The following is a 72,089-nucleotide window of genomic DNA, read 5'->3' as shown; positions in this document are numbered from 1 at the left end:
TTCCGGTGAGTCGGTGGACATGGCAGGTGGATCGTTGGATCGACTTCCAAGCAACCGAAGGTTGGTGAAATCGATACAAGTCACTGGTTAATACGGTGGTGACTTCCGGTGAACCGAATGTTAGTTACTGAACCCAATTTATTCGGTGGTATCTTCCCATAGATGGGAGATAACTCACCAGTGTCGGAGGGAAGCTGTGGGGTGGAAATTAAATCTCCTCACTCACTACTCCCTGGACACACAAAAAGGAAGCGACCAAGGTCGCCCACTTTATACAGGATCGAAAATACCAGACAAGGTAATGGTATCCACCCACACGCATGGGATGCGGATCTTACCTTGCTGAAGGTGAGCTTTCGATAATCATGAAATGCAGATTATTTGTACTTAAGTCGAAGTGGATATGAAAAGGTTGAGAATTAAGTGCTATCTTAGCTACGCGATCGGTGCGCGAATGAAATGCTTGCCCATAATTACTTGCATTTTTCAGTGCCAGTTATTAGCTTGCAGCCAGGTGTTACAGTGGTGGCGTATGTAATAGGGACAGTGCATTGGTTACAGTTGGGTGCATGTAGAAATTACTTGTATTGAAGGTAAAACGGCATTACAGTCCCTCCCCTACCTCGGGCAGCATGTTAACGCCTTGGTGGACAAGATTTTTGGTCTTCGGACCTGCACTACCTTGGGCTGTGCCCAGGTATCATTTACCCGCGTACCAGAGTACAGGGTTCTGCTGGTGTGTGTGTGTTGGGCCTGATATTTATTTATTCTTTAGGTTTCTTGTTTTTTTTTCCAAAACGTTTACATCAGTTAATATATAACTGCGTTACTAGGTTGCTGTAAATTCAATTACAATCTTTGTCTTACATACTAATTATATAAAAACGGGTTTTCGTTTTCTTTTCTTCTTTTTTTTCCTCTTTGACATAAATGGGATGGTAAATTTTTTTTCTTCTCTCTTTTGTTACTTTTTTTTTTGTTTGTTGCCCTCTTTGACAGAAATGGGACTACCGTTTAATTTTGTTTACCTGCTAATTATATGATTTGGTAAAAATAATATATATATGTAGCGTGTTAGCAGTTTATTTTAAGAGAAAAAAATATTTACTGTACATGATTAGACAATATTATATATGTAAAAATTCAGGAATGCTTACATTTTACATTTTTTTTCTTGCAATGTAATAACAGTTCCATGTTTATTAACTAATTCTACTTAACGTATGTTGTTGCGCCCCCCTGTTTTACATATGCGGCGTGTTCGTCCCCTTTGCACACCACGTACGTTTTCCCTTGTGCTTGTGCCTCCACCGTCGTTGAGGCTTCATTGGTCGCCTGATGCGGAATCCTGCGGGCAGCATGTTCATACTTTTTCCCACCTGCGCCCCCATTACGTGTTCCTCTTGTGGTGGTCGTTTGATCACCGATTTGATTTTCGGGTTTTCCACGGTTCTGGGCCGTTGGGCTGCGTTCTTTTCCGTTTTCCACTTTTGTTGTTTTCGGACCGTTTCTGTTATTGCTACCGGTCTTGCGTTTGTTTTTGGTGTTTCTATCGGAGGGCCCCGGATCCGCGGCTTGTTCCAGGGCGGATGTTTAGACTGTTTTATAGCCTCAGTTTCGTCCAGCGGTCTTTGTTTTTTCCTGTTGCAGCGTCTTTTCGTACGAGAAAAAAATTTTCTGGTGATGTGAGATCATCGACTGCAGTTTGTGCCGTTGATTTTGGGTCAAGTGCTCCTGGATGATTAAACATTGAGCGGGGCCAGTTGTGATGGATCGGTAGGCTGGTGGGGAGTCAGTTGGACTCCATCCAGCTTAATGGCGATCCTCCGGCTGCTTAGAAAATCCATCCCCAAGATCATCCTTTCGGCTAGGTTTGGAAGTGACGATACCAATAAGCTGGTTGTGTGCCCGCCCAGCGTTAATTTTACTCTAAATACTTATGAGCTTGATATGCAGGTTTGACTGGCCAACAGGACATGTATGGGGTTTGGATGGGAGCGTATTTGACGGTGTTCCAGGTGTTGGCGCATCATGGCGTCGATTTAGGTCAGCGTGGCACCTGTATCCACAAGCGCGCGCACAACCCTGCCCTCTGTTGTGATGTTGACATAGAGCCGATCATCGGAACCTCACCTCTGGTTGACGTTGGAGCTTATAGCGCTATTGGCCCCTTGTGAGGCTATGCATGGCAGTGTCTGGAACCGCCAATCTCTAGACAGGATCCCGTCTCGGCCACATCTGGAACAAACAGCCCGTGCCGGGTTGCGGCAATGGGCACGCATATGGCCTTGTCGTTTACACCTCCAGCATGATTCACATCTGTTGTATCCTTTGCCCAACATGGCCAAGCTTCGCGTCTTCTGCATGGCCTGACTGTTCTTCTCTGCTTTCAGGAGTTCGTATTCGTCGGTCAATTCCATCAGTTCATCGATAGTCTGGAACTCTCTTTTTTGAAGAAGAGGCGGTATTCCACCCTGAGTCCGTCGTATAAGCGGCTTAAGTGGTCCTCCTTGGGTGCTGGCGAATCAGCGTCTGTAGTGCTAAGATGTAGTCCTTTGCCTCCTCGTGTGGGTGCTGCTTCCGATGCCGGATAGCTTCCTCCAACTGGCTCAGGTGTCATCGGGGTAGGAAAAATCTCTATCTATGGATGTTAGGTTTACGTATTCTGAACCACTGAAGCGCCTTACCGCTTAGGAGCTCTGGAAGCGTCATGAGGATATTTTCCAGTGGAATTCGATAGCATCCTGCTGGTTCTTCAACTCATTCCAGCAAGTCGTGGAGAATCCCGTCGCCGTCCCGAACCGTGTTTATTACTTCTGCATCACTCATCTCGCTTGGCTGATTTCGTGCTACTTTGTGCTCTGTTGCCTTTGGTGCGGGGCCTTCTATAAGGATGGCAGGAGCGGTTTCCTCTGGTAATCTAACGGGCCTTTTCTATTCGGCGTCAACTTCCTGTTCTAGGTCTCTCAGCAGGTTTTCGGTTGATGCTCGCGCTCTTTTGGTTTGCACATAGGTACTCAGTGCGGCGCGTAGATCAGCTACGGTCTGTCTTTCTACGAAGATGCGGTGCCGCTTGCATTCCTCGACCAGTTTCTCTTTCTTAAGAAGATAAACCCAGCTGAGCGAGTCGGTGGTTAGCGTGTTTTGTTGGGTGTGCGTGACGATTGGTGTGTTCGATGTGCTTGCTTCTACAGTGTTGGTGTCAGTTGATGCTTTTCCACTGCCGCCTGTGAAAGCGAGAATCTGCTCGGGTGCCATTTGTAAGGTGGGTTTAGTTGAAGGCTGGGGTAGCACTCAGCCAATCCGGAGTCGAAAAAAGGACACCTATTTCTTTTTGAAATGAACACACGTCGATTTGTTGTTGGTATTTTGGTAAAACACACACACCGTTGCAGAGAGGTGGTGTCCGAGGGATGGAAGGCGGACTGTAACCGAAAGTTGGTGAGTCGGCGGATTCCGACGGATCGGTGAATACGGCAGGTGGATCGTTGCATCGATTTCCAAGCAACCGAAGATTGGTGAAACCGATACAAGTCCCTGGTTGACAAGTTGGTGGATTACGGCGGGTCGGTGAATACGGCTGGTGTATTCCGGCAGGTGGATCGTTGGATCGATTTCCAAGCAACCGAAGGTTGGTGAAACCGATACAAGTTCCTGGTTGACAAGTTGGTGGATTACGGCGGGTCGGTGAATACGGCGGGTGTATTCCGGTGAGTCGGTGGACATGGCAGGTGGATCGTTGGATCGACTTCCAAGCAACCGAAGGTTGGTGAAATCGATACAAGTCACTGGTTAATACGGTGGTGACTTCCGGTGAACCGAATGTTAGTTACTGAACCCAATTTATTCGGTGGTATCTTCCCATAGATGGGAGATAACTCACCAGTGTCGGAGGGAAGCTGTGGGGTGGAAATTAAATCTCCTCACTCACTACTCCCTGGACACACAAAAAGGAAGCGACCAAGGTCGCCCACTTCATACAGGATCGAAAGAACCAGACAAGGTAATGGTATCCACCCACACGCATGGGATGCGGATCTTACCTTGCTGAAGGTGAGCTTTCGATAATCATGAAATGCAGATTATTTGTACTTAAGTCGAAGTGGATATGAAAAGGTTGAGAATTAAGTGCTATCTTAGCTACGCGATCGGTGCGCGAATGAAATGCTTGCCCATAATTACTTGCATTTTTCAGTGCCAGTTATTAGCTTGCAGCCAGGTGTTACAGTGGTGGCGTATGTAATAGGGACAGTGCATTGGTTACAGGTGGGTGCATGTAGAAATTACTTGTATTGAAGGTAAAACGGCATTACAGTCCCTCCCCTACCTCGGGCAGCATGTTAACGCCTTGGTGGACAAGATTTTTGGTCTTCGGACCTGCACTACCTTGGGCTGTGCCCAGGTTTCATTTACCCGCGTACCAGAGTACAGGGTTCTGCTGGTGTGTGTGTGTTGGGCCTGATATTTATTTATTCTTTAGGTTTCTTGTTTTTTTTTTCCAAAACGTTTACATCAGTTAATATATAACTGCGTTACTAGGTTGCTGTAAATTCAATTACAATCTTTGTCTTACATACTAATTATATAAAAACGGGTTTTCGTTTTCTTTTCTTCTTTTTTTTCCTCTTTGACATAAATGGGATGGTAAATTTTTTTTCTTCTCTCTTTTGTTACTTTTTTTTTTTTGTTTGTTGCCCTATTTGACAGAAATGGGACTACCGTTTAATTTTGTTTACCTGCTAATTATATGATTTGGTAAAAATAATATATATATGTAGCGTGTTAGCAGTTTATTTTAAGAGAAAAAAATATTTACTGTACATGATAAGACAATATTATATATGTAAAAATTCAGGAATGCTTACATTTTAAATTTTTTTTCTTGCAATGTAATAACAGTTCCATGTTTATTAACTAATTCTACTTAACGTATGTTGTTGCGCCCCCCTGTTTTACATATGCGGCGTGTTCGTCCCCTTTGCACACCACGTACGTTTTCCCTTGTGCTTGTGCCTCCACCGTCGTTGAGGCTTCATTGGTCGCCTGATGCGGAATCCTGCGGGCAGCATGTTCATACTTTTTCCCACCTGCGCCCCCATTACGTGTTCCTCTTGTGGTGGTCGTTTGATCACCGATTTGATTTTCGGGTTTTCCACGGTTCTGGGCCGTTGGGCTGCGTTCTTTTCCGTTTTCCACTTTTGTTGTTTTCGGACCGTTTCTGTTATTGCTACCGGTCTTGCGTTTGTTTTTGGTGTTTCTATCGGAGGGCCCCGGATCCGCGGCTTGTTCCAGGGCGGATGTTTAGACTGTTTTATAGCCTCAGTTTCGTCCAGCGGTCTTTGTTTTTTCCTGTTGCAGCGTCTTTTCGTACGAGAAAAAAATTTTCTGGTGATGTGAGATCATCGACTGCAGTTTGTGCCGTTGATTTTGGGTCAAGTGCTCCTGGATGATTAAACATTGAGCGGGGCCAGTTGTGATGGATCGGTAGGCTGGTGGGGAGTCAGTTGGACTCCATCCAGCATAATGGCGATCCTCCGGCTGCTTAGAAAATCCATCCCCAAGATCATCCTTTCGGCTAGGTTTGGAAGTGACGATACCAATAAGCTGGTTGTGTGCCCGCCCAGCGTTAATTTTACTCTAAATACTTATGAGCTTGATATGCAGGTTTGACTGGCCAACAGGACATGTATGGGGTTTGGATGGGAGCGTATTTGACGGTGTTCCAGGTGTTGGCGCATCATGGCGTCGATTTAGGTCAGCGTGGCACCTGTATCCACAAGCGCGCGCACAACCCTGCCCTCTGTTGTGATGTTGACATAGAGCCGATCATCGGAACCTCACCTCTGGTTGACGTTGGAGCTTATAGCGCTATTGGCCCCTTGTGAGGCTATGCATGGCAGTGTCTGGAACCGGCAATCTCTAGACAGGATCCCGTCTCGGCCACATCTGGAACAAACAGCCCGTGCCGGGTTGCGGCAATGGGCACGCATATGGCCTTGTCGTTTACACCTCCAGCATGATTCACATCTGTTGTATCCTTTGCCCAACATGGCCAAGCTTCGCGTCTTCTGCATGGCCTGACTGTTCTTCTCTGCTTTCAGGAGTTCGTATTCGTCGGTTAATTCCATCAGTTCATCGATAGTCTGGAACTCTCTTTTTTGAAGAAGAGGCGGTATTCCACCCTGAGTCCGTCGTATAAGCGGCTTAAGTGGTCCTCCTTGGACATCGTTGGGTGCTGGCGAATCAGCGTCTGTAGTGCTAAGATGTAGTCCTTTGCCTCCTCGTGTGGGTGCTGCTTCCGATGCCGGATAGCTTCCTCCAACTGGCTCAGGTGTCATCGGGGTAGGAAAAATCTCTATCTATGGATGTTAGGTTTACGTATTCTGAACCACTGAAGCGCCTTACCGCTTAGGAGCTCTGGAAGCGTCATGAGGATATTTTCCAGTGGAATTCGATAGCATCCTGCTGGTTCTTCAACTCATTCCAGGAAGTCATGGAGAATCCCGTCGCCGTCCCGAACCGTGGTTATTACTTCTGCATCACTCATCTCGCTTGGCTGATTTCGTGCTACTTTGTGCTCTGTTGCCTTTGGTGCGGGGCCTTCTATAAGGATGGCAGGAGCGGTTTCCTCTGGTAATCTAACGGGCCTTTTCTATTCGGCGTCAACTTCCTGTTCTAGGTCTCTCAGCAGGTTTTCGGTTGATGCTCGCGCTCTTTTGGTTTGCACATAGGTACTCAGTGCGGCGCGTAGATCAGCTACGGTCTGTCTTTCTACGAAGATGCGGTGCCGCTTGCATTCCTCGACCAGTTTCTCTTTCTTAAGAAGATAAACCCAGCTGAGCGAGTCGGTGGTTAGCGTGTTTTGTTGGGTGTGCGTGACGATTGGTGTGTTCGATGTGCTTGCTTCTACAGTGTTGGAGTCAGTTGATGCTTTTCCACTGCCGCCTGTGGAAGCGAGAATCTGCTCGGGTGCCATTTGTAAGGTGGGTTTCGTTGAAGGCTGGGGTAGCACTCAGCCAATCCGGAGTCGAAAAAAGGACACCTATTTCTTTTTGAAATGAACACACGTCGATTTGTTGTTGGTATTTTGGTAAAACACACACACACCGTTGCAGAGAGGTGGTGTCCGAGGGATGGAAGGCGGACTGTAACCGAAAGTTGGTGAGTCGGCGGATTCCGACGGATCGGTGAATACGGCAGCTGGATCGTTGCATCGATTTCCAAGCAACCGAAGGTTGGTGAAACCGATACAAGTCCTTGGTTGACAAGTTGGTGGATTACGGCGGGTCGGTGAATACGGCTGGTGTATTCCGGCAGGTGGATCGTTGGATCGATTTCCAAGCAACCGAAGGTTGGTGAAACCGATACAGGTCCCTGGTTGACAAGTTGGTGTATTACGGCGGGTGTATTCCGGCAGGTGGATCGTTGGATCGATTTTCAAGCAACCGAAGGTTGGTGAAACCGATACAAGTCCCTGGTTGATAAGTTGGTAGATTACGGCGGGTCGGTGAATACGGCTGGTGTATTCCGGCAGGTGGATCGTTGGATCGATTTCCAAGCAACCGAAGGTTGATGAAACCGATACAAGTCCCTGGTTGACAAGTTGGTGGATAACGGCGGGTCGGTGAATACGGCTGGTGTATTCTGGCAGTTGGATCGTTGGATCGATTTCCAAGCAACCAAAGGCTGGTGAAACCGATACAAGTCCCTGGTTGACAAGTTGGTGGATTACGGCGGGTCGGTAAATACGGCTGGTGTATTCCGGCAGGTGGGTCGTTGGATCGATTTCCAAGCAACGGAAGGTTGGTGAAACCGATAAAAGTCCTTGGTTGACAAGTTGGTGGATTACGGTGAATACGGCTGGTGTATTCCGGTGCGTCGGTGGATACGGCAGGTGGATCGTTGGATCGATTTCCAAGCAACCGAAGGTTGGTGAAACCGATACCAGTCCCTGGTTGACAAGTTGGTGGATTACGCGGGTCGGTGAATACGGCTGGTGTATTCCGGTGAGTCGGTGGATACGGCAGGTAGATCGATTTCCAAGCAACCGAAGGTTGGTGAAACCGATACAAGTCCCTGGTTGACAAGTTGGTGGAATACGGAGGGTCGGTGAATACGGCGGGTGTATTCCGGTGCGTCGGTGGATACGGCAGGTGGATCGTTGGATCGATTTCCAAGCAACCGAAGGTTGGTGAAACCGATACAAGTCCCTGGTTGACAAGTTGGTGGATTACGGCGGGTCGGTGAATTCGGCTGGTGTATTCCGGTGAGTCGGTGGATACGGCAGGTAGATCGATTTCCAAGCAACCGAAGGTTGGTGAAACCGATACAGGTCCCTGGTTGACAAGTTGGTGTATTACGGCGGGTGTATTCCGGCAGGTGGATCGTTGGATCGATTTTCAAGCAATCGAAGGTTGGTGAAACCGATACAAGTCCCTGGTTGATAAGTTGGTGGATTACGGCGGGTCGGTGAATACGGCTGGTGTATTCCGGCAGGTGGATCGTTGGATCGATTTCCAAGCAACCGAAGGTTGATGAAACCGATACAAGTCCCTGGTTGACAAGTTGGTGGATAACGGCGGGTCGGTGAATACGGCTGGTGTATTCTGGCAGTTGGATCGTTGGATCGATTTCCAAGCAATCGAAGGTTGGTGAAACCGATACAAGTCCTTGGTTGACAAGTTGGTGGATTACGGAGGGTCGGTGAATACGGCGGGTGTATTCCGGTGAGTCGGTGGATACGGCAGGTGGATCGTTGGATCGATTTCCAAGCAACCGAAGGTTGGTGAAACCGATACAAGTCCCTGGTTGACAAGTTGGTGGATTACGGCGGGTCGGTGAATACGGCTGGTGTATTCCGGTGAGTCGGTGGATACGGCAGGTAGATCGATTTCCAAGCAACCGAAGGTTGGTGAAACCGATACAAGTCCCTGGTTGACAAGTTGGTGGAATACAGAGGGTCGGTGAATACGGCGGGTGTATTCCGGTGAGTCGGTGGATACGGCAGGTGGATCGTTGGATCGATTTCCAAGCAACCGAAGGTTGGTGAAACCAATACAAGTCCCTGGTTGACAAGTTGGTGGATTACGGCGGGTCGGTAAATACGGCTGGTGTATTCCGGCAGGTGGATCATTGGATCGATTTCCAAGCAACGGAAGGTTGGTGAAACCGATACAAGTCCTTGGTTGACAAGTTGGTGGATAACGGCGGGTCGGTGAATACGGCTGGTGTATTCTGGCAGGTGGATCGTTGGATCGATTTCCAAGCAACCGAGGCTGGTGAAACCGATACAAGTCCCTGGTTGACAAGTTGGTGTATTCCGGCAGGTGGATCGTTGGATCGATTTCCAAGCAACGAAAGGTTGGGGAAACCGGTACAAGTCCTTGGTTGACAAGTTGGTGGATTACGGCGGGTCGGTGAATACGGCTGGTGTATTCCGGTGAGTCGGTGGATACGGCAGGTGGATCGTTGGATCGATTTCCAAGCAACCGAAGGTTGGTGAAACCAATACAAGTCCCTGGTTGACAAGTTGGTGGATTACGGGGGGTCGGTGAATACGGCGGGTGTATTCCGGTGAGTCGGTGGATACGGCAGGTGGATCGTTGGATCGATTTCCAAGCAACCGAAGGTTGGTGAAACCGATACAAGTCCCTGGTTGACAAGTTGGTGGATTACGGCGGGTCGGTAAATACGGCTGGTGTATTCCGGCAGGTGGATCGTTGGATCGATTTCCAAGCAACGGAAGGTTGGTGAAACCGATACAAGTCCTTGGTTGACAAGTTGGTAGATTACGGCGGGTCGGTGAATACGGCTGGTGTATTCCGGTGAGTCGGTGGATACGGCAGGTGGATCGTTGGATCGATTTCCAAGCAACCGAAGGTTGGTGAAACCGATGCAAGTCCTTGGTTGACAAGTTGGTGGATTACGGCGGGTCGGTGAATACGGCTGGTGTATTCCGGTGAGTCCGTGGATACGGCAGGTGGATCGTTGGATCGATTTCCAAGCAACGGAAGGTTGGTGAAACCGATACAAATCCCTGGTTGACAAGTTGGTGGATTACGGCGGGTCGGTGAATACGGCTGGTGTATTCCGGTGAGTCGGTGGATACGGCAGGTGGATCGTTGGATCGATTTCCAAGCAACCGAAGGTTGATGAAACCGATACAAGTCCCTGGTTGACAAGTTGGTGGATTACGGAGGGTCGGTGAATACGGCGGGTGTATTCCGGCGAGTCGGTGGACACGGCAGGTGGATCGTTGGATCGACTTCAAAGCAACCGAAGGTTGGTGAAATCGATACAAGTCACTGGTTAATACGGTGGTGACTTCCGGTGAACCGAATGTTAGTTACTGAACCCAATTTATTCCGTGGTATCTTCCCATAGATGGGGAGATTACTCACCAGTGTCGGAGGGAAGCTGTGGGGTGGAAATTAAATCTCCTCACTCACTACTCCCTGGACACACAAAAAGGAAGCGACCAAGATCGACCACTTCGTGCAGGATCGAAAGTACCAGACGATTCCACTCACACGCTTGGGATGCGGATCTTACCTTGCTGAAGGTGAGCTTTCGATAATCATGAAATGCAAATTATTTGTACTTAAGTCGAAGTGGATATGAAAAGGTTGAGAATTAAATGCTATCTTAGCTACGCGATCGGTGCGCGAATGAAATGCTTGCCCATAATTACTTGCATTTGTCAGTGCCAGTTATTAGCTTGCAGCCAGCTGTTACAGTGGTGGCGTATGTAATAGGGACAGTGCATTGGTTACAGTTGGGTGCATGTAGAAAATACTTGTAATGCAGGTAAAACGTCATTACAGTCCCTCCCCTACCTCGGGCAGCATGTTAACGCTTTGGTGGACAAGAGTTTTGGTCTTCGGACCTGCACTACCTTGGGCTGTGCCCAGGTATCATTCACCCGCGTACCAGAGTACAGGTGTGTGTGTGTTGGGCCTGATATTTATTTATTCTTTATGTTTCTTGTTTTTTCTCCAAAACGTTTACATCAATTAATATATAACTGCGTTACTAGGTTGCTGTAAATTCGATTACAACCTTTTTCTTACATACTAATTATATAAAAAACGGGTTTTCGTTTTCTTTTCTTCTTTTTTTCCTCTTTGACATAAATGGGATGGGCAATTTTTTTTCTTCTCTCTTTTGTTTGTGTTTTTTTGTTTGTTGCCCTCTTTGACAGAAATGGGACTACCGTTTAATTTTGTTTACCTGCTAATTATATGATTTGGAAAAAATAATATATATATGTAGCGTGTTAGAAGTTCATTTTAAGAGAAAAAAATATTTACTGTACATGATTAGACAATATTATATGTATGTAAAAATTCAGGAATGCTTACATTTTACATTTTTTTTCTTGTAATGTAATAACAGTTCCATGTTCATTGACTAATTGTACTTAACGTATGTTGTTGCGCCCCCGTGTTTGACATATGCGGCGTGTTCGCCCCTTTGCACACCACGTACGTTTTCCCTTGTGCTTGTGCCTCCACCGTCGTTGAGGCTTCATTGGTCGCCTGATGCGGAATCCTGCGGGCAGCATGTTCATACTTATTCCCACCTGCGCCCCCATTACGTTTTCCTCTTGTGGTGGTCAGTTGGACTCCATCCAGCATAATGGCGATCCTCCGGCTGCTTAGAAAATCCATCCCCAAGATCCTCCTTTCGGCTAGGTTTGGAAGTGACGATACCAATAAGCTGGTTGTGTTCCCGCCCAGCGTAAATTTTACTCTAAATACTTCTGAGCTTGATATGCAGGTTTGATTGGCCAACAGGACATGTCTGGAGTTCGGGTGGGAGCGTATTTGACGGTGTTCCAGGTATTGGCGTATCATGTAGGTCAGCGTGGCTCCTGTATCCACAGGCGCGCGCACAACCCTGCCCTCTGTTGTGATGTTGACATAGAGCCGATCATCGGAACCTCACCTCTGGTTAACGCTGGAGCTTACAGCGCTATTGGCCCCTTGTGAGGCTATGCATGGCAGTGTCTGGAACCGGCAATCTCTAGACAGGATCCCGTCTCGGCCACATCTGGAACAAAAAGTCCGTGCCGGGTTGCGGTAATGGGCACGCATATGGCCTTGTCGTTTACACCTCCAGCACGATTCCCATCTGTTGTATCCTTTGCCCAACATGACCAAGCTGTGCGTCTGCTGCATGGCCTGACTGTTCTTCTCTGCTTTCAGGAGTTCGTATTTGTCGGTCAATTCCATCAGTTCATCGATAGTCTGGAACTCTCATCTTTTGAAGGAGAGGCGGTATTCCACTCTGAGTCCGTCGTATAAGCGGCTTAAGTGGTCCTCCTTGGACATCGTCGGGTGCTGGCGAATCAGCGTCTGTAGTGCTAAGATGTAGTCCTTTGTTAGTCCGTTGCCGGATAGCTTCCTCCAACTGGCTCAGGTGTCGTCGGGGTAGAAAATCTCTTTCTATGGATGTTAGGTTTACGTATTCTGAACCACTGAAGCGCCTTACCGCTTAGGAGCTCTGGAAGCACCATGAGGATATTGTCCAGTGGAATTCGATAGCATCCTGCTAGTTCTTCAACTCGTTCCAGGAAGTCGTGGAGAGTCCCGTCGCCATCATAATGAATATTCCAAAGGCGAACCGTGGTTATTACTTCTGCATAGCTCATCTCGCTTGGCTGATTTCGTGCTACTTTGTGCTCTGTTGCCTTTGGTGCGGGCCTTCTATAAGGATGGCAGGAGCGGTTTCCTCTGGTAATCTAACGGGCCTTTTCTCTTCGGCGTCAACTTCCTTTTCTAGGTCCCTCAACAGGTTTTCGGTTGATGCTCGCGCTCTTTTGGTTTGCACATATGTACTCAGTGCGGCGCGTAGATCAGCTACGGTCTGTCTTTCTACGAAGATGCGTTGCCGCTTGCATTCCTCGACCAGTTTCTCTTTTTTAAGAAGATAAATCCAGCTGAGCGAGTCGGTGGTTACCGTGTTTTGTTGGGTGTGCGTGACGATTGGTGTGTTCGATGTGCTCGCTTCCACAGTGTTGGTGTCAGTTGATGCTTTTCCACTGCCGCCTGTGGAAGCGAGAATCTGCTCGGGTGCCATTTGTAAGGTGGGTTTCGTCGAAGGCTGGGGTAGCACTCAGCCAATCCGGAGTCGAAAAAGGACACCTATTTCCTTTTGAAATGAACACACGTCGATTTTTTGTTGGTATTTTGGTAAAACACACACACACCGTTGCAGAGAGGTAGACCTGGCCGAGGGATGGAAGGTGGACTGTAACCGAAAGTTGGTGAGTCGACGGATTCCGACGGATCAGTGAATACGGCAGGTGGATCGTTGGATCGATTTCCAAGCAACCGAAGGTTGGTGAAACCGATACAAGTCCCTGGTTGACAAGTTGGTGGATTACGGCGGGTCGGTGAATACGGCTGGTGTATCCCGGCAGGTGGATCGTCGGATCGATTTCCAAGCAACCGAAGGTTGGTGAAACCCATACAAGTCCCTGGTTTACAAGTTGGTGGATTACGGCGGGTTGGTGAATACGGCGGGTGTATTCCGGTGGGTCGGTGGACACGGCAGGTGGATCATTGGATAGACTTCCAAGCAACCGAAAGTTTGTGAAATCGATATAAGTCACTGGTTAATACGGTGGTGACTTCCGGTGAACCGGTTGTTAGTTACTGAACCCAATTTATTCGGTGGTATCTTCCCATAGATGGGGAGATGACTCACCAGTGTCGGAGGGAAGCTGTGGGGTGGAAATTAAATCTCCTCACCCACTACTCCCTGGACACATAAAAAGGAAGCGACCATGGTCGCCCACTTCGTACAGGATCGAAAGTACCAGACAAGGTAATGGTATCCACTCACATGCATGGGATGCGGATCTTACCTTGCTGAAGGTGGATATGAAAAGTTTGAGAATTAAGTGCCATCTTAGCTACGCGATCGGTGCGCGAATGAAATGCTTGCCCATTATTACTTGCATTTGTCAGTGCCAGTCATTCGCTTGCAGCCAGCTGTTACAGTGGTGGCGTATGTAATAGGGATAGTGCATTGGTTACAGTGCGGTGCATGTAGAAAATACTTGTAATGCAGGTAAAACGGCATTGCACCGGCTAATGACTATAACGTGCGCGGATGAATGGGAAAAGGAACAACTAAGGAAGTGTCAGCTAGAAGATACAGATCTGTCACATGTTATGCAAGGGCTCGAACGAAACGAAAGACCAAATAGAGAGGAGATGTCAGCAAAGAGTCCCATTTCGAAGTCATATTGGGCACAGTGGAACAGTTTAGAATTGATATCTGGTTGCTTGCATCGAGTATGGGAGAGTGAGGATGGTCAATGTAAGAAGCATCTGATAGTTGTTCCCAGAAAGAGGATTCCTGACGTGCTCAGCAAGCTGCATAGTGGACCAAGCGGAGGTCATCTTGGAATCACGAAGACGCTCGAGAAGATTAAACAGAGATTCTATTGGGTTGGTTTTCGTCAGTCGGTCACTGATCGCACAAAATTATAAGTACCTGTGGATAAATCATGGTAGAATAATTATGAAAAAGACTGATAATAGCGACGTTGTTATTCTTAGTACTTTTGACGATTTGTCAAAAGTAACGTAGTTTTCTAATTATTATTTAATACTTGCATATTTCAAATGGCTTTCTCAAATATTTTATATATAAACAACCTCGCTATAATCAGCCCTATTAATGATCTTGATTTGATGTATAATTCTACGGATTCGTTTGTTGCTATTCATCAAAACATACGTAGTCTTCGGCAAAATTTTGATTTATTGTTATGCAATCTAGAGATGTTTAAAAACTATCCCGACGTAATACTTTTGTCTGAAATCTGGATATACTCCCACGAAATTCATGATTTCACTATACCTGGTTATAATTTTTTCGCGAACACTAATGACAGTTATTCTGCAGGTGGTGTTGGAGTTTTTGTTCGGGATATGTATGAGTGTGATTATTTTGAATGCAATCTCACAAGTGCTGACATCCTAAAGGTTTCAATAAGTATTTCCGGTGCAGTCTTTACTTTTATATGTGTTTACAGGCTACATGCGATACCTGTTCAGATATTTGTGGAAGAGTTCTCAAATCTTCTCCGTAGTGAAAATTCAGCCAATATTGTCATCTTAGGTGACTTTAATTTAGATATTCTTAACGCTAATCCTACCATAGATAGTTTCCTAAATCTAATGGCTGGTCATGGTTTAACATCGTATTTAAATGAACCAACTCGTAGTATGTCTGGAAGCTGCTTGGATCACGTTTTCTGTCGTGTTAGTAATCATTTTCTCAGTAGTTTGCGTAGCCTAAATCTTGATGTCGGAATAACAGATCACACTATGACTGGTGTACTACTAAGCAAGGCCTGTGCAAAAAACAATAATAAAAAGGTTAGTTCTTGTTTAACGCAAATAAATTTTGACGCTCTAAACGAACTATTGCGATTTGAGTCATGGGATGAATGTTACTCTGAAAAAGACGTATCCAAGGCATTTAATATTTTTCTGAACATTTTTAACAGACACATTAAGTCTGCTAGCTTTTCTTTTATCCCTCGCAGATCTGATTATAAGTTAAAACCATGGATTAGCAAAAAGTTGCTCAAAAAAATTCATCTAAAAAACAAGCTTGGAAAAAAGTGTAAAAACCACCCATCAAACGCAAATCTTCGCAGCAGGTATATGAAATTATGTAGAGAACTGAAAAAAGAAGTACACGTGGAGCGTGATAATTTCTATCGAAATAAGTTTAGGTCTTCCTATGGAAATCCAAAGAAGGAATGGAATATTATTAACGGTCTTCTGAATCGCAGTTGTAAAGCTAATAATACATCAATTGTTTTATGTGATGGTAGCGTGAGCTTTTCTGATCCTCCAATAGTGGCAAACCTTTTCAATGATCACTTTCTATCAATAGGGCAATCACCTGTTTTCGAATCCTCCGCTCTGATACCTGAGTTCTCGAATTCGGGAAATAGTTTTTTTTTCGAGCCATTTACTGGCATTGAAGTTTTAAAAACAATTAATTCTCTGAATAACTCTAGATCATGTGGTTGTGATGGAATTTCGAATCAGACTCTTAAATATGTGGCACTAAATTTAGTTGATATCCTAACGCATTTGTTTAATATGAGTATTTTAGGTGGATCATTTCCTTTAGACTTAAAATGCGCTATTGCCATTCCTTTATTTAAAAAGGGTGACAAAACGGATATAAATAACTACAGGCCTATTTCATTACTGTCTTCAATTTCAAAAATTTTTGAAAAACTGGTTAAAGGTCGAATCCTATCATTTCTTGACAATAATAACTATTTCAGCTCAATGCAATTCGGGTTCAGATATGGGCGGTCAACAGAAGATGCCCTGCTGGACTTTTGTTCTCACATATATAGGGAACTAGACAATAAAAAGAATTGTGCTGGACTGTTCGTTGATATCACTAAAGCATTTGACATGGTTGATCATCAAATTTTATTAGACAAATTGTATTTTGCGGGCTTCCGTGGTTTTATATATAATTGGTTTAAATCTTATTTGTCAGGAAGAATTCAAAAAGTAAAAGTTGGAAGTAGTATAAGTAACCCAGTTACAATTAGCTTAGGTGTACCTCAAGGATCTGTCTTAGGTCCTATTCTATTTTTGATTTACCTTAATTCAATATTCTCGCTGCCATTGTATGGAAAAGTAACAGCCTTCGCTGACGACCTTGCTATCGCCTATGGCTCATCGACCTATCTGGATTTAGTAGCAGGAATCAATAACGATGTGCATTTGCTAAGAGTGTGGTTTGCAGCACATAAGCTCTGTGTCAGCAAGAAAACGAAGTTGATGTATTTCAATTTGCATCCAAAATCCTCACCTGACATAGCCATTGTATTCCATGCTACTGACTGCAAACGTTTTGTACTAAATAATTTTCTGTTCTGTGCATCGTTTAAAGCTGAAGTAAATTGTTCCGATAAGTGCTTCACTATTGAAAAAGTAAGCGACTTCCAATATCTTGGTGTTATTGTTGACCAAAACTTGAGTTGGTCTACGCATATTTCTCGTTTGAAGTCCTACTTGCGATCTTCCGTTCGTTATTTTTACAATTTAAGAAAAGTTTGTTCAAACGAAACACTTAAAACTATTTACTACGCTTTAGTCCACTCCAAGCTCCAATATGGTATAACCTGTTGGGGTGGCGCTGCAGGTAATAAAATCCAGCAGCTTCTAACTATTCAAAAATGGGTCATAAGAAAAATATGTAATGTTGATCGTTTTCACCACTCTATGGAGTTGTTTAGGGATCTGAAAGTTCTTCCTGTTAAGCATATGTACTACTATAAAACGTTAAAGATATTTTTCATTCGCTGTGGGTATTTACATAGCCTGGTATCGGATAGTTATAACTTGAGGCAAAACTCATATGGACTTGTGTATGTCCCGACCTCTCGAACAACCAGCTTCAACAACTTCTTTACTATCGTTTCTTGTAAAGCTTTTAATGCGTTGCCTGCATGTATACGTGTCACTAGAAATCTGAATGAGTTTTTGGGAAAGGTTAAATCTTTTCTACTAGAGAAATCACACGAAGACATCAAAATTTTGCTGAACCATAGCACTTAAAAAAGTATATGTACATATTGTATTAATATATTTTATTACTCATTATTTTTAATCAAACTTCACCCCACACACTATTTTACATGTTTTTGAATTCAATTTTATTCGGAGATGGCATTCGATACTAAAATACATATATTTTTACAGAATGCCTTACTTTTCTTTCTGTAATTATGGTTAATTTAATTTAAGTCGCTATTGTAACATATATGCTGTTTTGAAAGAAAATGAATAAAAAATGAAATGAAATGATTGGATTGCAAACTTCGAGGTTTGCAGCAGAGCGAAAGACCCAAAACCCGAAGTCATGGCCAGATGAAGCAATATAACTCAGGTGCGCCATTTGAAAGGATCGCTATCGATAGATGCCGATGCGGAGAGAAATGTCAAGAAATCCACTGGTGATTTGGAAGAAGACCTGAGAGAAATACATGATCTGATAAGGCAACGAACAACGATTATGAGTGACAAGATGAAAGCCAGATACGATAAAGCAATTAATTCGGAAGGTTTTCAGGAAGGAGATTTGGTGCTGTTATTAAACCCACAACGAAAAAAAGGTTTGTTCCGAAATTGCACTTTAATTGGGAAGGCCCATACAAAGTTGTAAAACGGATTAACGATGTAGTGTACTGCATACAAACCATTGGCAAACCACGAACCAAAATGAAATTGGTTAATTTGGAAAAGCCGGCAGTGGTTCGATCAAGAAATTTTCTGATCGGGACGATCAGACTTAGGTGGAGGGCAGTGTGCCGAATATTAGTGACACTAAATGATACTCACATCACTAATCTGATACCAAGTAAATAAAGCCAAAACAAAAATAAAGCAAGCTGCCACACTTGTATGCACGTAAACAAATTAATCATTATGTCTACACATATGTTCATACGAGCAGCGGAGAGAAACACACAAACACATATTTATTTTAGATACTCCCAAAAGTAGGCACTCATCGGTGCAAGTATCACTCACATATACACGCGCATATTGCTATGCATCTGTAGTTATTGCTGAGAAATTTATAGCTGGTAAACAAGAAGTAAATTCTAGAAATAGAAACGCCTAGAAATATGCCAACGAGGAAACCTAAGAGTATAAAACAACACCAGCTGAGGCACGACCAATCAGTTTGATTAGTTGTGAAGTATCAGTGTTATTGTGAAGTACTTTAATAAAAGCCATTTAGCATTATTGAATATTGCAGTTATTTATTCAACAGTTTAGCGATACCAACGTTAGTAGAAGGTTGCAAATAAGCGGACTTTCCCTAAATTCGTTACAATACCTATACAAGTGAGTACATATGTACACAATATACTATTAAAATATTAAAAATGTACATAGTAATGTTAGTAGGTATATGTATGAGCTTTTGATATACTTCGAGGCATTTTATGGGTATTTTATAACAGTTGAAAAAAGTTTTGAAGGGTGGAATTATTTTTGATTAATTTCAACCCAATACGGTTCGCAACAAAATCATCGGCAGCAGCAACAAAACCACAGCAGCAGTAACAATCTAATATATACCAAAATTTTACTTTTTAGAAAATAGAAATTCTTTTGATGATACCGATTATGTCTTAATTCAATGCTTTTTGTTTTTTTCTTTTCGAATTTAATTCGACCACCAATCGCGAAAACCTCTAAAAGGAGGAGAAACAAGTTAATAAAAAGTGGTAACAATAAATAATAGCTAAACCGTTTTTGCCGTATAAAACTTGGTTGAATAGTTTACATTGCATGAAATCTCTCTTCTCCTTCCTTCCATCCAAGTTAAACAAAAAAGCTAGGTCGTCGGTTATGACCCTGCGGAAAACCTCATGCCTTTAGTTTGGACAAAGTAAAGTTTATGCATAACTATTTAATTAAAATATCTTTTGAAAGTATTATAATTTCGTTCACCATTGATTCGAAGTATTCTTGCCTTTCCAGCTTTCCTTCAACGTCTTTAGCTGCATCAATACTGAAAAAAGGCAATGTTTCAGAGATCTCTATTTGCAGTTCGTCTTGAAGTTCGCATGTCAGACGACCAACCCAGCGTAGCACTTTGACTACTAATACCTTAAGTCTCGTTTTCATTACGGCATATATGTTATCAAATGTTGCCAAAATAATGAAAACGGGTTGCCAAATAGTGTCAGTTGCGTTTGCAGTCAGGTTTGACAGCTCACTGTCAAACAAAATTGCATCCAAGTGAAAACGACCAAGTTTCAGTTTGCCAGCGCAGTTGGCAACGTTTGACACACAAAACAGATTTTCCAACATGCTGGCAAATCTGTCATTAGTGCACAGATGATTTCACAAGAAAGGTAAATTTTATAAAATTTGTAGAAAATGTTTATACTTATATTAATTTGTTGAATTTTAGTTTGGAGTTTATAGTTAAAATGGAGAGCGATATGGGCGGGTTAACTTCAAATTGTACAACTTTCCTTCACCCACCCAGCGATATGGACGGGTTAACTTCCAGTTGTACAACTTTCCTTCACCCAGTCGGAACCACGGAAAAAAAGAAGCGTGTGCGCAAACTAACAGAGAAATGGAGAGCGGAGCAAACTGAGAGGCTGGTCCAAGAAGTAGAGGTAAGGGACGGTACCTGGAATTTTCTGTCGCCTCAATACAGGGACAGGAATTTGAGGGAGGCTCAATGGCAAGAAGTGGCAGATATCTTACAGATGGCGCGATCTGAGGTATCTGCCAAATGGAACAGCCTGCGCTGCTCTTTCCGCGTGAGTTATTTTTTTTCTTTATAAATATATATGTAATTGCTAAATCTAACATTTATAATAGGCGGCCTTTAACAGAAAACATAAGAGCAAAAGTGGACAAGGTGCGGTTCGAGCATATGCAGAAAATCCGCTATACAACTCCCTCAAGTTCCTGGAGCCGTCGCTGCAAATTGAGGCCAACACAACGTCCAATCTTCCAAGTGTAAGTATATATGTATTTATAAACATACAGATACTTATATATGTATGTAAATGTATACACATATCTTTTTCATAACGATCGACATGATTTAAGGGGTCAGTGCTGTTTGCCAAAAAAGCTCAAGAATTTCTTGATCGTTTTCTTGCGAATAACATTTAGCTCTTTAACAAAAGAAATAAAATAATCAGGGGATTCGTTTATACGCTTATATTCGTCGTAAAGCACAAGTGGTCTAACTCGAATTTTCGTTGTTTTAGAAAGGCATGGTACTGCGTATGGAAAAATATGCTCACTTTTACTTTCGCATTAACGGGGTACCTCCTAGCTCCCATAGTCACGCCATAAATAGCAGAACTAACTTATGTTGCCAGTGCTTGTTGTTGTGTGTTGTAAAACTAGTATATGTATATCTAATTTTTCATACAAATTTACATTACATTATACAAGCTTTTCGAGGCATGTGCGCAAACTAACAGAGAAATGGAGAGCGGAGCAAACTGAGAGGCTGGTCCAAGAAGTAGAGGTAAGGGACGGTACCTGGAATTTTCTGTCGCCTCAATACAGGGACAGGAATTTGAGGGAGGCTCAATGGCAAGAAGTGGCAGATATCTTACAGATGGCGCGATCTGAGGTATCTGCCAAATGGAACAGCCTGCGCTGCTCTTTCCGCGTGAGTTATTTTTTTTCTTTATAAATATATATGTAATTGCTAAATCTAACATTTATAATAGGCGGCCTTTAACAGAAAACATAAGAGCAAAAGTGGACAAGGTGCGGTTCGAGCATATGCAGAAAATCCGCTATACAACTCCCTCAAGTTCCTGGAGCCGTCGCTGCAAATTGAGGCCAACACAACGTCCAATCTTCCAAGTGTAAGTATATATGTATTTATAAACATACAGATACTTATATATGTATGTAAATGTATACACATATCTTTTTCATAACGATCGACATGATTTAAGGGGTCAGTGCTGTTTGCCAAAAAAGCTCAAGAATTTCTTGATCGTTTTCTTGCGAATAACATTTAGCTCTTTAACAAAAGAAATAAAATAATCAGGGGATTCGTTTATACGCTTATATTCGTCGTAAAGCACAAGTGGTCTAACTCGAATTTTCGTTGTTTTAGAAAGGCATGGTACTGCGTATGGAAAAATATGCTCACTTTTACTTTCGCATTAACGGGGTACCTGCTAGCTCCCATAGTCACGCCATAAATAAATTGCTTAACACCCTCGACGAAAAAAAATTTCACTATATTTTAAATGAAAATATACAAAAATGTAGGTACATATGTTACGAATGAAACCATTTTAAGTTTTGTCCCAGTTTACTTCAGTTCACTGTATACAGTGTTCCACAAAAGTCTACTTAGATGCAACTAAATTTCTTTTTTCAAAATTTGCATAACAATTTTCAGAATTTTTTCGAGTATGCAGTTTTGCAACCCATTGTTTAAAAAAAAAATTTTTAGTATTTAGTAAAAAAGTATGACTTTTTTTCAAAAATTAATTTCTCAAAAAGGGTTATTTCTTTTTTGTTTAAACTTTTTATGTATCGAGTGAGTAGTTTATGTTACAACTTGGGTAAATATCCATTGGCCAAAGCTCGTTGTTTTCGAAATATGAATTTTTGAATATTAATCTTTTTTCCAATATATTAATGCATTACATATCAGCATACAAGGCGATCAATGCCAAATGCTTAAAACTAATTAAAATATCATGTTTATTATTCAAAACAATCATTTGTTGTTATTTTTCAGAATTAAAGTGATTTTGTAACACGACATGGCAAAAGCTCTTGTGACGGTATTGGAGGTTTAGTGAAATATTTTGTCTCATACATACAATCTCCGTAGTAGAGTCGGGAGCAATGCCGAGCTTCAGCCCCTGCCCCCCGTCTTCTTCCCCCTCTTTGCCACCAGCAATTGTGTAGATCAGGGAAACAAACTCTTAGTCCCTGCCTCCCTTTGCACCGTTTACCAGCATAGAATATATACGTTTGCGACATCCGCCAATGCAGCTCCTGCCATGGACGGTGCCACTTTCCTAGATGTTCTGGTCTCCGCGACGGCAACCCCCCGACGGGTTTCATTGCGCCATGTTGCCAGGTCGCAAACCCCAATCTACCGGGAACCCCAATGCTTGCCCAAGGACGCCCAGTCCCAGGCCACAACAGCAGTTGCGTCCTGGCCTTCCTCAACCCAGGCGTAGTCACCCGTCACTTACTCCCAGAGTGGCGACGTCTCCCCCTATGCACTTCAGAATTCTGCAGTTAAACTGTAATGGATTAACTGGGAAGATCACGGAGATAGTCGATTTCATGAAGCGGCACAACATCCGCATTGCTGAGATTTAAGAGACTAAACTCACAGCAAGATCTGCACTGCAAACCTGTTCTGGGTATAATGTCCACAGAAAAGATCGCATGAGCGGAAATGGAGGCGGCCTCGCGTTTATCATACATCACTTTCTGCAATATCATATATTTGATCCTGGCATCGACCGCAGGGACAATGTCTTAGAACGTCAAGGCCTATCTGTCCGGTCAGGCGATGCAAAATTAGAAATCATCAACATCTACATCCCTCCTGTCACCTGTTGCCCAGTGGATACCGCCCTGATATCAGCGCCGTACTCAAGGGATATAAACCAACGCATCAGATTGCTTGTGGATGAACACAAGTGGGCGAAATGGGAGGAGCACCTAAGAGGTTGTAACCTCTCTACCGGTGTGGGTAAACTTTGGTCCACCGTAAAGTCCCTATCGAATCCGTCTAAGCACAATGACAAAATTACCATCGCCTTTGGCGATAAAGTGCTGTCGGATGCGAAAAAATGCGCGAGCGCTTTCTGCCGACAATATATAATGCATTCTACGGTCGGCAAAGATAGACGGAGTGCCAACAGATGTGCACATAAACATATATTCAGCGCGTCTCCAATTACCATCACCGCCAGAGAGGTTGAGGACGCCATCGGTCATGCTAAACCATCCAAAGCAGTGGGCCCAGACGGCATAGCCATGCTTAAGGATGCTTAAAAGCCTGGGGAAAGAGGATTTAAAATATTTAGCACATGCCTTCAACCTGTCTCTTTCCACCTTTGTCATTCCCGAAAAATGGAAAATTGCCAAGGTGTTGCAGCTACTAAAGGCTGGGAAACCAGCTAACATAGGAGAGTCATATCGCCTGATATCTCTCCTATCGCCAGTAGCCAAGACGCTTGAAGCCATTTTGCTCCCCTACTTCAAAGCAAATTTGGAGCTAGCCTGTCATCAGCATGGCTTCATGAAACTCCATAGCACCACCACCGCGCTAAATGCCATCAACACCCAGACAAATTGCGGTTTAAATCAAAACCCCCACCATAGAACAGTACTCGTTGCGCTAGATCTATCAAAAGCTTTTGATACGGCACGTTACTGCAAGACCTGGAAGGGTCTACCCTTCCTCCATGTCTTAAAAGGTGGGCCGCAAATTATCTGTGTGGTCGGCAGGCATCGGTTCAATTTAGAAATCAAACATCAAAACCAAGAAGAATTAAACAAGGGATGCCACAGGGTGATGTTCTATACGCCGATAACTGCACAATAATGGCCACAGGCCCAGGCCCACAGATCGATGAGCTTTGCAATAGAATAAACGACTACCTCCCTGATCTCTCCAGTTTTTTCGCCTCGCGAAACCTGGCATTCTCACCGACTAAATCCTCCGCGACCTTATTTACAACATGGACATCCCAAATGTCGACCATTTCGAACATCAACGTCGATGGCACTACGCTACCGACTGTCCTACATTTTGGTGAGCATGCAGCCGCAATTGTGCCGAAAATCCAGAGCCGTAATAAAATCCTCAAATCCCTTGCTGGCAGTACTTGGGGAAAAGACAAAGAAACGCTCATTACCACATACAAAGCAATTGGCCAGCCGATTGCATGCTACGCGTCCCCTATACGATCGCCAAGCCTAAAAATTACCCACTGGAAGAAGCTACATGCCTGCCAAAATTCTGCTCTCAGAACCGCCACATTAAAAAAAATCACAGTTTCTGTATTGGGTCATGAAGCATATTTTCATAAAAAATTAGTTAACACAATAAATAAACTCGAAGCTCGTGTTGAGAGGGTTTCGGAAAATTTATTTGTTTTTTTTATCCTTACAAAAACAAATAGTTTTTTAGTGTAACTTTTTTATTTGACATCCGATTGATATGGCAAAATGTTTACCTTGAGAGCCAATTTCGGTAATAGTCTAGTTGAGGGGTCGACTGCTAATACGCAACCAAAAATATCGAGAGAGGTGTCAATCGACGTGTCTTGATATCAGTATTAATAATCCGAAGGCGAAAAATAAAAATATTAACTCGTTCAAAAGATATAAACGAAAAACCGAAAAAGACCCTCGGGTACCTCCGAAACCGGGGGTCGGATCCATAGTATTTTTGCGCAGAACACCTTTCTGCGTTGGCGGCCTTCGGCCGCGCTTATAAAAAATAACCCTGGGCTACGCCATGCCAAGTCCGGGTGTGTGGTATAACCGTGGCTACCGCCACGGTGATGCACACTTTTTTTTGGTGGGTACAACAACAACAACCTCATGAAAATCGCCAACTTCAACTGGAAATATCTCCGGACAGAGATAAAATATTTCTCATATTGCGTAGCACTTTGACTACTAATACCTTAAGTCTCGTTTTCATTACGGCATATATGTTATCAAATGTTGCCAAAATAATGAAAACGGGTTGCCAAATAGTGTCAGTTGCGTTTGCAGTCAGGTTTGACAGCTCACTGTCAAACAAAATTGCATCCAAGTGAAAACGACCAAGTTTCAGTTTGCCAGCGCAGTTGGCAACGTTTGACACACAAAACAGATTTTCCAACATGCTGGCAAATCTCTCATTAGTGCACAGATGATTTCACAAGAAAGGTAAATTTTATAAAATTTGTAGAAAATGTTTATACTTATATTAATTTGTTGAATTTTAGTTTGGAGTTTATAGTTAAAATGGAGAGCGATATGGGCGGGTTAACTTCAAATTGTACAACTTTCCTTCACCCACCCAGCGATATGGACGGGTTAACTACCAGTTGTACAACTTTCCTTCACCCAGTCGGAACCACGGAAAAAAAGAAGCGTGTGCGTAAACTAACAGAGAAATGGACAGCGGAGCAAACTGAGAGGCTGGTCCAAGAAGTAGAGGTAAGGGACGGTACCTGGAATTTTCTGTCGCCTCAATACAGGGACAGGAATTTGAGGGAGGCTCAATGGCAAGAAGTGGCAGATATCTTACAGATGGCGCGATCTGAGGTATCTGCCAAATGGAACAGCCTGCGCTGCTCTTTCCGCGTGAGTTATTTTTTTTCTTTATAAATATATATGTAATTGCTAAATCTAACATTTATAATAGGCGGCCTTTAACAGAAAACATAAGAGCAAAAGTGGACAAGGTGCGGTTCGAGCATATGCAGAAAATCCGCTATAAAACTCCCTCAAGTTCCTGGAGCCGTCGCTGCAAATTGAGGCCAACACAACGTCCAATCTTCCAAGTGTAAGTATATATGTATTTATAAACATACAGATACTTATATATGTATGTAAATGTATACACATATCTTTTTCATAACGATCGACATGATTTAAGGGGTCAGTGCTGTTTGCCAAAAAAGCTCAAGAATTTCTTGATCGTTTTCTTGCGAATAACATTTAGCTCTTTAACAAAAGAAATAAAATAAGCGGGGGATTCGTTTATACGCTTATATTCGTCGTAAAGCACAAGTGGTCTAACTCGAATTTTCGTTGTTTTAGAAAGGCATGGTACTGCGTATGGAAAAATATGCTCACTTTTACTTTCGCATTAACGGGGTACCTGCTAGCTCCCATAGTCACGCCATAAATAGCAGAACTAACTTATGTTGCCAGTGCTTGTTGTTGTGTGTTGTAAAACTCGTATATGTATATCTAATTTTTCATACAAATTTACATTACATTATACAAGCTTTTCGAGGCATATATAAGAAATGAAACGAATAGCCTGAATATATTCTGCGAAAAAGCTATTTTTAACCGTTGTTCAAACAAATTATGAGATAGGGTGATTTTGAAATTTTTTTTGAAATAGGTTAATCTTCCACTCAGGCGCATTTTTTTTTAATAATTAGCGGTTATTTAACATGTACCTATTGATTTATAGAAATGTCCATCGCAGCAGAGTTCACCTGCTTCCCAGGGTGACACAGACGGTTCTGAGGACTGCGATGACTCGATGTCAACACCGTCAACACCCCGAGGATCAGTGTCACGACGTCGCGCTAAAAAAGATGACGATGGTTTCTCCGAGGTGATGGAACGAGCATTAGAGACAATGTCAACGGCCGCAAAAGCTGATGCCTGGGATGACCTGGGCAATTTTGTGGCATCAAATGGCCGTGAATGGTCAACTGAACTCCCTCAACTGGGAAAGGAATTCAAGGCTGAGTTGTATGAGCTGGTATTAAAATACCAGAACAAATTTGCACGGTAAGAGCAAAAGCAATAATATTGATAAAATGTTAATTTCTCTTTTTCTTTTTTTAGCAAAGAATAATGCCGTCGTAATTTTTACAATTATTTATGTATTTTCAGATTTACATATGTATACATTCACTAGCCAGAATAACTATGCGTCCTATATTACAGTGAACTAAAGATAGACTGAGACAAAATGGAAAATGTTAACATAGTAATTTATGTGTATTTAATAATTTTCGTAAAAACTTTATTTTTTTTTTTGTGTTGTATGAAAGAAATTGCTTAACACCCTCGACGAAAAAAAATTTCACTATATTTTAAATGAAAATATACAAAAATGTAGGTACATATGTTACGAATGAAACCATTTTAAGTTTTGTCCCAGTTTACTTCAGTTCACTGTATACAGTGTTCTACAAAAGTCTACTTAGATGCAACTAAATTTCTTTTTTCAAAATTTGCATAACAATTTTCAGAATTTTTTCGAGTATGCAGTTTTGCAACCCATTCAATTCTAATACAATAATGTGTAACTTCCAAAGAGATTGAATATTTCCTTGGTTTTTGGCAATTTTTTTTTCTGACGTCTTTGGGTAAAAAAACTTAAGATCGAAAAAAGAATTGTCAAAAATTAGGGAAGCGAGCGATCTGCTTGTAAGTTACACATTATTATACAAGAATTGAATGGGCTACAAAACTTCATATTCGAAAAAATTCTGAAATTTAGTTGCATCTAAGTAGACTTTTGTGGAACACTGTATACAGTGAACTGAAGTAAACTGGGACAAAACTTAAAATGGTTTCATTCGTAACATATGTACCTACATTTTTGTATATTTTCATTTAAAATATAGTGAAATTTTTTTTCGTCGAGGGTGTTAAGCAATTTCTTTCATACAACACAAAAAAAAAATAAAGTTTTTACGAAAATTATTAAATACACATAAATTACTATGTTAACATTTTCCATTTTGTCCAAATGAAATGTGTGTTTTTATTTTTATTTATTTCAAGCCAAATGAAATGTATCTTATTTATCTTAATATATACATAGCTATTTACCACCCCTGTGAATAGCGTAAATGTAAAAAGCAAAGACTTAAAAAGTACAAAATGTTATTTAAAAAAAATGTATATTAAACTGACACCTTTATTGATGTTAATGACAAGCAAAGACTGAATTTTAAAAAAATGTTAGTACGTAAGCCATTTTTTGTTTGTTCAAAGACTTAAAAACTACGAAATGTATATTAAACTGAACAGCTTTATTGAACTTAATAATAAGCAAAGACTGAATCAAAAAAAAAAATTTTAATACGCAAGCCACTTTTTATTTGTACATATCGCTCGTTTCATAGAAAATTGATGTAATCCAAAATTTAAATTTTTTGAGATTTTATGATACCCCGAAACAGCCTGCTGGTGCGATTATACTCAGAGATTAGAATACTCCAAAGTTCAAAAATGGCGGTCATAGCTATCTTTGATTCTCATTTTTATAATGGAGCTTTATGAAGAAATAAAACATTGTTTGCGTTTTCCCAAAAAATATAATTACAAATAATTTCTATCCTATTTTTTCAACTGTCAATAACTTTTGACCGATTCTCATGATTTTTCTTTGAAATTTACGTTATTACCTTTACTTTTATATAAATTTATAAACAATTGCATAGTTTAAAAAAAAAAATTTTAGTATTTAGTAAAAAAGTATGACTTTTTTTCAAAAATTAATTTCTCAAAAAGGGTTATTTCTTTTTTGTTTAAACTTTTTCTGTATCGAGTGAGTAGTTTATGTTACAACTTGGGTAAATATCCATTGGCCAAAGCTCGTTGTTTTCGAAATATGAATTTTTGAATATTAATCTTTTTTCCAATATATTAATGCATTACATATCAGCATACAAGGCGATCAATGCCAAATGCTTAAAACTAATTAAAATATCATGTTTATTATTCAAAACAATCATTTGTTGTTATTTTTCAGAATTAAAGTGATTTTGTAACACGACATGGCAAAAGCTCTTGTGACGGTATTGGAGGTTTAGTGAAATATTTTGTCTCATACATACAATCTCCGTAGTAGAGTCGGGAGCAATGCCGAGCTTCAGCCCCTGCCCCCCGTCTTCTTCCCCCTCTTTGCCACCAGCAATTGTGTAGATCAGGGAAACAAACTCTTAGTCCCTGCCTCCCTTTGCACCGTTTACCAGCATAGAATATATACGTTTGCGACATCCGCCAATGCAGCTCCTGCCATGGACGGTGCCACTTTCCTAGATGTTCTGGTCTCCGCGACGGCAACCCCCCGACGGGTTTCATTGCGCCATGTTGCCAGGTCGCAAACCCCAATCTACCGGGAACCCCAATGCTTGCCCAAGGACGCCCAGTCCCAGGCCACAACAGCAGTTGCGTCCTGGCCTTCCTCAACCCAGGCGTAGTCACCCGTCACTTACTCCCAGAGTGGCGACGTCTCCCCCTATGCACTTCAGAATTCTGCAGTTAAACTGTAATGGATTAACTGGGAAGATCACGGAGATAGTCAATTTCATGAAGCGGCACAACATCCGCATTGCTGAGATTTAAGAGACTAAACTCACAGCAAGATCTGCACTGCAAACCTGTTCTGGGTATAATGTCCACAGAAAAGATCGCATGAGCGGAAATGGAGGCGGCCTCGCGTTTATCATACATCACTTTGTGCAATATCATATATTTGATCCTGGCATCGACCGCAGGGACAATGTCTTAGAACGTCAAGGCCTATCTGTCCGGTCAGGCGATGCAAAATTAGAAATCATCAACATCTACATCCCTCCTGTCACCTGTTGCCCAGTGGATACCGCCCTGATATCAGCGCCGTACTCAAGGGATATAAACCAACGCATCAGATTGCTTGTGGATGAACACAAGTGGGCGAAATGGGAGGAGCACCTAAGAGGTTGTAACCTCTCTACCGGTGTGGGTAAACTTTGGTCCACCGTAAAGTCCCTATCGAATCCGTCTAAGCACAATGACAAAATTACCATCGCCTTTGGCGATAAAGTGCTGTCGGATGCGAAGAAATGCGCGAGCGCTTTCTGCCGACAATATATAATGCATTCTACGGTCGGCAAAGATAGACGGAGTGCCAACAGATGTGCACATAAACATATATTCAGCGCGTCTCCAATTACCATCACCGCCAGAGAGGTTGAGGACGCCATCGGTCATGCTAAACCATCCAAAGCAGTGGGCCCAGACGGCATAGCCATGCTTAAGGATGCTTAAAAGCCTGGGGAAAGAGGATTTCAAATATTTAGCACATGGCTTCAACCTGTCTCTTTCCACCTTTGTCATTCCCGAAAAATGGAAAATTGCCAAGGTGTTGCAGCTACTAAAGGCTGGGAAACCAGCTAACATAGGAGAGTCATATCGCCTGATATCTCTCCTATCGCCAGTAGCCAAGACGCTTGAAGCCATTTTGCTCCCCTACTTCAAAGCAAATTTGGAGCTAGCCTGTCATCAGCATGGCTTCATGAAACTCCATAGCACCACCACCGCGCTAAATGCCATCAACACCCAGACAAATTGCGGTTTAAATCAAAACCCCCACCATAGAACAGTACTCGTTGCGCTAGATCTATCAAAAGCTTTTGATACGGCACGTTACTGCAAGACCTGGAAGGGTCTACCCTTCCTCCATGTCTTAAAAGGTGGGCCGCAAATTATCTGTGTGGTCGGCAGGCATCGGTTCAATTTAGAAATCAAACATCAAAACCAAGAAGAATTAAACAAGGGATGCCACAGGGTGATGTTCTATACGCCGATAACTGCACAATAATGGCCACAGGCCCAGGCCCACAGATCGATGAGCTTTGCAATAGAATAAACGACTACCTCCCTGATCTCTCCAGTTTTTTCGCCTCGCGAAACCTGGCATTCTCACCGACTAAATCCTCCGCGACCTTATTTACAACATGGACATCCCAAATGTCGACCATTTCGAACATCAACGTCGATGGCACTACGCTACCGACTGTCCTACATTTTGGTGAGCATGCAGCCGCAATTGTGCCGAAAATCCAGAGCCGTAATAAAATCCTCAAATCCCTTGCTGGCAGTACTTGGGGAAAAGACAAAGAAACGCTCATTACCACATACAAAGCAATTGGCCAGCCGATTGCATGCTACGCGTCCCCTATACGATCGCCAAGCCTAAAAATTACCCACTGGAAGAAGCTACATGCCTGCCAAAATTCTGCTCTCAGAACCGCCACATTAAAAAAAAATCACAGTTTCTGTATTGGGTAATGAAGCATATTTTCATAAAAAATTAGTTAACACAATAAATAAACTCGAAGCTCGTGTTGAGAGGGTTTCGGAAAATTTATTTGTTTTTTTTATCCTTACAAAAACAAATAGTTTTTTAGTGTAACTTTTTTATTTGACATCCGATTGATATGGCAAAATGTTTACCTTGAGAGCCAATTTCGGTAATAGTCTAGTTGAGGGGTCGACTGCTAATACGCAACCAAAAATATCGAGAGAGGTGTCAATCGACGTGTCTTGATATCAGTATTAATAATCCGAAGGCGAAAAATAAAAATATTAACTCGTTCAAAAGATATAAACGAAAAACCGAAAAAGACCCTCGGGTACCTCCGAAACCGGGGGTCGGATCCATAGTATTTTTGCGCAGAACACCTTTCTGCGTTGGCGGCCTTCGGCCGCGCTTATAAAAAATAACCCTGGGCTACGCTATGCCAAGTCCGGGTGTGTGGTATAACCGTGGCTACCGCCACGGTGATGCACACTTTTTTTTGGTGGGTACAACAACAACAACCTCATGAAAATCGCCAACTTCAACTGGAAATATCTCCGGACAGAGATAAAATATTTGCTTGTGGATGAACACAAGTGGGCGAAATGGGAGGAGCACCTAAGAGGTTGTAACCTCTCTACCGGTGTGGGTAAACTTTGGTCCACCGTAAAGTCCCTATCGAATCCGTCTAAGCACAATGACAAAATTACCATCGCCTTTGGCGATAAAGTGCTGTCGGATGCGAAGAAATGCGCGAGCGCTTTCTGCCGACAATATATAATGCATTCTACGGTCGGCAAAGATAGACGGAGTGCCAACAGATGTGCACATAAACATATATTCAGCGCGTCTCCAATTACCATCACCGCCAGAGAGGTTGAGGACGCCATCGGTCATGCTAAACCATCCAAAGCAGTGGGCCCAGACGGCATAGCCATGCTTAAGGATGCTTAAAAGCCTGGGGAAAGAGGATTTCAAATATTTAGCACATGCCTTCAACCTGTCTCTTTCCACCTTTGTCATTCCCGAAAAATGGAAAATTGCCAAGGTGTTGCAGCTACTAAAGGCTGGGAAACCAGCTAACATAGGAGAGTCATATCGCCTGATATCTCTCCTATCGCCAGTAGCCAAGACGCTTGAAGCCATTTTGCTCCCCTACTTCAAAGCAAATTTGGAGCTAGCCTGTCATCAGCATGGCTTCATGAAACTCCATAGCACCACCACCGCGCTAAATGCCATCAACACCCAGACAAATTGCGGTTTAAATCAAAACCCCCACCATAGAACAGTACTCGTTGCGCTAGATCTATCAAAAGCTTTTGATACGGCACGTTACTGCAAGACCTGGAAGGGTCTACCCTTCCTCCATGTCTTAAAAGGTGGGCCGCAAATTATCTGTGTGGTCGGCAGGCATCGGTTCAATTTAGAAATCAAACATCAAAACCAAGAAGAATTAAACAAGGGATGCCACAGGGTGATGTTCTATACGCCGATAACTGCACAATAATGGCCACAGGCCCAGGCCCACAGATCGATGAGCTTTGCAATAGAATAAACGACTACCTCCCTGATCTCTCCAGTTTTTTCGCCTCGCGAAACCTGGCATTCTCACCGACTAAATCCTCCGCGACCTTATTTACAACATGGACATCCCAAATGTCGACCATTTCGAACATCAACGTCGATGGCACTACGCTACCGACTGTCCTACATTTTGGTGAGCATGCAGCCGCAATTGTGCCGAAAATCCAGAGCCGTAATAAAATCCTCAAATCCCTTGCTGGCAGTACTTGGGGAAAAGACAAAGAAACGCTCATTACCACATACAAAGCAATTGGCCAGCCGATTGCATGCTACGCGTCCCCTATACGATCGCCAAGCCTAAAAATTACCCACTGGAAGAAGCTACATGCCTGCCAAAATTCTGCTCTCAGAACCGCCACATTAAAAAAAAATCACAGTTTCTGTATTGGGTAATGAAGCATATTTTCATAAAAAATTAGTTAACACAATAAATAAACTCGAAGCTCGTGTTGAGGGGGTTTCGGAAAATTTATTTGTTTTTTTTATCCTTACAAAAACAAATAGTTTTTTAGTGTAACTTTTTTATTTGACATCCGATTGATATGGCAAAATGTTTACCTTGAGAGCCAATTTCGGTAATAGTCTAGTTGAGGGGTCGACTGCTAATACGCAACCAAAAATATCGAGAGAGGTGTCAATCGACGTGTCTTGATATCAGTATTAATAATCCGAAGGCGAAAAATAAAAATATTAACTCGTTCAAAAGATATAAACAAAAAACCGAAAAAGACCCTCGGGTACCTCCGAAACCGGGGGTCGGATCCATAGTATTTTTGCGCAGAACACCTTTCTGCGTTGGCGGCCTTCGGCCGCGCTTATAAAAAATAACCCTGGGCTACGCTATGCCAAGTCCGGGTGTGTGGTATAACCGTGGCTACCGCCACGGTGATGCACACTTTTTTTTGGTGGGTACAACAACAACAACCTCATGAAAATCGCCAACTTCAACTGGAAATATCTCCGGACAGAGATAAAATATTTCTTTTCCGCCTTCGGATTATTGTTCCCGAGATTAATACGCGTCTTTTGACACCTCTCTCGCTATTTTTGGTAGCGTATTAGCAGTCGAACCCTCAACTAGACTATTACCCCAATTTCTTCTAATGTCCTTTTGAGTTCGGAAGTCGTTTTCACATAGTTGTGTCAGGTACCGAGTTGTAGGCCCTTAAAATATTATTTTTCTTTCATCAAACAGAGGTATAAAAATATTCACCAAACATAAAAAATATTGGAACTTCTTTGTTTAAAAACTTTGTCAAATAATTCAAAAATAACATTGCCATGAATTTCAAAGCACTTTAATTTGACGAACAAAAAGAATATTTTAAGGAACAACCCGGTCTATTGCACACCTGCTTCTAAACTACCAAAATGAGTCATGTAGTATTGTTCTGTTGTATTGCCAGGCAACTTCACCATGAGGTGTCATGAAGTACTCCATAAATTGTTCACGCACATTTACTGCATTGCTTGCTGGCCTACCTAAAGTACTGCTTGGCCGAATTGATGGGAGCATTCCGCTTTCTCCAAGCTCCATTCGCCAATTACCTTGAACAGCAACACCATTTGTCTCACTATCTACGTCAGATGTTCTCATATATACTGATTTGCGGCTTAAAAGAAAATTGTGTAGGACGCAAATGGCCAGAACAATAGCTTTCGCGTATACTGGTTTCACGTCCATTGGCCTTCTCAGAATTCGGTACCGCGATGCACATATTCCGAACACATTTTCAACTACATTTCTGGCTCGAGATAGCCTATAGTTGAAAATTTTGTGCGACATAACTTGTTCACGATAACAAAAAGGTTTCATTATGTACGTTTTCAAAGGAAAAGCGTCGTCAGCAACAATGACAAAAGGCATTTCATTTCCTTCATGTGGAAGTGGCTTCGGTGGTGGAAAATTAATTGTATTTTCAGCAAGTGCAGTAGAAAGTGGACATATGTGTATTTTGGAATAAGAGTTAATGATTATTTACACTAAATTTCAAGATTTTGTAGCAGAATTACCTTCCAAATACACCACCATCAGATTCACGGCCATATGCTCCAACTTCTACAAACAAAAATTTGTAGTCGGCGTCCACTAGAGCCATGAGAACAATGCTGTCGAATTTTTTATAATTGAAGTACTCAGAGCCACAGTTTGCAGGTGCCTGAATAGCTACATGCTTCCCATCAAGTGCCCCACAGCAATTAGGGAAATTCCACCGCTGTTCAAAACGTTGAGCAATTTCTGTCCATTCTTCATGACTGCTGGGAACCTTGACGAAATATAACCACCATTAATATATGTGTATATTTCTGACTGATTAAAGAAATCACATGAATACTCACTTCTAAAAAATCGTCTTTCAAAGCTTCATAAATAGCACGACATGTCTCACGTATTGCATGACAGATGGTAGTTTTTCCCAACAGGAAAACAGTCATCAGGCTGGAAAAGCTATCTCCTGTTGCCAAGTAACGTAAAGTTACTGCCAACTTCTCCCCTACCGAGATGGCATCCCGGAACTTCGTATTAGATTTGTAAACGTATGGGTTTATGCGCTCCACAAGAAAGTCAAAGTCCTCCAGAGTCATCCTCAAACAATTTTTACACCATTTTGGATCTAGCACGAACAGCTTAGTGTAGCGTAGAACTAACATGTTCCTCTATCCCGAAGCCCTGGCCTAACCCACCACTGCTTCCGCTTCCTTAGCTGGTGCCGCTTTCTTCTCCATGCCCTTAGGCTTGTCACAAAACAAAGAGTCGCAGCAGTATCGCCATTTGTTTATTTTTCAGCATTTTTTTGTTAAAATTAATTGTTTGATCGACTTTTACAAAATTTAATTCACTCTCGCACTTCTACTTTTATTTTTGTCTTTTGTTCAAAAGAATGCAACAGCTGATGGGCTGTCGAAAATATTTACTTAACGTTTGACATCAGTGGTGAAAACTGGATGTCAATCGACTGACACCAGAATTTGATGACAGTCTTTAACACACACTGCTATATCGACTTCATGCCAGTTTTTTATATGTAATGAAAACACATTTGACACCAAAACGCCATGGTGACAGTTAAGTCAGTATTTGATGTCAGTAATTTTGACATAATGAAAACCAGCCTTTACATTCGCGGATGGATTGGTTCTGTGCCATTAGCGTTGCCTAATCGCAAGCTTTCTCGACATTTTGTAGGCGTTCGCGAATTTTTTGCTGGTTAGCAATTCAAGTTTTTTGATTTTCCAAAATCTCAGCCAAAATCGCATGACAGTCTATTTAATAAGTAGAAAAATAATGATAGTTAAATAAACTAGTGTATATATGCATACAAAATAATAAAGTAAACAAAGTACCATATGAATTCAAGTATCTACCTGGACTTTGTAAAACCTATGGCGTTGGTGGGTTGTGTAACCGCTACTTCGTTCGAATTTTTATCGGGACGTTCTTGGACGCGAACAGCTGAAGGCCACAAAAGTTTTGTAGAAATTCCCGGGAGGACGAACGCCGGTGCAACCATCTTTTACACTTGACGCTTTGATAAGAGTATGGGGTTCAATACATTCCCGGAGCATCAGGGTATGGAGCAGTCCAGCTGCAAGAAGCTGCCCCGAGAATGACAATTTGTGGGAGAGACACAACAAATTAAATGGGTTTACACTCAAATGACAGCCCAGAGTCGCTCAGGTTCATAGAAACGGCTGCCATACGAAGCGCCCTCACAGCACCTCGACCTGACTAGCGACCGAAAGTATCCAGGTCCCTATTGTGGCTATCAGAGAGTTGTAACTTGGACAATAAGTAACGGCCAGCACACCCAGAAATTCTACTTAAACAATCTCATATTTACATGTAATAAGACAGCTTGCCCAAGATGATCCCAGCAATCCTTATCGTCAAGTGCTTTTGCAGCTTCAAATGCAATTTCTATGTTACCACACTCCAGTGCCAAATCAAAACAAATCTTCTCATCCTTGACAAAATATAGTGCAACTTCTGGATATCCTTTTTGTTGCAGATATGCGATAATGCTTTGGCCCACTAAATTTGCATTGCATATTTGCGGTTTATCAAAGCCACTTTGAATTTATATTCAGTTGAATCAATATGTAGTACACGCGTACGGCTTTGACGATCCAAACAAAAAACATTATTGCTTTTAACACGTTTCAAGTATATGGGTAAATCAAGTGTACGAATAATACCATGATCATTGGTGATAGCATATTTAATATGATTGCTAGTTGTGTTAATGGAGGCGCCCGATTAATCCCATGCGCCCGATTTGACGTGGCAATTCTCTTGTATGGCGCACAAGTACAGAAGGCGAAGATCGCATGTGGTCACAGAATGATTACAGAGTAAAGCGACCAATGACATATCAGCAGTCCATACGACATTTTGCCTTTTTTATACAGCCAATTGACACTAACCGTTGGACTTCATAAAGAATAATATACTCGGATCGTTTTTAAGTAGCATACCAGTGCCAGCATAAAAAAATTCTTCGCAGAATGTAGGAATTTTCTTTGTCACCTCTTTTTTGATTACGATCGAATACAGCGACTCAATTACGCGCAAACCAAATGGTGGTTATACGCAAAGAAGATTCGTTTCATTTTGAGATTCCGTAATTTTGGGTATTTGATATAGATCATAAGTGCTATTCTCCAAATTGTTAGAACGTGCGCAAATGAGCACAGCGTTTAGGGCTGGATTATACGGCAAGCTGTGTACCGGAAATTTTCCACCGCCACGTAATTGCATTACAACAGTATATTTTGTTCTGGCGAAAACAAGTTTGCGTAGGAAGCGATCCTTAAATAATACAACAAATTACAATGCACCGCATAAGCTGGTCGTTCACGTTCCAGTTTGAATACGACCATGCCTATAGCGAAGGTTAGGTTAGGTTGAACTGGCCGGTCCATGAGGACCTCACATAGACTGATTGAGTCCGTAGTATTACCAGTAGTTTGTTTTAACCACAAACTGGAAAACCATATCAAAAACCAAGGCCTATATTATAAAATAACTCCGTCCTCTTACTAAAAGCTTCCTAGGACTTAGGCCACTTACTGCTTCTAGATCTGACAGCTGTATCACTCCTAATAGCTGAAGTTTTAGTCTGGCAAGCGCAGAGCACGAGCACAGAACGTGCGCGATCGTTTCCTCCTCCAACTCGCACTTCCTACATCTGCTATCACTGACCAAGCCTAATTTAAAGGCATGTGACGCCACAAGGCAGTGTCCAGTCAAAATACCCGTCATGAGTCTACAGTCCTCTCTTTTTAATGATAGAAACAACTTTGCTAGTCTAAGGTTGTAAGACCTACACATAATCTTCGACACTTTACAGTCCCGCGCTTGAACCCACGCCTTTCCCGCTTGTTCGATCATGTGTACCTCTCGCCATCGCTTAATCTCGCCCAGTCTAATTGGGACGTCTACGAAGCGAGCTTCAAGGGATGCACCCTTTTTAGCTAGTTCATCCGATTTTTCAATCCCATGTATTCCCATATGCCCTGGGACCCAATATAGATGTATGCTTCTCCCTGTCCCGATTCTTTCCTGAAACTTCTTACACTCTAACGCGCATTTAGATGTTGTGCTATGCGAGATTATTAACTTAATTGCTGCTTTAATGTCAATATAAAAGTTAACACGGTGGCATCTTAAGCTATTCTCTTCCAGGGTTTCTACTGCTATGGCTACGGCTAATATTTCCGCTTGGAAAACGCTACAGTAATCTGTCAGCCTGTAGGATCTGTTTATTTCCGGATCAGCACAGTCCGCCATTTGCGCCTTGCGCCAACCGTCCACCTCTATTGTGACCTTAAGATCTCCTTCGAAGCGCAAATAGGAAATCAAGTAGTCTGTTCGTCTTGTGACTGATGACGCTATACTACTATGGCCGTATGGTCGGCGCTCAAGCTGCCCCGAGGCACCGAACCTGGTTGCAGTTGTTAATGCTATGTTCTTTGCTACCAGGTCTACAGGTGGAATGTGCAGAATGGCATACAGTGCAGCCGTCGGGGTTGTTTCAGTGCTCCCGTAATGCTAAGCATTGATAATCTGCATACCCCCTTATTTTTTTGAGGTATGTTGTTTATTGTGTGGCTTTCAACAAAACAAGGAATCCGTAGTATAGAATTAAGGCTTACAATCGCTGTACAAACCAAATGAGAAAGAGAGGGCGATAAGCCCCACGTACACCCCAGCATTCTTTATTAAGTGCCGTTGAGGCCTTCTTCACCCTCTCCTCCACGTTGAGCTTCCATGACAGCTTACTGTCTAGGATGATTCCTAGATATTTTGTGCAAGGTTTCTCCTGTAAGGTCACCCCTCCTAACTTAGGCCTGGTCCAATTTGGGACCTTGTACCTCTTCGTAAACAAGACCATATCCGTATTTTCCGCGTTGATTTTCAACCCGACATTAGATGCCCAGGCATGAATATCCCGAAGCGCCCCATCCATCAAAGAACTAATCGTTGGAAGGCACTTTCCACTTATGAAAATTGCAACGTCACCAGCGTAAGTCGTAAGTTTTACGGGTCCCTCATCGAATCGCCTGAGAAGTTGGTTGATGACCAGCGTTCACAGCAGAGGTGATAGCATCCCTCCCTGCGGAGTGCCCATGGCCCCTGATTTCGTGGCCTCGTACAATCCCCATTGTGATGTAATCTTAGTGCAATTTAATATGCAGCCAATCCATCTTGTTAAAGCTGGATGTACTTTAATTAAATTAAGACCATCCATATTTGCCTATTTAGAATCATTATTGAAAGCCCCGGTAAAGTCTAAGAATACTCCTAGAGCATATTCCTTATATTCCAGGGCTTTCTCTATGCTTATTACCACCCAATGCAATGCGGTGTCTACCGACTTGCCTTTGGTGTACGCGTATTGTGTTGTGGACTTTATGTACACATCTATCAGCTTCTCAAAGGTTTTGAGCAGAAATGATGTTGAACTAATGGGTCTATAGTCCTTGGGATACACGTAACCGATCTTCACCGCCTTTGGTAGGAAAGCTACACGAGCAGTTCTCCAAGAGTGCGGTACATGATTCAGTCTTATATGTCCATCGAATATTATTTTAAGTCATTCCACGATTGCCCTACTTGAAACTTGTAGCATAGCCGAGAATATACCATCTGGGCCCGGCGATTTAAACTTAGAAAACGTCTTCACTGCCCATTCGATCTTTGTATCGGTCACCAAGCTCGGAATTACTCGCTCCGTGGTCGAAGCGTGAGTGATGTCTACTGGTTCTTCTAACCCGTCTCCCGATGGGAAATGTGTGTCGAAAAGCACCTCAAGGGATTCCTCACTATTACGTGACCATTCCCCGTTCTCTTTCTTTATTAGTCTCTGGACTATGTTTCCCCTTGCTAGGACTTTTATGCTTATATAATTAGGATGAATGAAAGTTTGGTTATTTACATTAATATCTTTTTAATTACATTACGCACTTACCACCATCGTGTCCAGCAACAAATAAATTCAAAGTAGGATATGCGGTGAGTATCCAAAACACGTTCACCATCACGACGGAATGTATATAAATATTGTTACTTAGTCATATCCAAAACACGTATACTACGATCTTCACCATTCGACAATATCAAATCTTGTCTAGGATGGAACAGCACGCAGGATATATTATTATAATGTCCACGGCATGTAGCCACTTCCCATAACTTAACTAAACGATCATCAGCGACCGATACAATAAATGTTAAAGTAGGATGAAAACTAGCTACAGAAAACTAAAACTTTTGTATAGCTTTTATCAAAAATTGTTAAAATTGTTATAATTACAAAATTTACATATTGTGAGGAGCCCAAAGCCGAGGGCTTTGTACCCTCACAACATATACATATATTTTCTTAACATGCATTTTGTAATATGCCTAAATAATAAATTTATAACTTTTAATCTATTGTTTGTACATTTTCATGAAGTCCCTAAAATGTACATATATATTATTGAATTATACTCTAAAATATATATATTCTGTTTTATATTGAATTAATGATTACCAAATTGAAGTACAAATTAGACTTGCGCACTTTTGCACGCAAGCAAAATATTTACATTTCCGCCACATAAATTTTAAATATAGGATCACCCTAATATGCGCACCCTAACAGATATGCACAAAATATAAAAATGCATCGGTCAACCAACCCTTTGCAACATACAACATACATAATAGGGAGACTCATGTAACCTTATAAATGCCTTATAAAGTGTGTAAACATATAAATTTATCTAGTTCGTAAACGAGCTGTCAAATTTCGTATGAAAAATCATTTACACAATTTGTATAAATTTACGCGCACATTTCATTGTGTAAACGCGGTAAACTCAAAGGAATGCAACTTTGCAGACATTACAGCAGGCATTTTCATCAGAAATCTCCAACGTCAGCAAGTCATTTACAAGAATATCTTAGTTAAGATGTTTTAGTTTTCATTTTTCACTTAATCTTGGCATTTTTTAATTTGTATAACAATCAAAAAATTTTTTTGCTAATAATACAGCTGATAAACAATTAATTTTATCAAGAATATTACTAGGTGCGTTCATATAGTAGCTTGCGTAATGGATATAATTTCACACCTTACTAATTGGAGTTTTACTATACATACTTAAGGCTTTGTTTCCTCCAAAAGCGGTGCCGCTATGTTACGACCGCCAAAGAGCGGCCGGCATACTCACCGTTTTCTGCGGCACCGTTTTGTTGGAAAATACGAACAGTTACTGCAGACGATTCCCAAAATTTTATTTTGCATTTTTGCTTGTTTTTTTTTAGTTTTTTTATTATTTTCATTAAATAAACGTACAAGAAAAAAAATTTTATTCAAAAATGTTTTTTTTTTATAAATAATTTCAATTATATGACAAAATGTTCACCGTTTTGACAATAAATGAAATAAATAAATGTAAGGCGCGATAACCTCCGAAGAGATCTAAGGCCGAGCTTCTCTTCCAATTTGCGTCGTGCTCTTCTTGATTTTCACTACAAATTGGCCGGACGGGACCTACATGTTTTATGCCGACTCCGAACGGCATCTGCAAAGCAGATGACTTTTCACTGAGAGCTTTTCATGGCAGAAATAGAAGCGGAGCGCTTGCCAAACACTGCCGAGGGGCGACCCCGCTTAGAAAAATTTTCTTCTAATTGAAAAAACTTATTTCTAAAATTTTGATGATGCTTTGCCCGGGGTGCGAACCCAGGGCATACCGTGTGGCAGGCGGAGCACGTTACCATCACACCACGGTGGCCACCATATTAACTTATAAGGTGTAAAATTATTTCCATTTACACACGCTGTTATATGAACGCACCTAGTAATACTCTTGATAAACTTGATTGTTTATCAGATGTATTATTGCCAAACAAAATTTTTTTGATTGTTGTACAAATTAAAAAATGCCAAGATCAAGTGAAAAATCAAAACCAAAACGCCTCTCCTTGCTGATATTGGAGATTTCTGATGAAAATGCCTGCTGTAATGTCTGCAAGGTTGCATTCCTTTGAGTTTACCGCGTTTACGCAATGAAATATGCGCGTAAATTTATACAAATTGTGTAAATGATTTTTCATACAAAATTTGACAGCTCGTTTACGTACTAGATAAATTTATACGTTTACACACTTTATAAGGCATTTATACGGTTACATGAGTCCCCCTATTGTTAATATTATTAGATAGAAATAATATTATATATAATATTGCCTGCTTGCAAAATTAGTAAATAAGGGCGACGAATTCACATTAAAATTGAGATATTAGGAGACAGACATGCGAGTCGGTAGGTTTTATGACTACCGACCAAGAGTACACCTGAAAGTTTTTACTTCTAATGCATATTCGTCTGGAGGTTTTTACTCCATTCGAACGCAAAGGTTGACCGAGGGCTTTAATACCTCAGTCACCTCCTACAAAGCAATAAAAATAAGAGTAGTAATAGATTTTTTATGAAATAAATATATATAACGTTTTTTTTTTTTACATGAAAACAACAGGGTTATTCATTAGAAGAACCGGTAGGGATTTTTAATTTCAGGAACCCTGGACGGACTGAGGCCAACCCCGGCAAAACCAAAGGAAAAGTCGGTCACATTTTGGCGCCCGAGCCGGGAGGAGTCAAATTTATGGCTCGCGACCAGGTTTAAATAAAAATTTTAAGATATACTTTCAGAGCATCAGCAACGAAGAGGTCGACAAGGATTTCACATTTCTGGGTTAATACTACGAGGATATACAGCAGAACAATCGCAAATGATAGACAGGTAAATGGTGCATCCAATCAGCTGGAGTTCGGACAACCAGCGATACATTATATTCAGTAGCCTGGCACATACGCAACGACCATGGACAGAGTAAGGAAGTGGGGATTAAAGTACGACGGAGGCAAAGATCCCCTAGGATTCATCGAAAGAGTGGAGGAGCTAGCAGATGTGTATGATATCAACCGCAACACAATTCCAAAAGCGCTGTCGGAGTTATTGAAGGACAAAGCGTTGGTATGGTACAGGAATAACAACCGATATTGGCAGGAGTGGGTCGCCTTCAAGAAGGACTTCCTGAAATTCTTCCTAAGCTCCCGGTACTTAGAGCAATTGGAAGATGTAGTTGGAATGCGCGTAGAACGACAAGGTGCGCTATTTAAAGATTTTGTTTGAGTACTACAAGGGCTCATGCGTCACGCGGGCTACACCGAGGAGTATAAACTAACTCGCATCTACAGAAACTCGCGCAGATATAAAGCGGAGCGAGCTCAGCAATCATGAGGATCCGGTAAATTTAGCTCAAGACTATGAATATATTATTCCTGACAGGGATCCAATGCGACCAACCACGACGCCATGCATACCACGGCATCAAGAAGGTCAGTACCATTGTCTCCAGGCAGAACAAAGACAGGAGGAGCGAGTAGAAGAGGCCAAAGACACAACAAGAATATGTAGACACAAGGACGGCCTGCAGACGATGCGGAAGAGGTGGTCACTTTTAATACGGGTGCCGAGGCATAAGAAGAGAATTTTGCTGGACATGTGGTAAGATAGGCGTGCTCACGCGTGATTGTTGTAGGAACGCACAGGGAAACGACCAGGGAACACATTGGAACCGAGGAGGTGCACCCTAGGAGAAATTAGACATATTTAAATACACAAAGGCATATTGGTAACAACGTATGTAAACGGAGAAGAAGCGGTAGCAACGATTGACACGGGAGCGACGAGGAGCTTTATAAGCGATGCAATGGCGAAAAGATTAAAATCTGGCAAATTCAAGGAAGTAAAGACACGAGTAAGAATGGGCGATGGCGGAGCAATAATAATCAAAGAAGCGGTAGATGCAGAATTAAGAATGGGTGATAAAGTACAGAGGAACGAGATGCTAATCCTACCGGGACTGGGTGATGAGGTGGTAATTGGCACGGACTATCTGGCGAAGGCAAACCTGGATATGAAAAGTGGTGGTCAAGAAATAACGTTGAGAGTAGACGAATGGATGCAAGAGGTAGCGACATGTACAACTATGGTCGAAACGAATAGCTAAGATTACAAGGAACACAACCCAATGGCGTCGGTAGCAACTAGCAAGACAGAGGATTCGGTGAGTAGATTTCTGAGACAAGAATTACAGGTGCTCCCAAAGATGTCAAGAGTATCCAACGTTGCCACACACAAAATAGTTTTGAGAGACGACCGTCAAATTGTGCAAAGGTGCTATCCGAAAAATCCGAAAATGCAAGAAATTATCAACAAGGAAATCGACGAGCTGATCGAAAACGGTTGCATCGAACCATCGAATAGCCCGCACAGCGCACCTATAGTTTTGGAAAAGAAGAAGAATGGCAAATGGAGACTCTGCGTAGACTACCGCCAACTAAATGCAAGATCAGTACCAGGTGCAAACCCTTTACCACGTATACAACATATCTTGGACAAATTAAGAAGCGCAAGATTTATCAGTAGCCTCGACTTGAAAAATGGATATTGGCAAATCCCTATGGAAGCAAGCAGCAAGCAATACACTGCATTCACAGTACATGGGCGTGGACTATACCAATGGAGGGTAATGCCATTTGGCTTGCACTCAGCCCCAGCAACTTTCCAGAAGCACTTGATCGTGCCATAGGACCAGAATTGGAACCATACGCGTTTGCTTATCTTGACGATATTATCACATTTAACGAAGAACATACGAGAGTTACGACGTTTTTTAGGGGTCGTGTCGTGGTATAGAAGATTCTCTTAACTCAATCAGCATTCGAAGCACTTAAAGCAGCACTGACACAGGCACCGGTACTCACTTGCCTAGATTTTTCGAAGAAGCTTAGTTTACAGACGGATGCAAGTGATTTTGGTCTTGTTGCAGTACTTACGCAATGTTCAGGCGACGAAGAGCGAGTAATAGCCTACGCAAGCCGCAGGTTAAACAAGACAGAGATGAACTACTCACCAAATGAAAAAGAGTGTCTGGCAATAGTTTGGGCAATACGAAATATGAGGCCGTACACGTTTACAGTAATAACAGATCACCTAGCGTTGAAATGGTTGAATGCGATAGAGAGTCCGACTGGTCACATTGCGAGAGTGCTAGAGGAGATTCACGATACACCGAGCGCAGGGCAAAAGGGTATCCGAAAGTCGGTAGCAAGAGCAACAACACGTTATTACTGGCCAGGAATGTTCAGGGATATAAGAAAGTACGTACAGCAGTGTCACGCATGTCAAATATACAAACAGAGTAAACAGCCAGCCGCGGGTAAGATGCTAACGAAGATGTCAGAGGAGCCTTGGGCAACAGTCTGTGCAGACATTGTTGGTCCAATGCCACGATCGAAGCATGGAAACACAATGGCATTAGTCTTCCTAGACAAATTTTCAAAATGAGTAGAGGTACTACCAACCAGAAAGGTAACGGCAGAATGTTTAACAAGAGGATTTCAAGAGAGGATTTTGGCATGGTTGGGCAGCCCAAAATTATTTATTATGGACAACGGAACTTTGCATGAAACACCAATTAACGGTGCCGTATACACCGCAGGAGAACCCGACAGAGAGAAGAAACAGGATGATAGCACAATTTACGTGAAAAGAGCAGAAGACGTGGTATGAGTTGTTACCAGAGATAACGCTGGCACTGAATACAAGTTTATGTGTATCGACCGGTTATAGTCCAGCATACCTAGTACAAGGGAGGGATCCGAGAACAGCCTTTACGATGAGCAGACATTTGGTACAGGTGAGAAATTAGCGAACCTAGGAGAGAAGTCAACGAGGATGAAAGAAATATTCGAGATGGTATGACGTAAGCAATAGAGAGATCATCTATAGAAAAAGCAAAGCATTATAATTTAAGAAGAAGGCAATGGCGACCGGCGATAGGCGACCTAGTGCTGGTAAAGGAGCATCAGCTGTCAAAAGCGATGGATAACTTTGTAGCCAAACTAGCGCCCAGGTACAGTGGACCTCACCGGTTAACGAAATTTGTGTCGCCAGTGATCATGGAGCTAGACAAAGTCAAAGGACAGCCCACCTAAGTGAGCTGAAAGCATACCACGCAACCGACGCCGCTGACAACAACGAATCCAGGAGCAAAGTCATAAACTGAACAACAAGCAGAAAGCTAGCGAAAATAAAATCCCGTCAACACCATCCTATCTAACAGCAAGCAATATGTCCAAGGTACAACAACAGAGAGAGAACGGCGAGGTAGCCATTTGCGGTACGCTCACACGAGTCAGCGGGGAGACCGAGAGGCGACACGGAGAAACCCAAGGCACAAGTCAACAGCTGAGAGCATACAAAGGCGGAGAATCAGGTACGAAAATTTCCTGAAAATCAAGTACGGATCGACAGAGGACTGACACATGGCAGCCCTAAACGAACACACACCCCGAGACAGCTGCGGAATAACAGACTATTTTGTAAGATTCTACTTCAGTATGGATCAAATCGGTAGTAACGGGCATGCCCAACCGGAACAGTGTCAAATCATACACGAAGAAATTTCATTTCAAGAAGTACGCGGAAGTCGGATCAATCACTAGAAGCCCGGTAAACTCTAACCAAAATTACATAATCGCATAAATATATTCTTTAACTAGGCTCATGATATACCACATTTTTTTTTAAGTCCATCATACACGGTGGGAACACCCTAAGGAAAATCCACCAGTTTTTCATTTAAAGTATAGACTGGCATCACACACACCATCGACTGGAAGGGCAACAAAGAACAACGACGACAGCGAAACATTAAGCCGTATGGCCAGCGAGGTCAACTGGCAACCTCAACGATTGCAGTCCTTCAAGCGCTTTGTTAAAGGCCACGTCTACCACATACGCATCACACGCACTGGATTGGAGACGGTGGCTCTCATTGCGGCAGGCGAGGGGGGAGTGTGAGGACCCCTAAGCCGAGGGCTTTGTACCCTCACAACATATACATACATACATATATTTTCTTAACATGCATTTTGTAATATGCCTAATATTTGAATTTATAACTTTGAATCTATTGTTTATACATTTTCATGAAGTACCCAAAATGTACATATATATTAATGAATTATATTCTAAAATATATATATTCTGTTTTATATTGAATTAATGTTTACAAAATTGAAGTACAAATTAGACTTGCGCACTTTTGCACGCAAGCAAAATAATAATAATATAATTCAAATAAAACGACATCCGGTCGAACCGGATGCCACGGACAGACCGTTAAATATTCAAATTTTAAATAATAAAAAAAGAAATTCTAACGCAAAAAATTTAATGAAACCGGAAATGACCGGTTACCATTCATGAAATAACCAAAAAAAGCTGAAAATTATAAAAAGGAAGAAACAGGCCGAATACATAAAAGGGGCGCCGCGGGTGTTGTTGCGACGCGCGGTGCTTATTCCCACCCTCAAAAACCATGGCCACCGACGCACCTAATTTTTCGGTGGCCCCTTTATATATTCGGCCTGTTTCTTCCTTTTCATAATTTTCAGCTTTTTTTTGGATATTTCATGAATGGTAACCGGTCATTTCCGGTTCGATAAAATTTTTTTCGTTAGAATTTCTTTTTTTGAATTTTAAAATTTGAATGTTTAACGGTCTGTCCGTGGCATCTGGTTCGACCGGATGCCGTTTTATTTGAATTATAAGCGTTTTGAATGAGTTCTGCGCTTTCTGACAGTTGATTTTGAATAGGCATGCTAGGAATTTTTCTGTTTAATGTATAACAGATGGCGCCCAACATGGTTCCTGAGGCGCTGGTCGCGAGGGTCATTCCAGGTCAACTTGTGAAGTTGACCATCCCACAAGTCCCAGGGTTAAGCCCCTGGAGACTGCCCCTGCGTTGCGTTGAGTGTGTGTGCCTTATAAGGACCCCAGCTCGTCCCACATCCCAGGTAGTAATACTTAATACCACCTGCCTTGTGACGGGTTGAGCTGGGATTCAAAGTGGCACCCTTTCCTGTTCCACCAGTCTGGGGAGCGGCTTTTGAAACCGCTCCATCCATTGCGGCGGTGGCAGGAGGGGTATCCAGTTTGAATGTACAGGAGGCCCCAACAACCCCAATCAGTCCCAGGGGTAAGCCCCTAGAGACCGCCCCTGCGTTGTGGCTGGGTGTGCTGGGACCGAACTGTGTGTATCTGAACTGACCCTAGTGCCCCAACCAATCTCAGAGGCGGGTCCCTAATACCCCCTTTGCACTGCGCTTGGGAGCACTAGGTACAGGTGTGAGTGGATTGTTGTATAAACAAATCTTTATATTTTTTTTTTTTGTGCCTGTATAACACTGCCTTCTAATGGTGGGATGCCAACATTCCCATTAAAACCTAAATATACAAGTAGTTTTTCGAAACCTATACTGTTTTTTATTGATTATATAATACGTATATTTCAACAACCGCTTTATTTCCAGCTTTTTTGAATTTTTTTTTTGTTCGATACGATTATCGAATTAATACTAAATTGAACTTTCGCGAAAATTTTTTTCTTATATATATATTTTTTTTAACCAATCGTTCTCTATAATATATGGTGAAGTGGGGGGGGGGGGTGAATTCTGACATTTTTCTTTAACCCCTGACTGCCTTACGTTTGGCTTAGAAGTTTTTTTTTACACCAGTACTCAAGCCTAGCAATTTACTACTTTTTTTTGATTATAATGTCGCATGACCAATCGTTTGGGCGAATGGGCAGGAACACGCTGTTCGGGAGTGGAGGCAATTTTAGAGGGAACAAGCACCGGGGTAACAATAATAGGGGGGCTTTTCCGAAGGCTAAGCGTCCCCTGGTAAAGCACACACCAGTAGGTAGCCGAGATGGAAGTCCAACGGAGACGAATGCAAGCTCGGACCAAAATGACCAGCACGAAAAAATGAATAGACCGGGAAGCACCAGAAATCAAAACGCGCCCCTGATAAACGCGCATAATACCTATACGCGCTAATGACCAATGTGTCGACATACGCACTGGACGGAGCTGGTGCTTTGCCATTCAATCATGGGAATTTTGGAGGAGCTGCAAGCGATAGGGCGCATACCCCAGGATCCGTGCCGAAGCTCCTCGTGGAGACTCGTGGGTGGAAGTGTTGCACCAGCTTTTCCGGACCTCGCAGGAAGAAATGCGGGGGGAGATGGGAACGATTCGAAACAACATGGACCAGCTCAACGCAGCTCTCGGGTCTGCTCAACAATCGATGAATTTTAACAGGAGCGCGAGTAGAACGGAATGTAACCCAATTCCAGCGGTTGTAACCCCAACGAACCCTGCTCCGAGCAGCATAGTAGTGAAACCCCAGGAGTGGAAAATATCGTTCGATGGTACTGGGAGCGTTGCGGATTTCCTGTTTAAGCTAGACAGCTTGTGCGAGCGTACACAGTGCTATGACGACCAAATAATGGCTAGTTTCCACCTTTTCCTTTCTGGGCGGGCGAAGAGTGGTACTGGTTGTTTACTAAACAAACCCCAAACGCGACTTATACATTTTTGTGCTATTCATTAAAAAGATATTTCGGTACTCTGAAGAGCGATCATGATATCATGATGGCGATCTCAATGCGCAAACAGAAGACTAATGAATCTTATGACGTGTTCCACACTGATATGATAGTGCTAAGTGCGCGGTTGAGGGAGCCCATGGCAGAGCCTTTACTGATTGACATAATAAAGCGGAACGTCAACAGTAGTCTGAAATTGATGCTCTTTACTGCTGATGTCAGAAGTTCGCACGACCTTCGGGATGTTGCGCGGAGAGGCGAACAAGTGCTAAAGGAAAGCAGGAGCATTACGACGGGGTTTCATGGTCGCCACGTTAACGAGGCTCGCGCAATAACACCGGACGTAAGACCCGAATATGAAGACGGCGAAGAAGACTCGCAGATCGAGGCATTGGATTTTAGAAGGACGAGGAGACCGGATTACTCAGGCATCCAGTGTTGGATTTGCCAAAGCATGGGGCATTCGTACATCTATTGCGAAGAGCCCATTAAAAACCCGCTTTTTTTCAAGTGTGGTCTAAAGTGAGTCCTCACACCGAAATGTCCTAGGGATCATCGTCGACAGGGAAACCAGAATCCGAACGAGAAGACAGAGGGGGTAACTCGTTCGGGGCTATAGCCCCCATATCAGCCAGTGCTCGAGTCATCTCGTGCACTGAACCAGTTAGTAGAGGCTTCATAAATGGTGGGTTCCCAGATGTTGGTAGCACTCTTGCGAAGGAACCACCGAAGGTCATATTAACGTACCCAGATAGTACTGATAGTTCAACCGGATCAGATTCAGATAGTCCAGCTTCTTCATGTGAAGTTTTAAGCCAGTAAAAATTTTGAAGTCATTTAGTAGGGATGTTGCCTGCCAGGCCGCAATTCCACCTATTCTCGAACAAAGAGAACATAATTATGAGCTAGTGAGATCTAGAATTTTTGACAATCAATCCAATTTCACGGTGTCGGAAATCATTTTAAAATGCCGTAAAAGATATGCCAAACATGTAAAAGAGCGAAAGCTTCTCCAGAGTACTACGATTCTTCTTACCGAAGATGAAAGACCTATACCCTGCTCTTTCTGAAGGTTGCGGAGGTGGAAAAACCACCACAATCCCTCTAACGATGGGGTTGGAAAAACCCCCAAAGTTGCTAAAATAAAGAACTCGTGAGATGGAAAAATCCCAGGAGTCCCATTCACCGCTAAACAAGGCGTTAGCAGGCTACTATACCTAGCTGGCTGCTGTCTCAATTCGCGAAATTTGTCGCCCTTTTATACTTATCCACGCGCAGGTGGACAGTTATCCTACAACAATAAATTTTACTTATTATATGTATTTACTTAAGGTATCTTACATTTAACTGTATTATTCTACCCATATATCGCATTATAAGTATTTATCTCTAAATTGCGTATGTAAAAATGCCTCTTGTACTGCCCCCCTAACATGTGAGTTCGTTGGTACGCATCTCCAGTTAGCTAGCATAGTTATTTTTGTTTTCCCTCTGCTGCTTGCTTATTGGGTCTTGTTGTTGTCGACGAGTTGGTTGCCCTTCGTAGGTAACTTGTGTCTAGTACCCACGCTGTGTTGTTGGTATGCTAACGTGACCGCTTCCTAGTACATTGCATTTTTTCGTTTCTCTTTGTGCGATGTCCGCACCGACGGTTCGCTTTAATGCCTGCTGTGCTTGGTCGCAATGGCTTGGTATACGTATGTTTGTATGTTTTTGGTGTTCTTGCAATGGGAGCTTATGTGTGTTGCTTATTGCATTGCTGTATTCCCAGAATTATTTAAAATTCCAGCCGGTTATGGGTTATCTGTGGAAATTATAATGTTCCACCAAAATATTTACCGTATGCGGGCAGAGACAATTATTTAAATGAAGAAATTAGATGTTGTCATGAATGTTTACATGTATATTAGGGTAATTCAAAAATGATTATTTTGTATGTGTAAATTTAATTCATATAATTCAGTTTTGTACATTTTACATGCTATATGTATAAATTCATTGTAATTCAAGTAGGATTTATACACGTTTTAATGAGTTTTGATAAATATTTGTAGGTTCGAATGTGTGGGCTCCAAAGCCGGTGGATTTGGGTCCTCACACTCTCCCCTCACCTGCCGTAAGCAGGGTTACCGTTACCAGGCCGGTCCTAGTGATTCTCACTCGGTACGTGTGGCCGTCTATGTTCCGATGGAACGTCCTCTTCCGCCGCTTCGTCCGTACTACCTGTACGTGCTCCCTGATGTCTCTCGCTAATTCCTCGGGGAGGGGTTCGACTCCGGTTCGGTTGGCCCATGTCTCGGTCGCCTCCGCTGTTGTCTTTTCGAGCCACCTCTCGATTTCTGTGAGCACATCCTCACCTTCGCCTATGTTGACCTCGTTGGTCAAACGGCTAAATACTTCGTCGTCGTCGTTGACGTTCGTTGGTGGTCCCATTACCGCCTCCAAGATCCTCCACTTGGTCGGGGGTTCCGTGCTTGCGTTGGCGTCGTATATCCGCATGCGGAGGGTGATGTGCCGCTGTTATTCGACAAACCCCCGGCCTTGTACCTCTTCGTCGGTTTGGCGTATGGAAAGCTCGCCCTGTTGCTTCGGTGGTGGTTCATCGCCTTCTTCCTCGCTGTCTGAGGAAATGGGAATTGGGGTAGAGTCCCGGACCACGGCACGCTCCTCGGGTTCATATCCGTACTCAGTACTCTATGTCGGGCTCTGGATCTCGTTACCCATGTCGACGAGTGACCCTGCCGACTCGCACTCCGACACCGTCTCGTACCTCGGGCTAAGTATCGGGCCGCCCTCCTTGCCCCTGAGATACCCGAACGTTTCCGTGCCCTGACTGTCGGTCTCGCCGTCGTAGGCAACTTCCTCCTCTTCTAGTGGCACTGGGCCCGTCGTATGGTGGTTGTGCTGGCTTAGGTCCCGCCGGATTCTGATACGGAGTGAACCGTCCTTAGCACTCTCGGTGGTATAACTTGCGTTGTCGCTTTTGTCCATGTTTAGAAACTTTTGATATATTTTCGGTGTTGTGGTCCCTTTTTATAGGAGTCCTCGCGGATCGTCTAACGGTATTATTCCCGGCAGCGCTCATCATGATTTCCTGGGTACGTTGTCTTGTTGTTGCAGGATATTTGGATCTCTTTATGTGCTTTGGTTTTCGCTGTATATGTGGTCCTACTGCTGCGGAATGATGATGTACCAATATACGAAAGTAAATTCAAAGTTATACGTATATGTACATTAGGGTATTTCAAAAAAATTATGTCGGTAAATTTGAATATTGTAAAATTTGAAAAATGTGGTTTTGCGTGTGTGGCCCCAAGGCCGATGGATTTGGGTCCTCACGCTCTCTCCTCACCTGCCGTAATGTGACTTACTGTCACCATTGTAAAATTCAATTTCTCGTAGCGGTCAATACTTGCGTTATTTATAGGGTAATCTCTCGCGATCTGGGTCTTGTTCTAAAATGAAATTTTATGCAGAATTCCGTCACCAGGTTATAGCATTGGCTGGCTATGTGATTGACGTAGTTCATCGTCGTCAGGATCCCGTTGTCTAGGGTTGGGGCTTGCGCTCGTGCTGTGTGCCACCCACTCCGGTCTTCATCTACCACCTGTTGGTTGTTGATTATGTCTGCGCGTTCGATTCCGAAATCATTTGCACCTGAATTGGCGAGTGCTAGTGAACCACACGTCGCTACCGTGCTGTAATCCGTCTGATCTTCTTCCGTGACCTGGACTGTTTGCGATGTTGACACGCGTGGCGTTGCTCTTACTACGGCCAGTTGTTCTTTGTATTCCTCGGTAGATATCTCGGTGGAATGTTGGTTCGAGGTTCTACTACACGATGCTGATGATGGTGCGCGTTGTGTTGTTGCTATCGTCGTCGGTCGTCTCGTTTGTTCCCCGATGGGAACTTCGGAGAAGCCCCCATTCGGGGCTTGGCGGGGCGCTTTTGACTTACTACGTTCGCGGGGTGAACGTACTCTCTTTCTGTTTCTGGACTTGCTTCTTCTTCGACTGTCGCTTGATGGTATGCTTTTAGCTCGCTTATGTGTGCCGTCCTCCTTTTGCCGTTATGCACCTTGTCTAGCTCGACGATTACGGGCGATACGAAGTTCGTTACACGATGAGGCCCACTGTATCTTGGTGCTAACTTTGCTGCGAAATTGTCCACTGCCTTGGACAGCTGATGCTCTTTTACTAGTACCAAGTCGCCCACCGCCGGTTGCCATTGCCTCCTACGTAAATTATAATGCCTTGCCTGCTCCGCTGACGCTTGCTGTTGTCTACGTCGTGCCATCTGATATACCTCTCGCATTTTCGCCATCTTTTCACCTCGCCTGTACCAAGTGTTTGCTCATCGTAGAGGGCGTTGGGGATCCTCGGTTCCCTACCCTGTACCACGAATGCTGGACTGTAGCCTGTTGACTCGCATACGCTCGTATTCAGTGCTAGTGTCATCTCTGGTAACAACTCATCCCATGTCTTATGCTCCTTCCCAGTGAGTTGTGCTATCATCCTCTTGATGTTACGATTCGCTCTCTCCGTCGGGTTCTCTTGCGGTGTGTACGGTGCCGTTAGCTGGTGCTTTATGCCGGCTTCTTGTAAAAACTTCTTGAAATTCCTGCTTGTGAACTGTGCTCCATTGTCTGTGATTAGAATTTTTGGCGCGCCAAATCGGGCCAAAATCGTCTCCCTCATACCTCTGATCACATTCTCCGTCGTCGCCTTCCGTATCGCTATGATCTCTACCCATTTCGAGAATTTATCCACGAAAACTAATGCCATCGTATTACCATGCTTCGAACGAGGGAGTGGTCCAACGAAAATCAAAAGGTTCATCTGAAATCTGCGTTAGCATCTTACCTGCAGCTTGTTGTTGGCTGGGTTTGTAGACTTGGCATGCGTGGCATTGTTGCACGTACTTCCGTACGTCCCTGAACATCCCAGGCCAGTAATACCGCATCATTGCACGCGCGATGGATTTCCGTGTCCCCATGTGCCCCGCGCTTGGTGTGTCGTGAATCTCGTTAAGCACTCTTCGCCTCTCCGATTTCGGTACGCATAACTTCCACGGTACCGCATCCTCACCATCCATTTGACTTCCAATTCGTCTGTATAGTGTTCCTTCCTCTATGACGTATTCGGGAAACTTCTCTGGTGTCCTCGTTACTTCAGCCATCTTTGACGTGTACCACTTGCAACTCAAACTTTCTTCATGTGTCGTAAGGCTACCCAGCTGTTCCTCCAGTGGCTGTCTCGACAGTGCATCTGCGACCACGTTCATCTTGCCCTTCCTATACTGCACGTCGAACGAATACTGCTGTAACTCGAGCGCCCATCGAGCGATCCGGCCTGACGGACTTTCGATCGCGTTCAACCATTTCAAAGCCAGGTGATCGGTGATAGCCGTGAAATTGTACCCTTCTAAATACGGTCTCATTTTCCTTATTGCCCACACGATTGCTAAACATTCCTTCTCAGTTGGTGAGTAGTTCATCTCGGCTTTATTCAGCCGGCGGCTAGCATACGCTATTACTCGCTCTTCGTCATCCAGCCCCTGTGTGAGAACTGCTCCGAGACCATAATCGCTCGCGTCTGTCTGTAATCGAAATCTTTTCGTAAAATCTGGGCAAGCTAGTGCTGGTGCTTGTATTAGTGCATTCTTCAACGCTTCGAATGCCGCCTGTTGTTCTTCGGACCATTTCCACCTACTTCCCTTCTTCAACATTGACGTCAGTGTGTGCGCAACTTGTGAAAAGTCGGGTACGAACCTCCGGTACCAAGAAACTATCCCCAGAAATCGCCTTAACTCTCGTATGTTGTGTGGTGGCGTCAGCTCCTTGATAGCCGCAACTTTGTCGGGATCCGTGTGTATTCCTTCCTCGCTGACGACGTGTCCTAGATATTTTAAACTTTTCTTAAAAAAACTCACATTTCTCTGGGTTGATCTTCAGATTCGCCCTCCGTAGCCGCCGAAATACTTCCCCTAGGTGCTTTATATGCTCTTCCAAAGTTGTGCTGATGATGATGATATCATCCAGGTAGGCAAACGCATTTGGTTCCAACTCTGGGCCAATAACACGATCGAGTGCTCGCTGAAACGTAGCCGGAGCGGAATGTAGACCGAACGGCATCACTTTCCAGTGATACAACCCTCGGCCGGGCACGGTAAATGCTGTATACTTCTTGCTATCTTCTTCCATCGGGATTTGCCAATAACCATTTTTGAGGTCCAGACTGCTGATAAAACGCGCACTACGTAGCCTATCTAAGATATGCTGTATTCTTGGGAGTGGGTACGCATCTGGCACTGAGCGAGCGTTGAGCTGCCGATAGTCAACGCAGAGTCTCCATTTGCCGTTCTTCTTCCGGGCTAGAACTATTGGTGCACTGTGTGGGCTGTGGGATGGTTCGATGCAACCCTTCTCTATTAGCTCGTCTACCTCCTTGTTTATGATCTCCTGCATCTTTGGGTTCTTAGGGAAATACCGCTGTTTGATTGGACGGTCATCTCGCATCACTATCTTATGCGTGGCAATGTTGGATACTCCTGTCATCTCTTCGAAAATCTGTAATTCGCGCTTTAGAAACGTACTCACCGCAACGTCACTCCTCACGTCTTTCTCGATACTTGCGCTACCTTCGTCCTCCATCATGGTTGTACACGTCACCATCTCCTGCGCTCTCTCTTCTGCTCGTAACGTCATTGTTTCGTTGCCACACCTCAGCTCAAATTTAGCCTTTGCCAGATAATCTGTCCCGATCACCACGCTGTCAACTAACCCAGGCAGAATTAACAACTCACTCTGATGCACTTGATCCCCCAGTTTTACCTCTGCGTCCACTGCCACCGCTATCCATGCTGCGCTGCCATCGCCCATCACCACTCGTGTATGTATCTTCTTGAGCTTCCGTGCGTCTATTTTCGCCGCTGTCTTCTCGCTGATGAAACTTCGTGTCGCCCCCGTATCTACTGACGACATGACTTCCTCTCCATCCAGGGTTACTGCAGCCAAGATTCGCCCTTGGGTCTGCCTAAATGTACTTACTGAGTACGAGGTTGGGTTTGTTGAGACGCCACCCCTCGATACCAATGGGGTCTCTGCCCGTTTCCCTGCTGTCCACGACAGCAGTCACGCGTTAGTATACCTACTCGGCCACACTGCCAGCAGAAATACCTTCGTTCGTTTCGACACCCATGTGCGTAGTGTCCGCTTTCCCCGCATCGTATGCATGCGTTTCGTGGATCGATGGGCCCTTAGTGTGGTGTCGTCGCATGCTCTGGCGTGCTCGCTTGTCGTTGCGCCTCCGTTCTTCGATCTCCTTGCTTCTCATCTTCGTGTATATATTGATAATGTTCGGTTGGCTGTCGCGGCACAAAAGGTTTCGCTGCCGGCCTCAGCGGTTCTTTCTCCGGTATGATGTTCTCGTAGTCCTCGGCCATGCTTACCAGTTCCTCTAAGCTGGTGAACTCGCTCCGTTTGATGTAAAGCTGGTACTCTCGTCGACAATTTCTGTAAATCCAGTTCAGCTTCTGCTCGCCATGGTAGTCAGCGTGACGCATGAGTGCCTGTAACGATAAAACGTAATCTTTAAACTGCTCACCTGCGCGCTGCGTACGCTGACGGATCTCGTCATCTAGCTTCTCGAAATACCTCGAGCTCAGGAAAAATTTTAGAAAGTCCTTCTTGAAGGCTTCCCACTCTTGCCACTGCCTGTTGTTGTTCCGGTACCACACCAAGGCCTTGTCCTTCAGCAACTCAGGTAACGCTCGTGGGATGGAATCGCGACCAACTTCGTAACTGTCGACCAGCTCCTCCACCCGTTCAATAAAACATAGCGGGTCCTTACCACCGTCATATTTCAGACCCCACTTACGTACTCGGTCCATTACGTTGGCGTGCGACATCGTGCGCGTCTACTCTGAATTCCCTTGTGTGATCTTCCTGTGATTTTACCACCTGTTATCCTCTTGTTGATTGTACTCCACTAGTGATTATCCTCGTATTGTTACTTGTTTACCATGAGTCTATGTATTCAGAGTCCCTGCTCGGGCGCCATTTGTGACGGACTTTTCCTTGCGCCGGGGTATGCTCAGTCCGTCCAGGATCCCTGTGGAATTAGAGAAGAATCCCTATCGTCTCTTTTTAAAGAGAAAGGTCCCGTTTTGTTGTTAAAAAGAAACGACTACGCTTAAACTAAAAATCTCAGACTACTTCTTAAAGAAAGTGGAGGTGGAGAACCACCACTTCCTCCCAGTCGGTGGAGTTGGTAAAACCCCCACCGAGTATATAGCTTAAGAATACCCTGCTCTTTCTGAAGGTTGCGGAGGTGGAAAAACCACCACAATCCCTCTAACGATGGGGTTGGAAAAACCCCCAAAGTTGCTAAAATAAAGAACTCGTGAGATGGAAAAATCCCAGGAGTCCCATTCACCGCTAAACAAGGCGTTAGCAGGCTACTATACCTAGCTGGCTACTGTCTCAATTCGCGAAATTTGTCGCCCTTTTATACTTATCCACGCGCAGGTGGACAGTTATCCTACAACAATAAATTTTACTTATTATATGTATTTACTTAAGGTATCTTACATTTAACTATATTATTCTACCCATATATCGCATTATAAGTATTTATCTCTAAATTGCGTATGTAAAAATGCCTCTTGTATTGTAATATTTACCGTATGCGGGCAGAGACAATTATTTAAATGAAGAAATTAGATGTTGTCATGAATGTTTACATGTATATTAGGGTAATTCAAAAATGATTATTTTGTATGTGTAAATTTAATTCATATAATTCAGTTTTGTACATTTTACATGCTATATGTATAAATTCATTGTAATTCAAGTAGGATTTATACACGTTTTAATGAGTTTTGATAAATATTTGTAGGTTCGAATGTGTGGGCTCCAAAGCCGGTGGATTTGGGTCCTCACAAATCATAAACGAAGAAATTGCATTTCAAAAAGTACCCGGAAGTCGGATCAAGCACTTGAAGACCGGTAAACTCTAACCACAATTACATAATCTCATAAATATATTCTTTGACTAGGCTCATGATATACCACTTTTTTTTTTTAATCCATCATCACGGTGGGAAGACCCTAAGGAAAATCCACCAGTTTTTCATTTAAAGTATAGACTGGCACTACACACACCACCGACTGGAAGGGCAACAAAGAACAACGACGACAGCGAAACATTAAGCCGTATGGCCAGCGAGGTCAATGGCAACCTCTATCCCTTAATGTTGCCAATATTCGTCACAATATGAAACTAATTTATGTTAATGAAACCCACTCATACGTAATCAGATAAAACAATAATTTCAGACTTTCTCTCTTCAAAACAGAAATGGCCAAGCAAAATATATTTTATAAAGGCTTAAAAAGGTTTAACGAACTTCCTAATCATACAAAATATAGTAATAATTTAAAAACATTCAAGAAAAGTTTGCTAGAGCACTGTAAAACTCTACTGCTAAGAGATAAACTTGTTTTAATTGTCCTTATTTTTGATTTTTCATGTACGGACACATGATGGGGAATGCACAACTAGCTTTTTATACAACAATCCACCCACACCTGTCCCTGGTGCTCCCAACCGCAGTGCAAAGGGGGTATTAGGGACCCGCCTCTGAGATTGGTTGGGGCCACTAGGGTCAGTTCAGATACACACAGTTCGGTCCCAGCACACCCAGCCACAACGCAGGGGCGGTCTCTAGGGGCTCACCCCTGGGACTGATTGGGTGTGTTGGAGCCTCCTGTACATTCAAACAGGATACCCCTCCTGCCACCGCCGCAATGGATGGAGCGGTTTCAGAAGCCGCTCCCCAAACTAGTGGAACAGGAAAGGGTGCCACTTTGAATCCCAGCTCAACCCGTCAAAATGCAGGTGGTATTAAGTATTACCACCTGGGACGTGGGATGAGCTAAGGTCCTTATAAGGCACACACACTCACACAATCAACGCAACGCAGGTGCAGTCTCCAGGGGCTTAACCCTGGGACTTGTGGGATGGCCAACTTCACAAGTTGACCTGGAATGACCCTCGCGACCAGCGCCTCAGGAACCACGTTGGGCGCCATCTGTTATGGAAACGCATCTACAATAGAGCAGCAAGGAAGGCAATCGGCATGATATCGTGGTGCACTGAGAGACCGCCCATTCATGAAATATCCAAAAAAAGCTTAAAATTATGAAAAGGAAGAAACAGGTCGAATACATAAAGGGGCCACCGAAAAATTAGGATCGCCGGTGGGCATGGTTTTTGAGGGTGGGAATAAGCACCGGGCGTCGCAACAACACCCGCGGCGCCCCTTTATGTATTCGCCCTGTTTCTTCCTTTTTATAATTTTCAGCTTTTTTTTTTGGATATTTCATGAATGGTAACCGGTCATTTCCGGTTTCATAAAATTTTTTGCGTTAGAATTTCTTTTTTTGAATTTTAAAATTCGAATGTTTAACGGTCTGTCCGTGGCATTCGGTTCGACCGGATGTCGTTTTATTTGAATTATAAGCGTTTTGAATGAGTTCTGTGCTTTCTGACAATTGATTTTGAATAGGCATGATAGGAATTTTTTCTGTTTATGGCGCAGGACAGCAAGGTTGGCAAGAACCCAGCCCAGCCGACATGACTAGCCACAGTGCACCACGATATCATGCCGACTACCTTCCTTGCTGCTCCATTGTACATGCGGTTCCATAACAAAGGGTTGGTTGACCGATGCGTTTTTATGTTTTGTGCGTATCTACTTCCCTTCCAAATATTCAATGCATGTTAGGGTGATCCTATATTTAAAATTATGTGGACGAAAATGTAAATATTTTGCTTGCGTGCAAAAGTGCGCAAGTCTAATTTGTACTTGAATTTTGTAAACATTAATTCAATATAAAACAGAATATATATATTTAAGAGTATAATTCATTAATATATATGTACATTTTGGGTACTTTATGAAAATGTATAAACAATAGATTCAAAGTTATAAATTCAAATATTAGGCATATTACAAAATGCATGATAAGAAAATATATGTATATATGTATATGTTGTGAGGGTACAAAGCCCTCGGCTTAGGGGTCCTCACACTCCCCCTCGCCTGCCGCAATGAGATCCACCGTCTCCAACCCAGTGCGTGTAATGCGTATGCGGTAGATGTAGCCTTTAACAAAGCGCTTGAATGACTGCAATCGTTGAGGTTGCCATTGACCTCGCTGGCCATACGGCTTAATGTTTCGCTGTCGTCGTTGTTCTTTGTTGCCCTTCCAGTCGGTGGTGTGTGTGGTGCCAGTCTATACTTTAAATGAAAAACTGGTGGATTTTCCTTAGGGTCTTCCCACCGTGATGATGGATTAAAAAAAAAAATGTGGTATATCATGAGCCTAGTTAAAGAATATATTTATGAGATTATGTAATTGTGGTTAGAGTTTACCGGTCTTCAAGTGCTTGATCCGACTTCCGGGTACTTTTTGAAATGCAATTTCTTCGTGTATGATTTGACATTTTTCCGGTTTGGCGTGTCCGTTACTACCGATTTGATCCATAATGAAGTAGATTCTTACAAAATAGTTTGTTATTCCGCAGCTGTTTCGGGGTGTGTGTTCGTTTGGGGCTGCCATAGCGAACTGTCTTCCTAGGTGTAATCTTGATCCATGTGTCGGTCCTCTGGCAATCCGTACTTGATTTTCAGGAAATGTTCGTACCTGATTCTCCGTCTTTGAATGCTATCAGCTGTTGACTTGTACTTTGGGTTTCTCCCTGTTGTCTCTCGGTCCCTTCGCTGACTCGTGTGAGCGTACCGCAAAGGGCTACCTCGCCGTTCTCTCTCTGTTGTTGTACCTTGGAAATATTGCTTGCTGTTCGTTTGGACGATGTTGACGGGATTTCGTCTTCGCTAGCGTTCTTCTTGTTGTTCTGTTTATGACTTTGCTTCCTGGATTCGTTGTTGTCGGCGGCGTCGGTTGCGTGGTATGCTTTCAACTCACTCAGGTGGGCTGTCCTACTCCTTCCTCTGAAGACTTTGTCTAGCTCCACGATCACTGGCGACACAAATTTCGTAACCCGGTGAGGTCCACTATACATGGACGCTAGTATGGCTGCAAAGTTATCCATCGCTTTTGACAGCTGATGCTCCTTTACCAGCACTAGGTCGCCTATCGCCGGTCACCATTCCCTTCTTCTTAAATTTCTCCGGAAAACTTCCTGACCTTCCTTGTAGTTGATTTGCCTAGAGCGTTTATTATAGGTATTTATTCCCCTATCCTTTGCCTCATTTAAATTTCTACGGCTTTGCTCACGAATATTAGTCAACCTGTCGGCTCTATTTGCTATGGTAACCCGGTCTTCCCTAAGGCTGTCGAGTTTCTCTACAATATTATACGCTGAGGCATGTTGAACCATGTTTTGACCATATAATGCAAAGTATGGAGAACACTAAATCGCCGTATGAAAATCGCTTCTCAAAACTGATAAGATGTCTGATATATGATTATCCCAATCGGTATGGTCTGGTTTGCTTAGCCGATGCTAAGCAGTGATTTGTATGCACATGAACAAATCTGACACCCACATGTCCATACAAGCACCGGCGATTAACGCACAAACACATGCATATATCTGAGATACTCCCAAAAGTATGCAATCATTTGTGCAAGTATCACTCACATATACACGCTCATGGGCCATGCGAGAAGCTATAAAATTGTGCATCTGTAGTTATAGCTGATAAATTTATAGTTTGAAAACGAGAAGTAAATTCCAGAAATGGAAGAGCCTAGAAGTATGCGAACGAGAAATCACAGAGTATAAAAGCGGCAACAGTAGAGCCCCGACAATCAGTTTTATTTAAGCAAGCTATCAGTTGCGAAGTATAAGTGGTATTGTGAAGTACTTTAATAAAGGCCATTTTTGCATTATTGAATAGTGGAGTTATTTATTCAACAGTTTAGAGATTCGAACGTTAGTAGAAGGTTGCATATAAGCAGAATTGCACTAAATTCGTTACAATTGGTGTCAGAAGAGGAATTGTTGAATAAATTCCGAAGATTTTGAATACAACTTGGACATGGCAAAGTTTAGTGAATTAAAGATCCAGCAACTGAAAAAGGAGTTGGAGAACCGTGGATTGAATACAACCGGCAATAAGATCGAACTTCAAGCACGGCTACGAGAGGTAATGGAGTGGCAAGGAATTGATGTGGACGAGTATGTCTTTTATCCTGATGTGGAAGAGCCAGCGACTAAAATGGAGGAGAAGATAGAGACTCCGAATCCTTTGGAAAGTTTTGACACTAACGCGATACTACCGGTGTTGAAGCAAACGTCGTCACAAATATCAACCGTATTGTCATCTCAACTGGAATCGCAGAAGACATATATGGCATCCAAGATGGAATCACAGGAGACACGTATTGCAGAAATGTCGTCAGAAATAACATCGAAGTTTCAAACACAAGAAACGCGCATTTCAGAAATGTCGTCACAAATAACCGATATGGCATCCCAACTGGAATCGCAGGAAAACCATATAACATCACAATTGGAAGAACAGAAGACATATTTGGCATCGCAGATAGAAGCACAGGAAGCAAGGGTAATATCAAAGCTGGAAACACAGGATACAAAAAAATGGTACAGCTCGAGGACAAAATTGATGCCGAAATAGAAGCTTTGAGAGGTCGTATACAGGAGTTGCAAATAAAGCGCCCCGCAGTTTCAGCGAGTAATCCAAAAGTAAAGACACCATCCTTTGACGGTTCTGTTCCTTTCCAGGTCTTGTTATGATCTCCATTGACTGAGTGTGCGATAGGCATATTCACGGACAAAAGAGCAGCAATGTTTGTGGCAAGGTGCAATGATCACGGCGTGTGCACTGGCGTTTAGGCCCGGAGCTTCAGCTTCGAGGATTCCTTAACGTGTTCACTGCACAGCACTGACCTCCCCAGTCAATGGTCAAACAGAATAATTTAGTTTGCACACTGGGATACTCAACCATAAGAAAATATAAAAAAAGAAAAAAAAAACAACAAACGCACTTGCATGCCACACTTCATCGATGTGACACACCGTACCTTTATGCATGGTAGCTCCTTTTTGCAACGTTTGGTGGCTGCCTCTGTACCCGCCCTACCATTGGCCTCATAGATGTTATTGAGGCCCCGATACATTACAACTAACTGATGTGCCTCAAACAAAAGTAAAACAAACTAACGTTTTAACAATTATCATTATTGAAACAAAATTCAGTCCATAAGAAATACTTCTAAAAAGTCTACTGGACCTATTTATGTATGAAGTTTTAAATTTCAATTAAAGAAAACATTTCGCATTAAATATCATATATTTGTATTAAAAGTAGAACTATACTATACTGGCGGCAACCGTGGTGGGATGGTAGCGTGCTCCGCCTACCACACCGTATGCCCTGGGTTCAAACCCCGAGCAAAGCAAAATCAAAATTTTAGAAATAAGGATTTTCAATTAGAAGAAAATTTGTCTAAGCGGGGTCGCCCCTCGGCAGTGTCTGGCAAGCGCTCCGAGTGTATTTCTGCCATGAAAAGCTCTCAGTGAAAACTCATCTGTCTTGCAGATGCCGTTCGGAGTCCGCATAAAAAATGTAGGTCCCGTCCGGCCAATTTGTAGGGAAAATCAAGAGCACGACGCAAATTGGAAGAGAAGCTCGGCCTTAGATCTCGTCGGAGGTTATCGCGCCTTACATTTATTTTTTTTTATTTTATAATTACTCCTATCAACGCTTAGTTCGTATCTTTAAACTTTAACAAAAAGTAATATAAATATGTATGTAAATATGTATGCGCGAGCGTATATAATAAAATAGTCAATTTACACAAAAGAAAGGATTTACTAGGAAATATCATCCGACTTGGATTTAGTCGGCCTTATGTATGTATATCTTCATGTATATACATATGTACATACAGTGTGTATGTACAGCAAAAGAAGCAAATTTGAGATCTTAGCGAAAAAAATGTATATAAATAATATTAATAAAAGCATATAACTATATATGCATATATACGTGGTGTGATTAAATAATTAGGGAATCAAAAAAAGTAGATATATATGTATATATGCGTATGTATTGCATTCCTACGATGCGTCGAAGGCCTCCGCACTTGTAGTTGCTGTAACAAAGATTCTCTAATCATGGCTTGCACCAGCCCATGAAAAGAAATGTTTAAGGTTTGTCAATCAAAAATTATTCAATAAAAAAATAAATAAACAGTTGGTAACCATAAATATAAATAGAAATATATTATTGAGAGCTCGCAACAAATAAAAATTGTTTAAGCTGTAAGTTTGGTTCAAACCACGTCATACAACTCTCTCTCAAACATGTCCTATGCTTCTCATTTCATACAATTTCTATTTGGCACAGGTTCGAGAGACAGCTGTACACCAACAACAACACAAGAATATGTTGATAATAGCTAGTTACATATTTTAAGTAATAATTATATTTGAAGGGATTATGAAAATCTTTTAGGTTTTTAGTCTAACCTACAGTGCTTACAAAATGTATAGGAACCATAATTATTGTAATATATTATAGAAGTTATGAGAAAATTTATTTATTATTTATTACTTCCTTTCTTATTTGGTAGTGATAATGATTTTAATTCCGCAAAATTGTGTCTATATAAGTTCTATACACTCGTTCCAGCAACATCTTCTTATGCTTTGTTGCTTTTACATTTTATTATACTAATTCTTACTTTATTATATTTTTCTTAACCTACGTCTTCTTCTTCCTATACCTTCATTTTATGTATGTACATATAGTATAGACTATTTTATAATCAACATAATTTAAGATTGCAAAATAGTTTTAAGTAATTTTTGAAAATTCCAATGCTTGGAAAATCTGCTTGGAGTCGAAATTTAGGTACTCCTAGGTGGGCGTTTTGTAGATAGTTGGTTTACAGCAACTTCGGAAGCATTTTACGAAGATTTTTGTGGTGGCGTTGAAACGCGGATAGACGAGATAGAGGGTTGCTTGTGGTTCGCACAAGCAACCTACATGCAAACGTTAAAAATTTTGCAAATAGCGAATTTATTGAAAAATTTGGTGTATATCTGCCGAAGAAATAGACACCGCACAATTAGGGATTTAGTTTTGAAACTTCGTACGCATACTAAATAAAAAAAGGGGATCCTTCTTTGAAAAATATATCCACACTTACAATATATGTATTTGTTTTTAATCCAAGATTTTTACTGTGTAGATAGACCTACTCAACAGTCTTGTTGGTCGATTTCAACTTTAGGCATAAGCAAACTTTAATTTTTAGCTTATATAGTTAGGCTTTAGAGTTAACTAAATTTTTGTCTTTCTTTATTAGCTTAATAGCTTAGTAATTTACCACTTTACTTCACCAACCGATGTTGGCGCTCTTAGATATCCACAGAAAAAGAACGATGGCTGCTTCAGGAAGTTATATTAGACCCTCGATTTTCCCATATGTGTCGATAACCCAGTTCAAAAACATATGTTTTTGACATTAATAGAGGTAGAATATTGAAGTTGGAACAGTGGTGGCCAAAAAAATTGCAAACTATATTAATAAAGCTAAAAATAGCTATAATTGAAAGTGAAAAAATTAAATTATATTTGCGATTTTGTACTACGGTACACATCCCCCCATCTAGAGAGTTGGTGCGGTTGTACCTAATTGCTGTTTTGAATGTCTTTGCTGTGATAGATTTCTTTCCTCCCTGTATCTACGTCTTCCAACTCGTACATACAATTTCCTTTAATATCAAGCACTCTACTCTTCACAAATTTTGGGGCTAGTTTTGCTGAACATTTCTTTGAGGCATCGCTCAAGACAAAGTTACAACGGAAAACGAAATCACCAATCTCAAAGCGTTTGTTAGAGCTTCGAAGATTGTATCGTTTTGAGGAATTTTCAAAGGCTGTTGAAATGTTTTCAGAGATTTTCTTTCTTATGAGTTTCACGTTGTCACTGCGTTCCAAAACGGTGTCGTCCAAGGTATTGAGCTTCCCTAATAGTTCATAATCACCTGCATGGGACATCATCTGCTGTCCAAACAATGCAAAAAATGCTGTCACACCGATCGTTTGGTGATATGAACTTCGAAGTGCTTCAGCAATTTCAGAGATGTTCCTATCCAGTGTGATTGATCCTTTTTAAGGTAAGCTCTTATACCTGCAATGATTGAAGAGAAGAACAAGACGGTCGTTTTGATACGTGCTCCGTGTTTTTATTAAAAAAAAAAAGTAAACAACATACAAAAGCGCTAAAAAAACGTACAACATCTAACAACTGGTGCGGGAAGCTGTATTCAAGTGGACAAATATAAAAACATAGTTTGGGAGAGTGGAGTATTTAGGTGGTTAGTAATTTGCAAAAGCTATATGCTGTACTGCCATTACCGCAGTCGGCGCACTGCAAACATCGCCAGGCACACTTTCACACAAACGCCTGCTGATACGCTGAGTACGGGTGAGAACATCAACAACCTGTCAAGCCGCTTTATTGCTATACTGTTGCTACTAATTCTGCTCTTTATTTTGTGTTTTTGACTTTTCTTTGCTATCATTACCTTAGCGCGAAAAATTAGCGCCCGATAAGCACTGAATTTGTTTACAAAGGTAAATGGTAGAAAGGGCAAGTGGAAGACATAAAGGAGTGAAAAGTGTCAGCCAAAAACAGGGCTGCCATCACGGTAGAAAAATATATATTTATACATATTTTTTAGTTTATTTTTTGAAACCAGTCTTGAGAATATTTAAAGTTGTGTATCACAAAGTTGCCATGTAAAATTGCATATCTTTTACATTTTCTTAGAATGATATACAAGTTAAGGAGCCCAAGGACTAGGGCTCCAAAAGTTTAAGTTGGGGGCCGCCCCGCGGCCCCATTTCAACCTGTAAAGATCCAAATAAAAATAGTCTTTAGTCCGCTTAATAATAATAATATTTACCATTTATTTCCGTTCAATGTCAAAAACACACTGCCTTTATCATTAACTTAAACTAAGCTCTAAGCTTCTACATTAATCTAAGTGATTTCATAATTGCTGACACTGCACTTCCCACGATTGGCCAAAATAATATTTTATCGCTTGCTTGGCGAATCACACGACTTGCATTTTGTCCGCATATCATATCGCTTACGCTGCAGTTCCCATGGATTGCATTTTGTCTGCTTACGCAATATGATATCGGATCAATTACCTACGTTGGCTTTGCTTGTGTTTGCTGAAGTGTGGTGTCAGCACATTCTTACAAGTAAGTGTGTCTGCCCCCTTGTTAAGTACCCCCCCTTTAAACATCTGCGTTCCGCAGATGAGCTCCTTTTTCAGAAGGATCCTTTGCATGGCTTGGCTGGTCCTGATCTGTGGTCTGATTTAGTCTAGGAAAGTTGATTGTAGTAGTGAGTTTTCTCCAGATAATGTAGCATCGGCTGCTAGAATGGCCAAGGCAAGAGCGTCAAAAATTAGCGAAAAGTGAAAATTATTACCAAGTTGTTTAAGCTGATTAATATTTTCCATGCTCAGGCCGTGAATGTAGTTAAGGTTCAATTTTAGTCCTTCGCTCGTGATGTTTACCAAGGGCGGTGGCAGGGCCTGCGCTGTGCGTACTGATCTGCTGGTGAATGTTTGATTTCCCACCGTGACTGTTTCGTTGTTCAAAATAATGACGTACGTTCCATTTAGGGTTGTGGAGTAGTTCCTCCCTTGTAATAGGCCTTCAAAGTTTGTAACGAATATTGTTGAGTCTGTGATCATCTCGACGGTTTTGGTGTTGTCTGGTTCAAAGCGGCATTTGGCATCGCCACCTTTAACTAGCCTAGCTAGGCACCCGTTTTCCCGAAGTTTAGTCAGGGATTTGGGAGAACAAATTGTTGTATTGCTGATCGAAGGGCAATCCTCGTTCACCCCGAACGTTTCAACTTCGTTTATTAGCATTTTTTTATAGCTGAGGTCAACGTGTTGTCCTTTTATAACAGCGGCCCGTGTTATTGGGAGTCGGTAGCCATCTGGTTTACCTTTGGCATTGAGAGTACGTACAAAAGTGTGCTACCGTTTGAATACACGGAGGCCGACCCGTAATATATGGCTTTAATGGTGTTCTGATATGGTAGGGAATCTTCCTCCATTATGAGCCTTCCAATCTCGTCTCGATCAAGAAGATTTGTGTTGATTACGCCAGATTTCGCCATTTGGCACGCTTGGACGACTTCTGACACCTGTTCCTTCAAGATAAGGACTTTGCTTAGGTCAAGAAGTTCGATATTCTCCTCGCTAATGTTTTTGCTTATAGCGTTAATGTGGAGCATCGCTTCGTTTGCTTTCTCGATTGCCTCGCGGGTACCGTTGAATAGTTTTTCGTTGACCCGGTACTGGTGATTGTTGTTTATTATCACGTCATTCATGCTTCGAAGAATATAGTCCCAATCCGCTGCATCTGGAGACCCAGCTATCCACTTCCATGCAGAACCAATCCAGTCAATGGAACGTACCCTTCGTGATTTGCTTATTTGTAGTTCGTCGAGACGCAGCTTAGTTTGATTTAAGTGGAATTGTAACACAGTCCGCACAGCCCTGCTTGTAATATCGTGCTCTGTTGACTCCATCAATTTGACCAAAGCCGTGTTGAAGTAGTTTAGGTCGACCACATGGACTAAACTGAAGTGTCCGTTCAGGATCCAACCACGCCCGTGCTCAATAGTTACCAGTGGGGAGACATAATTGTAGATGTTGAGGCCGTACACGCCAGATATTAAAAATAAACTGTGTTCCATTATAGAGAGAAAAAGCTCATTAGTGTTGGTAAGATTAGTATTGACCATTTTTTGTTTTTAGGCACTTTTATTATTTATCCCAGGGACGGTGAACTAAAAATAAATGGTTACATAATGCAAATCTTGTTTTCTTTTGTTTTTTTTTCCTTTTATTATCATTATTTAAAGAACATTCTATTGTATAATAAAAAAAAAAAAAATCTTTCCACACTAAGGGAAGAATTGAAAAAATTAAATTTTTTGTGTGCCTTTTTGAATTGAACTGCAATTTATTTATGTGTTTTTTGTTGCGTTTAAATGTATTCCTATATCCTACCACCGTCCCCGGCTACCCATCGTGGTACTTGGAAGGTCCACAGGATCCGAGAGCAAGGATATGACAGGGAGGTAGTTTGTAATTCTTTACTTTTGTTTGAAAGGTAGCGTTAAAGGTTACTACCCTTGGATCCTGCCGCCTTACAAAAACTCGTGGTAAAGAAGCTGGGGAAAGAGGATAATATTTCTAAGAATTACTGAAATGTTTCTTCTTTACTCCCTTCTTTAAAGTTTTTTATGTGTTTTTTGTTTTTTTGTTTTTTTCTATTTTTTTTGTTTTGTCTAATTTGTCTTTTTTAGTAAGCGCATAATTAGTTTTTTGTTGTGGGCAGATTTCTTCTTAAGAAAAAATTTTTGTTTTTTATTTTGCCTCTTTTATTAAGCGTGTAACTAATTTCTTGTGGGCAGATATTGCTTCATTAAAATTTTTTAAACGAAAAATCATTTCCTCTGTTTTTTTTGCTTTTTTTTTTTGCAATATTTTATGTTGCCTCTTTAATCGCTTATGTGGTTTGTTATAGAAAAGATCTTTGATCTTGAAATTTGGCGGACGCCTTTTTTGCGTCGTCTGTGCTATAGAATTTCAAATCTTTGTGGTCCCTTATTTGGACATCTTTTTGTTGTTGACTTCCCGTGGTGACCTTATTATATTTGTTTTTTTTTTTTTTTTACCTTATGTTGGCGTATTTTTTATCTGCGCTTTATGAATCCTTTTGCCAGTGTCTGTGAGCAATGTCACTGTATTGTCTTTACCAACCGTTTCCTTTTTGTAAAGTGCCTTTTGTTTTGATTTTATCTGTTTATCCTTGACGTAAATCTCACCCCCTGGCCTAAATTCCTTAGCTCTTTTCCTTTTTTTATTCAATTGGAGATTTCTTAACTCCTGGTTTCTCTTGATTTGTTCCCTGATCTCCTTGTGGACCCTACTTTTGAAGTTGGTTAGGACTTGGTAGTTAATTCTTTCGGTTCTGTTGAAAAATATGTCGCTAGGCTTCCTCTTCGTTACAGAGTGTATTGTTGTGTTGTAACGATCGACAGCAATATACACCAGACATTATTAATTTCTTTCCGGAGGCACCGATAAATCTCAATAATGGTAGAGTGGAATTTTTCGATCTGGCCGTTTACTTCACTTCTTTGAATTGGAGTCTGATATAGTTCGATTCCCAAACCTCTTATGTAGTTACATACCAAGGGAGTCATAAATCCCCTCTCATTGTCGGTGACTATCATTTTAGGAGTTGTGAAATAGTGTATTACTTTGGCTAGCTTAGCGCGGAGAGTGGCGGATGCTTTATTTTTAATGTGAAAAAGCTTGGTAAATTTTGAAAATTTGTCTATGCAAGATAAAAATTTCTCCCCTATTCACTATTTCGCATGGATATTTCGGCACTGGAGTTTCTTTTATCGGTGGTACTGTCGGATGCCTATCATACTGGTTAGCAAGGCAGGTTTCACAGTTAGAAGTGAAATTTTTTATCTTACTAGCCATTTTGGGAAAATAATACTTTTCCAAGATTTTTCCCTATTTTATTTTGAGTTTCTATGGGCCCTCCTATGTTCTGTCTCTATTATACCGCAAATCCTATCCTCGTTGGCCACATCCTCCACCACCCTCTGAGTTATCCTAATTTTGTATAAAAGTAAATGTTCTATATATACTTCTTGTAGGAGTTGTAAGTAACTTTCTGGAATCTTTATTCCATTTAAAAAGGCCGGGTTTAGACGTTCCTTCAAGGCTTCGGTTAAGCTGGCCTTTTCAATTATATCTAGTCTCACATAATGACGAGTGAATCCTGGATGTGGGTTTTCAACACAAGTCATTGCATTCCCCTCCGTAAAAATTATTTGGTTTCGGAAAACGTTCAAAGGGACTTCTACGTGTGGAATAAGGTCCGAAGAATCCTGTTCAGCACTGTGAGCTATCCCCTCGTCACTTCTAGCTTCTGTTGGTGCATCGTTGGGTTCCGACGGTACTGTCAAATGGTTTGCCTGGC

At 42.3% G+C, this 72,089-nt stretch overlaps 2 protein-coding genes and 2 pseudogenes across 2 annotated transcripts; 1 reads left to right on the top strand and 3 right to left on the bottom strand.

Annotated features, from left to right (window-relative positions):
• The first annotated feature begins 21,109 nt into the window (after positions 1–21,109).
• On the top strand, positions 21,110–27,081 carry LOC137241688 (uncharacterized). The gene is made up of 3 exons (XM_067769170.1): positions 21,110–21,222; positions 21,284–21,424; positions 26,752–27,081. Exons 1-3 carry the CDS (start codon positions 21,169–21,171, stop codon positions 27,079–27,081), a joined length of 525 nt encoding a protein of 174 aa, XP_067625271.1. The 5' UTR covers positions 21,110–21,168.
• Positions 27,082–34,160: 7,079 nt separating this feature from the next.
• LOC137241687 (uncharacterized) lies at positions 34,161–34,888 on the bottom strand (the record flags this gene model as incomplete). Its single annotated transcript, XM_067769169.1, has 1 exon — positions 34,161–34,888. A coding segment is annotated over one exon (573 nt), but the record flags the coding sequence as incomplete, so codon positions are not given.
• A 73-nt stretch (positions 34,889–34,961) lies between these two features.
• Positions 34,962–35,699, bottom strand: LOC137242405 (uncharacterized; annotated as a pseudogene).
• Positions 35,700–36,770: 1,071 nt separating this feature from the next.
• Positions 36,771–52,412, bottom strand: LOC137241686 (coatomer subunit alpha pseudogene; annotated as a pseudogene).
• Between the last annotated feature and the right edge of the window lie 19,677 nt (positions 52,413–72,089).

This window comes from Eurosta solidaginis, chromosome 2, assembly GCF_040869045.1.
Source record: "Eurosta solidaginis isolate ZX-2024a chromosome 2, ASM4086904v1, whole genome shotgun sequence".
Classification (NCBI taxonomy): domain Eukaryota; kingdom Metazoa; phylum Arthropoda; class Insecta; order Diptera; family Tephritidae; genus Eurosta; species Eurosta solidaginis.
Note: the sequence above shows the minus strand (reverse complement) of the source record. Positions and strands in the feature narration are given on the sequence as shown.

Coding starts and splice junctions, on each gene's coding strand:
- LOC137241688 (XM_067769170.1), top strand. CDS start 21,169: ATGGCGCGATCTGAGGTATCTGCCAAATGGAACAGCCTGCGCTGCTCT. Junction 21,223..21,283: donor GCCTGCGCTGCTCTTTCCGC/GTGAGTTATTTT, acceptor CATTTATAATAG/GCGGCCTTTAACAGAAAACA. Junction 21,425..26,751: donor CAACGTCCAATCTTCCAAGT/GTAAGTATATAT, acceptor ATTGATTTATAG/AAATGTCCATCGCAGCAGAG.